The sequence below is a fragment of the Panthera tigris genome, chromosome A1, assembly GCF_018350195.1.
Source record: "Panthera tigris isolate Pti1 chromosome A1, P.tigris_Pti1_mat1.1, whole genome shotgun sequence".
NCBI classification, from domain to species: Eukaryota; Metazoa; Chordata; class Mammalia; order Carnivora; family Felidae; genus Panthera; species Panthera tigris.
This window is the reverse complement of record NC_056660.1, coordinates 219,891,413-219,963,501: the sequence shown is the minus strand read 5'-3', so window position 1 is coordinate 219,963,501 and position 72,089 is coordinate 219,891,413.

Sequence of the window (72,089 nt, the reverse complement as noted above, 5' to 3'; positions counted from 1 at the left end):
TAAACACATCATTTTGTGTTCTCTTCTTTTAAAAATAACAAATATATAGAAAATTTGACCAAAAAGAATAAACTTTATTCATAAAACATTCATAAACCCAATAAAGGTTTGATTCAAAAATTTTATATACATACACACATGTAATATGTCTATAAAATTATAGGTATATATGTTATATAAATAGGGCAACTGTTTTACTTAATATGATACACTAGTAAGTAAAACACAAGCTTTATGCCATATAATTTATCAAAAAATATATTTATTGACATTACATAGTATATATGTATATATATATATTATGTACACATATACAAATTTTATATATTTGTTATGAAATACGTTTTCAGACTACTAATTTGATGGCTGTATAACAGTCTACTGTTTCATGACTTACTTATCTATTCCTCTATTCTAAAATGCTTAGCTATTTCAGTATAAAATAACTATATGATGGATATTTTTACTGAGGATAAATTGTGAAATTAAAATTACCAGATAAATTAGAAGAAATACTGTCAAAGCTTGGACATAAAATGACAAAATGCTTCTGAGAATGACTGTCTTTTCCTTACAACCTCCATTCATGACTTTCTCCTTAGAAAATCTCCTACATCCTAAAACCTAATAAAATATTACCTACATTTGATTATGCTGTTGATATGGCCTCATTTATATACTAGAATTTTAAATTTCTTTTAAAGTTAATTTTGACATGTTAAGAGAATATGTCTCCAATTAATTCCAAGTGATTAATTGCTTAACACAATTACTACTCTGTTGTCTCCTTACTTGTTTAGATGGTATACTTATTATGTAATCATTTCTTCTGTATTCTAGAACTTGTGTCTTATTATTTTTTTTTTGCCACCACAGTATTTCTATTTCAGTACTTATTCACTGAGCTTATTGAAGAATTATAACACATTTTCAAATAAACCTCTTAGGGCATGATTTTATATTTGCAAAGACAGTATAGTTTCCTAAACCCTTCATGCCCCTTACTCAATTCTCCATTATTAATATCTTTCATTACTATAGAATATTATCATGTATTTTTAAATTATAATACAGAATTAATTCTTTGCTATTCAAAGGTTTATATGTATTTCTTAACAATTTCTGTTTATTCTTTTTAATAAGAATTTTTATTGACACTTAATGGAAATCACTTATAAGCTAGAGATTAAATCTGCAATACTTACAATTTGGATAATTTTAAGTGACATCTAAACATCTAAAAACTTAGTATTCATATATTCAAGTTTTCTTCATTAATATTTAGGAAGGTTTTACCTTTTTTCCTATATGCTCTATATATTCCTCAGTAAAGTTTTATTTCTCCCTATTCTCCCCAAAAGGACTTTATGAATTATATTTGTCCATTCACTATTTTAATTGACCATAATTTTATGAATATTAATTTTGTATCCAACAAACTTAGTCCATATTGGTTCCTTTAGTTGTTTTTTAAATGATATAATTTTTTAAAAATTTATTTATTTTAAGAAAGAGAGCAGGGGAAGGGCAACGAGAGAAGAAGAGAGAGAGAATCCCAAGAAGCCTCTGGGGTGTCAGTGTAGAGCCCGACACAGGCTCAAACTCACGCACCACGAGATCATGACCTGAGCTGAAATAGTCGGACACTCAACCAACTGAGCCACCCAGGCTCCCCTTAAATTATGTAAATTTACCTGTAAATACTATTTGTCTCTAACCCCTATCAAAAATTTGATTTCAGTGTTAGTCCTTTAAAAACATATTTTTCCCCTTAATTTCACTACTATCTCCTTTTGCATCAAAGTAAAAGAGCCTATTGATTTCACTGAGAGAACAGAAATTCTCTATTCTTGTCAGGAATACATACCAAGTTCTGTCAAGTACCCTTTACATTTATTTTGTGTTCATACATGTTTTTCTTATTCAGTCCTTTTCATAGGCTGATATATATTTTTTCAACATCTTCATTTTTATTTTTACATTCATCACAATACAGATCACTACATATTTTCTACTCACATAACCACAGGTAACTTAATAACAATATGTTCCTTAAAAGAAAATAAGCTTCTTTTTAAGGTGTAGCCTTGTATCTGCTAGAATGATTTCTCCTCTTGTCCTTTCTGTCACCCCAATAAATCTTTCAGTTCACATTTCCATGGCATCAGTAACTCATGCTAGTGTTTTTAAAATAGTTATGCATGCAGTGTTTTCTGCAATATTCTCCATAGTATTACAAGGTTGAGATGCCAGGAATTCCACTGCTGTGGAAAGAAACTACCAGAAAGTCTATATCAGAACCCCAGACTTTCTGGCACTCAAACGGAGTATGTAACTTTCAAGAAAAACAGTATTAAGATAATAATTCCCATCTTATAACAGATTGAAGTATTTTAGAAACCACTTTCCATTAGACCTGGACTACTGATATTGAGCCCAGAGTTAGAGCTACGTGGCAGTTCAGCCAGGGAATTTTTTTAGGGTGCTATTCTAAAAACTGTCATTTGATGACACATCGTACTGCTGTAGACTTATTGTGTTTTTTCACATGGAACACTTAAAGCAAATTATACTAAATTACAGAGAAGAGAGGATTCCGGGTGACAGTGTAAAGGGCTTTGATGCAGAGATATTGCAGGTTAAGTTCAGAGCTAGATACTGCTTTATGTAAGAGGAAGCATATCCTGAGGAGCACGTTTCCATCTATTCAACTACTCACTTTTAAACAGGTCCCAATTGCTTTGGCAAAACATTGGTATTAAGGACTGAATTATGCCCCCACTGCCCAAATTCATATGCTGAAGCACTAATCTTCAATGTGAATGTAATCGGAGACAAGGTCTTTAAGGAGATAATTATGTCATAAAGGTGAGACTCTAATCCAATAGGACTGATGTCCATATACAAAGAGGAAGAGGCCATGTGAGCACAAAGAGAGAAGCCACCATTTACAAGCCAGGAGGAGAGGTCTCAGCAGAAGTTAATCTAGATGGCACCTTGATCTTGGACTTCTAGGCTCCAGAACTGTGAGAAAATGAATTTCTGTTGTTGAGGCCACACAGTCTGTGGCATTTTGTTATGGCAGGGGAGCAGACTAATACAGTCGAACTCAATTTCTATTTTGGAAACTATCACATAGGTCACGCGTACTTAATGTCCACATAAATGAAGGCATTTTACCAGGAAAACAGAGGTTTACTGACTTATGTAATTCTAGGCTCTCTTATTCATGGCAGCTCACTAGAGCCTGAAGATAATTGTGATATTCATATGAACAATCATAAGCATGCCTTTTTCATGGATGACTAAAAGCATGGATGAATCCAAGCATGTCAATCACAGAAGTTCTAATCATTGCCATTCTCACCGATGAAGTGTTACTGAAAAGCATAATATCTAGTTGGATGCAATCCCCAGATATATAGATGTATAGTGTGTGTGTGTGTGTGTGTGTGTGTGTGTGTGTGTGTGTGAGAGAGAGAGAGAGAGAGAGAGACAGAGAGACAGAGACAGACAGAGACAGAGAGAGAGGGGGAGAGAGAATTAGACAATTCTAACAAATAATTTTGGTATACAAGCTTTATGGTGGAAAAAGGAAGAGGGGTTTTATCCATTTATATTAGATATAGCTCCTCTCTATTTTGAGAATATAAAAAGTGCAGATAAAACAGTTGAGAAAAAAGAAATAATGACCCAAGACTGTCAGGTCATTGTAGCTGTGACACCTGTATTTCTTGGTGTTTGATATGCCTTTCTCATTAAGACGGAAAGTAAGTTGTGTATGCTGTGAAGAGAATGCATGAGTGTACTGATCTGAAAAATAATGTGGTGTATTGCCTCTAAAGCAGTGATGCGAACAAGAAAGAAATAAAAGGCTGTAAGCACTTACATATTTCTTCTCATGTGCATCAAAAGCTAAAAGAGCAGTAAAAGAAGACGATTTAGACCTATTTATACATCCAGTGTTTTTTTTTTCCTGTAACAAAACAGTTCTAAAATCGCCCACTTGTATTTATCTTCCAGATTCTACTACTCATTAGTGATTTAATAATTGAAAATATATCTTTCGATTTGCGGTTATCTTTGTCACAGAGGGTTCAGCCTAGAACAATTATTTAGATGTGATACGAATAAATCTGTGTTAATACAATTCACTAGAAAGCAGAATTTAGTGTGAAAGGGTTCCCCGTGGGTCCTAATCTAAGATTTACTGATGTATTAAAATATTGAAAAAGCTTTGCCATACAAAATCTCTAAAGTACATGTGAATTACAGCATTAAGAAAAAAAAAAAACAGAAAAAAAAAAAAAAACAGAAAGAAAACTCAACCAAACAGGAGGACAGTGGTACCTCAGGAAGACCTGCAGGGAACATTTGGTTCAGGGCCTAAGATCTGGTCCCGAGAAGGGGGCCAAAACTCTTTTGCCAAAATAATACAAATATCATCAATCACAGGAGGGTTAATACATGCAGTCAAACTCACAAGTATCAATACAGGTAGAAGAAAACAGAAGGTATTATAAGAGATACAAATACTGTTGTTTTGGAAAGAATATTCCCTTTCTATAGATATATTCATGTGAAAAGCCACATCACAACCAGAAGATTGCCCAATGAGCTTTAAATAAAAGTCAAAGTAGGGAGAATAGGGTGAATCATATTAGTGTCTATTGTCATTGTATTATGCTAATCTCATACATCTATATGAACTAGAAGACCGTAAGATATCGGTATATGCTTTTATCTGGGAGTGCTAATTGCATGCTGACAAATTAAAACTTTCTATCTGATGTCCTCGTGGCTCTTCCCCTATTAACATGTTTCTTTTTTTCTTGTCCTTCAAACATCAGTAGACTAGTAGTTTGCATTGAATGCCACCAGTTGCCTACTCAGCATCCTTTCCCACACTCTTATTTCCTGTTAGAACTCTGATTTTGAGGGCGCCTGGGTGGCTCAGTTGGTAGAGCATGCATTTCTTAAACTCTGGGTCATGAGTTCAAGCCCCACGTTAGGCATAGACCTACTTAAAAAAAAAAAAAAAAAAAAGAACTCTGATTTTGTTTAGGAATCCTCCCCTGTACATGAGAATGTATTCAGGGTGGCTGACTGCGGTCCCACCTAAAATAGGACTTGTTTTCAGTGTATTACCTTACCTACTGCCAGGGATTAGTTCCAACATGTTTATGTTATTAACTCTGACTTATGAAATGCATAGTGAAATAGGTCGAGTAACTTCTGGCAAATTTCTTATCTCTTAAGTGGAAACCAAAAGAGAAGGGCTTTCTCTCCCTGAGTATTATCGAATCTGGATATCACAGATAGAATGGCTACAGCTATTGTCAGACAAACCATCTTCTTTTTACTACCCTAAGGATAAAGCCAATATTGGTAGTAACAAGCAAAGACATAAAAATAAGGTAGACGGTTGATGATGTCATTGACCTATTGAATCTAGTAAGCCTACATTTGAATAAAGCCTGCCATTAACTGTGAGCCATTTAAAGCTGTATTTATATTATAGCTGAAAATACTTTTCTGTTTTTTAAGGTTGTCTATTTTGAAAGAGAGAGTGTGTGTGCATGAGAGAGAGAGCTGGGGTGGGGCAGAGAGAGAATCTGAATCAGGCTCCACACTGTCAGCACAGAGTCAGACGTGGGTCTCAATCTCATGAACTGTGAGATCATGACCTGAGCCAAAATCAAGACTTGGATCTTAGCTGACTGAGCCTCCCTGATGCTCCAGCTGAAAACACTTTTTAAGGAAAAGAAATTTGTAAAATATTCTCAGGATATTTCTCTTTTTGCATTTTCTTGTTTCTACTTAAGGGGGAGAAACAGCTCAAATTGAAGAATCTTTCCTTGGAATACTGTTTCTTTCTTCCCTTTTATCATTTGTTTTAGGGTTTAGTCATTAACCTATTAACTTTTCCTGTAACCACTCTTTCTATAGTTGACCTGATTAGATCCCATGGATTTAATTCTATCCATATGACCAAAACTTCTAGATACGTTTCTCCAACCAGACCTCTAAAGGCTCCTGACTCCCATAACCAACTTCCCAGTTGACACAGCCATTTGTATCATCTCAAAGTGGTCATATACTATATATCTAAACTTTTTCTCCAAGGTCTCCCCCAGTGTGCCTTATTAGTGATAACCTCCTTGATTTATAATTAATAGTGATAATATCGCTAGTGACCACTAGTGATTAACCACGAGTGATTAAGACCACTATCTCCAAACATAACCTGAGTTATCCTAATGCTCTCCAAACCCACAGTCTTGAAAACTACAGTCTTCGTCTTAAGCACCACCATCTTATCCTTATTCTAAGGCAACAGAGTTTTTAAAAACAAAACCAAATCAGATTGTAACCCCCAGCTTAACACTGACAATGACTTCTCGTTGTCCAAAAATAAAATCGATTTTTACAGTATCGTGGAGAATCCTACGTAAAGCTGACTTTGCCTCTCTCTCTGACCTCAACTAAAACTACATTCATCCTACCTATGTAAAATCCAACCACTCTAGATTTTCTCTAGATTCTTAGTATCAGTCATGTCCCAAAGCCTTGCCTGTTTTTGCTAGTTCTTTATCCATCTGGGAAGAAACTTTACTCGCAGATCTTACCAAGAGTTTTCACTTCAATTTCAGTTCAAACATTATGTTCTGAAAAGTTTTCCCTTCACTACCCAACCTAAAACAGTATCTGTTTCCAGTACTCTCTATAACATCACTCCTACAAATTCGTAAAATGCTCCAAACGTTCCAGGTTACCAGGCAAATGTTATGTTTTTAGTGCAGGCTTGATGGGCAATGCCATTTAAAATATCAACCCTTCACTGCATTCCCATCTCTCCTAAAATCTCCCTGTTTTATTTTTGACATTTTATTACTGATGTCTCATGTAACATTTATTACACGTTCCCTGTGGACCTCCTCACACAACACTTTAAGCTACTCGAGGGCTAGATTTTGTAGTTGTTTGTTCACTGTTGTATTACCACTGTCCAGGTGCATTGAAAACATAACTGGTGATCCACAAATATTTTCAGATAAATCAACAAAATTCTCATTTTATTCATAGTACTTAACACTCTGAAATAACTTTGTTAACTTATTTACTTTTGGACTTCTCCCTTAGGGAATAAACACTTTCAGAATAAAGAATTGCCTTGTCTAAATCACTGTATTATCTTCAGTTTAAAGACAACTGCCTGGCATATAATAAGCATCATGAATGTAGGTATGTGTGAATAATTAATTTCTTTGATAGTCATTTGACCGTGGAAGCTCGTGTTTGACTCAGTTTTGCTTAGATGATTTAGAGTTTGTTTTGGGGTGTGTTTTTCCCCAGTTCTTCCTTGGTTATGTAATAAAACATCATGGTTAAGTGAGCATTGTGGGGCTAGAAGGCCTGCCCTTGAATTCTGCCTCTTCCACTACCTCAGTGATCTACGGAAAGTTCTTTAACTGTTGAGTTCCTCAATTTTCCCATGCAACTAATGGTAACAATAACAACTGAATGAGCCATCATTAGACCAGTGCACAGCACACACCAACTTCTCAAGGTTATCTTGAGTGTTACTAATCCTATCTTTTACCCAGCATAGGCCTGTACCCACAGACGATGACAAGAGAGGTATTTAGGAACATCTCTTGCATCCATGCATTCCTAGGAACTGATTCGAAGCGAATTCAGACAATTTTCCATGGCCCAAATCATAATTCCTGCCTTAATATGGTCAAGTTCTACTGCTCACCACCAACTTTTCTGCTGATTTTTCTTTCCTTTACATTCAAGAGAACTAAAGGGTGCAATGGCCTAAGAATTCTCCCTCTCTCAGAATCAATCAATCTCTCTCTCACAGACCTTTTTAGACTTTTTTGTAGACCTGGTGGGAATGTGATACCTTTCCATATATGAGGATGGGCTATGGAGTAAGAAAACATTTTTCTTTTTCCTCTGATTTGGTCCTATTTCCCAGCCCAACGTATCAAGTTCTTTATCCCGAAGATCAGGACGCAAGCTTGACAACAGTAAAAAGCAAACTTTCCTCTTCTAATTTTTCTGCTGTGTATATTCCTTGTGGAAATTCTTGGGGCAATCTGAACCTCACCCAGGTTGGGTTAAGAACTTCTGGTCCCTTGACATAATAATATCCAATAGTGCTCTAAACTTCACCATCTTTTACCTAAAATCTTATCATCTCTATTGCAGTAATAATAAACAACTTTGTTAAATGTATAAACCAATTTTCTGCAACAGTGTTTCTTCTCATTTCCCCTTCCCTGATTCAACCCAACTTGCCAAAGAACAAAGATGAATTTTACTGTGTCTCTCCTGATTTCACTCCCTTGCTCCCAAATTTTCAGTGGCTTTCCATTTCTTACAGGATAACTTCCCACATCTTTGCCATTTAAAACCACATACCTACACACACTCTAATGCTTACTAACATTTCCAGCTTTTCTTTCCTCAGTTTGTATCTAAGCACCTGTGTTAGAGTCAAAGGGATCTGCTTCAAAGGAATACACACTGGGCTTTTTGTGTGTGTCTTCAGATGATCTTTTCCCCAACTTGGATACCACATTATCCTTATCTATCCAAACTCCCAGCTTGAAAGGTCACCCCTCCCTTTCTAAGCATTATAGCCTTTCACAATTTCCCTTTTCTCTGAATTTGATTTGTACTCTGAATTTGATTTGATTTGTAACATCTTACAGTATCTGTATGACATTATACTGTGATAACAGTCCTTCACCAGAATTTTTTGACTCCTTGTTAATAGAAAACTATTTTAAAATGATAGTTTACAATACTTAGTACATTTTTTCTCCTAAAAGAGTAAAATTAATTTTTCACAGAATGAGTGTCTAAGTGAAAAGTTAAATCAAACCCCTGTAGTTGTGAAACACAATGCTGAATAAAAAGTGCTATCCCCCAAATGATAGTCAGACCTAAGAAAACTGTGGCAAAAAAAATTTTAAGTATCCTCAGCACCCTTTAAGCTTCATCTTTATACTCCCCGCCTTTACAGGGTTAATTTGGTATTCTCACTGTACCTCATTGAGTCAAAATACAGAAAAAGATATAGATATAGATACAGATATATATGATATAGGTATAGATATAGAGATATAGAGATATAGAGATATAGATAGATAGATAGATAGATAGATAGATAGATAGATAGAGAAATGATAGGACTGAGAATCATAGAAAAGACAATGATATTTTAATAAGGGTAATTTTTATAAGAAAAGTTGGAACCGGTTTTCTATCCTAAATGTCTTGTCTTTGTAGTGGTTCTTCACAAGGAAAATAAAATCAGTGCAATATGTATATATGCTGTTTTTATTAATACTCATGGACAAATAGTTAAGGTTAATACAGCATAAATATACTGGAGTGGCTGTTCAGCATGATACAACCTCCTTTCCTTGAAAACTGTCCTCTCACCAAAAAGAGGGATCTAGTAAATTCTGAAATGTTTTTTTTTTATTTTTTTTTTAGTGTATTTATTTTGAGAGAGCGCGCGTGCGCGCGCGCGCGCGCACACACACACACACACACACACACACACACACACACACACACACGAGCGAGTGGGGGAGGGGCACATAGAGAGGAGTGAGAATCCCAAGCAGGCTCCACACTGTCAGTACAGAGCCTGATGTGGGGTTCAAACTCACAAACTGTTGAGATCACGACCTGAGTCAAAATCAAGAGTTGGACGCTTAACCATCTGAGCCATCCAGGCACCCCTAAAAATTGTTTTCCTTATGCCATTTGCTCTCCACATCACTGATGGGGGTTTTAATTTTTTGATTTAAACATTTTCCACTGGAATTTTGACAGTATTTCTCACAATTAGATTCCAATAGTGTTGCAACTGAGGAATTCTAAACTTGGAAACTCTGTGGTCTTCTTCCCCTATGTATATGGAAAGGTGGTATAAGCATTAGAAAGACAGGTTACTAAGACACAATGCTAACAGTGATATGCTAAGAAACGAGGAGAGTTAATACCTAGCTACAGAGTGCTACAGCCTCTGAAGACTGTAACATAACCCTGTCCACTTGAAATAAAATCCATTTGCTTAATCTAGTTCAAGGTACTTTCTGTTATTTGCAATCAAAAGTGTTTCCAGCTAAGGCAGATCTATTTTGAAATACTCCCTAGGGAAATCACACACATTATTAGGGTTATGCTGCTGAAGTTCCAAAGGTCCAGCAAGAAATTCACAGGTAAGGGGCGCCTGGGTGGCGCAGTCGGTTAAGCGTCCGACTTCAGCCAGGTCACGATCTCGCGGTCCGTGAGTTCCAGCCCCGCGTCAGGCTCTGGGCTGATGGCCCAGAGCCTGGAGCCTGCTTCCGATTCTGTGTCTCCCTCTCTCTCTGCCCCTCCCCCGTTCATGCTCTGTCTCTCTCTGTCCCAAAAATAAATAAAAAACGTTGAAGAAATTCACAGGTAAGAAACTGGAAAGGTGTAAACCTTAACTTTAAGGCTGGATTTTGTACAATATTGGTACATATGGTAGATTACCAAAAAAGTTAGAATGTTTATAATATAATAGGAAATTCAGTATTACCGAAACTCATGGGGAGAGACTACAATATATTCAGTATTCTGGAACAAGGGATTTATTATATTTTATCACTAATGATAAGGTGGTCAACACACTTTATGTTTCTTCAGAGTATTACAAATCCAAATATTTTGAGGTAGATGTTGAAACCACATTATAATATGAGTGATATATACTGTGACTTTCAACTTTTGGAGAGCTGAATTTTCTGATGCATTCACCACAGTTTTCTTTTGCCTCACATAGTGCAGGTTGGGTTCTTAAAATTTCATTTTGTTTATACCATGTATGAACAATATAATGTCAGAAATAAAGATAGGTTATGGGTTTTCTCTTTGATTTATACAAAAATATAATTGAATCAATTATTACTCTTCTTTGTATACTGTATGGATCTGCCATATATTATATATATTACATACACATTATATATTATAGTATATATATACACCATATATAGTATATATATTATAGTATATATATAATTGTGTCTGTATACACACACATATATACATATAATTACATATATATATATACACACACAGATACACACACACACACACACACACACACACACACACACACGTCTCCTTTACATCAGTTCTCTGAGGTAGTAATTTATATTTATATTTATCCAAAGTACAGAAGGAACTGAGATGCATAAAGTTTAAAAATACCTGTTCAGGGCTACAATGTTAATGAATTGTTGAGCAGCAAGGATATTAACAAGGTCAGTAATATACACAGCTTTTCTATAACAAATCCAAAATCATGTCATTTAGCTCTAAGCGTCAGATTCTACGAGAAATTGATAGCAATATAAACTCTCTAGCTTCCATTTCACAACACAAATTCAAAGCAATCTTTCTGAAGGGGAAAAAAGTTTACATTAAAAAAAATTACTGGGGCATCTGGGTGGCTCAGTGGGTTAAGCGTCCGACTTTGGCTTGGGTCATGATCTCACAGTTCATGAGTTCGAGCCTGCGTCAGGCTCTGTGCTGACAGCTTGGAGCCTGGAGCCTCCTTTGGATTCTGTGTCTCCCTCTCTCTTTGCCCCTCTCCTGCTTATGCTCTGCCTCTCTCTCTCTCTCATATCAATAAATGTTAATTTATTTTTTAAATTACTGTTACTGGTACACACACACACATACACACACACTAACACACATATATATTTCTCTTTTTGTGTAACTCAAAATAGGAATTTTTTTTTAATTTTTATATATTTTTGAGAGAGAGAGAGAGAGCGCACACATGAGCGTGGGAGGGGACAGAGGGAGAGGGAGACACGGAATCCGAAGTGGTCTGTGCTGACAGCAGCAAGTTTGTGGGGCTCAAACTCACAAACCACGAGATCATGACCTGAGCCGAAGTAGGACACTCAACAGACAGAGCCACCCAGCTGTTCCTCAAAATGCGAATTATTAAAACTTTCAATATTAAAGTATTTGGGGAAGGGAAAAATAGAGAGCACTCCTTAAATTCAATAAATGTCACAGCTGAAAAAATACGGCGATGTATGCCACCAAGAGAGATGATAATTACTTTTTTCCTTTTTAATATGCACAGAGGGATAAAGACATATAATAAAACGGAAAAAGTAAACATCACCACATTGTTTGGTATTTAATCATTACTTTTATGTGTTTGTTAATAAGACTAAAAAATTATGAAAACTTCTTCTGCATCATCTTTTTCCTATCCTAATGGTATTCTCTATCAAAATGCTATAATAAGGTAAATGGAAAGGTATTCCCACACATTATGGTTTACTTGCATTTTTCCTTGAATAATTGTCATAAACCTGATATGACACGTGTTATTTATGTCATTTAATTTTGGAGAGGCTTCAGATAGCTGGGAAATGTCTGCTGCAGAACTGGTATCTCAAAGCTTTAAACGCACTTTGGCTAAAAGAAACTTCTTTTGAGATAAAGTACAGTTAGCTCTTGCTGCTTAGTTCTAAAGCATTAACTAAATTAGTAGGTTTTTGCTGGCAGATACAGATGTCCATCCCATTTAATTTCTACATACTTTATGTCTTTTAAAGTATGTATACATAGAGCATTTTTAAATGTTTCTATTAATAATAAAATGGATTTAACTTATAATTATTCCCTTGACTACCTTCAATAAAAAGAACATGCATATTTATATTTTCAGCTTTAGTATTTAAAATATATACTCTGATTTTAACAATTTATAATTTATATTCCATATTATAAGGGTAATAGAGTCATTACAGAAAATATACACGAACTAAAAAGTTCAAGGAATGGAAGCAAATCATATATAATAAATGGTACTTCTGTAAACAATACAATATTTTTACACCTTATTCATTTTTTCTATGATTTATTTTCTTCAGTTTTGTATTCACAGTTCCATGTAATATTTCAGCTTTTCACTTAATGTAAGTTCTTTCATGCATTGTAAGAATGTTATATATCTCAATTAGAAAGTATATAAGGTTCAACTATTTTAATGCATCATAGTTTAGTTAGTCCTTCATCCGTGGATAAACACTTGTTTTGAATATATTGCTACTAATAACATTGCTACAATGAGCATCTCTGCATATAAATTTTCATCACATTCAAGTTCCACTATTTGAATTATTGAGCCAAAAGTTATTGGCATTTTAAATGCTGTTCATAGGCATCAAACCAGAGAAACCAAGGTTTTAATTTCTTTATGATATGTGGTCTCATTATATCCTTGGTGAATAGTGTTTTTCACCACTATTCTGAAAGGGAAAAAAAATCCCATTTAATATCCCATTAGTGTCTGCAAAACAAAATGAATTTAAGCAAAAAGATGACAGGCTCATTTCAGAAATATCTCCTAGATCTAAGTGTCCACGTGCAGTCTGTCTTTCCTGCCACTGTAACGTTTTTCTTCCATAATATCCCATCCACACCTGTCATACTTCTGGAACCTCACTCGAGGCACACCAGTATGAACTGGCCTTGTTACAACCTAATCACACCCCACCCATATTACATGGAATCGCTGAAGAAGACCCATATTTAAGTCTACCAAAAATGCATAAATCCCTTCAATTAAAACTCTGCAGGGCCATTTTCATGTTGAACATACAGACTTATGGCTAATATTCTTTGTGCTAATGTGATTATTTGTGCAAATTAAACTCTTTTAAATTCTTCTTCTGAAATTTCACTGTGCAATACTAATAGGAAAGAAAACATCTCTACTGAAATGATAGTTAACTTGCGACTATGACTATACCTTTATTTCCACATTTGCCATGTCCTCCAAAGTCATTTTCAGTCATTTTTGTATACCATCTCCCATCTATATTCTAGACATTGAAGAAATGGTGTATTTAAGTCTTTGTACCATCAGTGTGATTCTTGGTAATAGAAACAATCAAACACCATCAACAAAAAACACCATGGCATTAAGCGACTCTTCCAAAAATACTAGTTTTGTGAGGAAACTAATATTTTTTTTGAAAATTTCATCAAAAAGAGTTGGTTTCTCCATGAGGACAGGTGCAGTATTTATCTACTCTAGTCTCAAATCTGAAATTTAATGCACCCATCCATTTTCAAATGAAAAACTCGAACATTTGCTCTGGTTTTATATCCTTTGCTGTCACATATTTCACGGTAGATCTTGGTTTCTTCCAGGCTAAAATTAGTTAAAAGTTTATTTGGGGGATTATCTTTTGATCACAAAAGCATGGCACACTAAAACAAACAGTCTCAAAACAACTTATGCTAGTTCAGGGAAACTGTAGTCATTGGGAAAATAATCTAGTCTTTCCTGAATTATTAGTTGGTTCCATAACACTGATACAATAAGGCCAATCCACTCTCAATTCAATGACTGGGAGGTTGGTGTAAAATTGTACTGAGGTAGCGATGTTATATGTGTTAACAGCTAGTCTCTTGGAAACAAACACACTGAGAGAGCAATCTTCGAATATGCTGTTCATTCAAAATGAAAATATTATCAAGGCCTATTCTCTCACTTTGTCATTCAAGTAGATTCACACAGAATTTCACTTACAAAACTAATCCTTATTTACAATTCACTGCATACTAGCACTGTAGTGAGTAAGGGAGATACACGTTGCTCTTACACACAGGGCCGATGCCTTCACAACACTCATTCAAAATAAACAAATGCACACAGACATACACACATATGAACATGAATTAACAGCTGCTCTGAGATCTCTCCAATTGTGCTGAGATATTGTAGTTGTGATTTGATAATGTAAGGGAGGTCAGAGAAGTTTCTATTGAAAAAGTATCGGCCACAATGAGGTTGGAGAAATGTGTGCCATGGAGGGGAAATCATTTCTAGGCAAAGGGTACAGCTGTATGGGATGTGCAAAGTCACTGTGGTGGAAGGAAGTGTGACAATTTTGCTGTATGGGATGTGCAAAATCACTGTGGTGGAAGGAAGTGTGACAATTTTGCTGTATGGGATGTGCAAAGTCACTGTGGTGGAAGGAAGTGTGACAATTTTCAGGCCAGTGTGGCTGAAGCACAGAGAAAGGATGGCCCAATATGTGGTAGAGGCCATGGGTATACAGCTGGAGTTATATAGATTAAATGTGATGCCATTCTATGTCAAAACCTATGCTAGGTTTATTTCTGAATTTAGTAAGGACACAGACCAGACATATTTAGACTGACATAAAACAAAATTATGTATCATACATGTAGCAGTAATTATTCTTTTTGTTTAAAGTTTATTTTATGTATTTATTTGGGAGGGGGTAGAGCAGAGAGAGGAGAGAGAGAGAAAATCCCAAGCAGGCTCCACACTGCCCAGCAGAGAGCCTGATGTGGTGTTTGAACACACGAACCATGAGATCATGACCTGAGCCAAAACCAAGAGTTGGAAGCTTAACCAACTGAGCCACCCAGACGCCCCTGTAGGAGTCATTGTTCTAAATGTAGCATATAGTTTGCTATTGTCAAAGAAAAGTAAAAGCACTGAAAAATCCAAAGAGATTCCCTGTTTACGACATGCAAAAGGACCAGACACCTTGGAAGTGAAAATTTAAAGAGACTTAGAAACTCGGGATAAATCTGTTTGTAAAACCAATTCACAAGAAATCTCAGGAAATCCTCACAACACAAAATGGAACAGGCAAAACTGGAAACTGACGGACAACCTGTCTCACTGCTACTCTGGCCACTCACCTGTGCTCAGAAAAGGGGCTTGGACTCTTGGCCAAAAGAGGAGAGGGTGGAAATCTTTGGCACCAGCAAGAGGCAGCTTGAACTGAGTCCGAAACACGAAGGGGGGGTACTCAAATATGAAAAGGTGGGGGTAGAAATTTTAAGCTGGTCAGCCTCGGCCAGGCCCTAGTGGTGACAGGGAGAAAGGAAACAGGAGAAAACACAGCAGATTCCTAAATGCAGCCCCATACTCATGAAATGTAGGAAAGAAAAACAATGGGAAATGATAATTCAGGCAAATACCCAGAAGACAAATAGTTCTTTAATTTAAAGAGCTATATTTGGCTCAAGGAAGTATGTAAAACTGGACAGAAATATACAGAAATTTTAAGGGTGTATGTGCCTAACAAACAGCCCAAAAGATGTACCACAAAAATTGATGAAGTTATAGGGAGATATTGAGCCATCTTTGACTTAACAGAAGATTTTATTCTCTGTTGTTCATTGTGTAATCAAACAAGAAAAATGATATTTTACTGCATGCCCATTAACAATCTTGACCTAATGTGCATTTCTGTATCACATAATTAAAGAATACATTTTTTTCTCTTATATAAAGGAACTGTTTATGAAAACTAATCTTATATTAGGTCATAATGCATTCTCAAGAAGTTCAAAGACTTAATGTACAGACCACCTTCACTGAACAGAAAAGAGGTACATGAAAAATGAATCACCATCAAAAAGTGGAAATCCACTTTTTTAATCCATTGGAGTAAAATACTGATAAAGTTTAAGCTACAATTTTTTCAGAGGACAACTGAAAGGTCAGATGATTGAGCTTATGGCAGAGTCTGAGACTGGTAGGTCTGTGATCATCGTAGAAACTTGATCCTTTTTGCTTTTCATTGCTCGATAGCCACACTGGAATACAGTCTGCATTTTCTAGTTTCCTTGCACTCAGGTATGATTATACATAGGATTTCTGGCCAGTGCAACTTGGCATAGGTGAGTTACCTTACGTCACGAGAACATAAGGCATACCATATGGAAGGGGGACCATACAATAGAGCAGTTCCTGGCAATTCTAAACTAAAATTCTTGCTACACTGGGGTGCCTGGGTGGCTCAGTCAGTTGAGCGACTGACTTCAGCTCAGGTCATGATTTCACAAGTTTGAGCCCTGAGTCGGGCTCTGTGCTGACAGTTCAGAGCCTGGAGCCTGCTTCATATTCTGTGTCTCCTCTCTCTGCCCCTCCCCAGCTCGCACTCTGTCTGTCTGTCTCTCTGTCTCTCTCTCTTGCTTAGAAATAAACATTTAAAAAAAACTTAAAAAAAAAATAAAAATAAATGAATAACCTACCAAAAAGTGGAAATTTTATTGGAGTAGAATCACCCATTAAACAGTGAAAATGGAGACTCTTGGGTGGCTCGGTTAATTAATTATCTGACTCTTGATTTTGGCACAGGTCATGATCTCATTAGCCCGTGTTGGTCTCTTTGCTGACAGTGCAGAGCCTGCTTTGGATTCTCTCGCTCTCTCTCTCTCTCTCTGCCCCTTCCTTCCCTGTTCACATGCTTGCTCTGTTTCTCAAAATAAATAAATAAACTTAAAAAATAGAAATATTATTTCCTTAATAGCTATTTGGTCACTATGCATGAATGTCTTGTGTCAATTTGGCTCTTATCATCTAGAATTAAAGGTCTCAATCCTAAATTGCTTACTTACCCATTAGATCATCACACAGTATTCTTTATCACAGAACTTTCCTAAACAACTATTTGTAAAATTAAGAAAATCCAGGAAAAAAATAATTGATGAAGAAAAAAACTTTAATAAATGGGAAAATAATAAATATAAACATGCCACAGTGTCATGTGAAATATGCTACGGAAATCTGCAATGGATTCTAGACATCAAACCACGGTGGAAAATTAACTCGTTAAACAAAACAGCAAGGAGTTAATATGAAATCACAGGGTGCGCAAACAGTCCTACAGGGTTTGTCATTCCATATGTAACCCGGCAATACTTTCGGAGGTTTCACACACACACACACACACACACACACACACACACACACACACACACAGGAAAATAAACCACAGGCTTCAAAAAGGCTCTTGCTCTTTAAGGAACAAAATTCATCCTTAGAAAAAATATATAGTTATGTGCTTTTGCATTTGAGTTCTATAAGTTTGCATAAAGTTTCTGTAAATTCACTAATAAGTAGACTTTTGTCATAAATCATTAAAACAATATGTAAATCTGGCACTATGTTTAGAATTAAGAATTCCCAGCAAATGACTTTACACTAAATTGAATATGGGATTTACCATACACTTATTCTTAGGGGATGTCTTTAATCGATTTTCCTAAACAATTTGTCAACTTATTCAATTCTTAAGGGAAAGAACTAAGAAATGTTTGTGACAGAACAAAGGAAAAATAGTTGATTGACTAATTTTTTTAACAAAACAGTTGAAATAATTATGTTGATGGGACAAAAATAACTTCATATGCTCTGAAAGGAAAACTTGAGAGCCATTCATCACAAAACCAAATCCATAATCTAAGGCTTAAGTTAATTTGCAATTGTTGAATAGAAATCTACTAGAGTACATATTTTCTAATATTCACTCTATTTTGTAGGACTTTTGAGTTTAAATTAAATTTTATTTCATAAATTTGGTACGTATATACACTTATGTGTACGTCTGCCTCAGTATTTTAACCTACATCACTTAAACAGTGCAAGACACATATAAATGTTTGGTAAGTGATGCTAGGTTGTTATTACCTTGACAATAAGGCTTCCTTTTTTATCCTAGGAAATCTGGCTGGATTAGACATTTTACAATTGTAAATACATTTTTTTAAAATGTTTCACAAACCCTATGCCTCAAAATTCATATACCCATTTGTCCTGACAAATATTTGCTCTGTTAGAGTTGCTTACTTTCTTTATTTTCCTTTTAGTGTTATTAAAAAATATAAGATACATTTTAAAAGTTTCTCAGGATCAGAACACCAATTTTTTTTTTCATTTGTTCTAACCAACAAAAAACCTTTTGGCAACTCGTCTAGTTGCTCCTGCACCATTTGAAAGGATAAACAGGTGAAAATTTCCACGCTTCTATTCTCACCTCTCCTGCTTACATTCCTACCATTTTATAATCACTTCAGTATAAAAATCAGTAATGTTTTTGATGGTTTTCTTGGTGGCAGACACGGCTCTAAAAGTTTGACATATATATTATTTTAATCCTTATAATAACTCTACGAAGTATGCATTAATGGCCCTGCTTTATACATTGCATTAAGTACATTAAGAAATAATGGAGTTTATGTTATGTTTTCAATGTCACAAAGCTAATAAGAGGTGGAACTAGGATTTGTACAAAAGAAACTGTGACTCTCAGGAAATCACTTTCCCAACAGATAAGTAATATACTATTTCTCCTGTATCATACAGACCCTTGAAGGAATGGATATTGTAGGGTATAAATAAACATTGGGAACCTCGTATATAAACTCCCTTTAAAACGTCTAGTAAGAGGCATTTGGGTGGTTCAGTTGGTTAAGCGTCTGACTGTTGATTTAGGCTCAGGTCATGATCTCACATGAGATCCACGGGATGGAGCCCCACGTCAGGCTCCATGCTGACACTGTGGGTCCTGCCTGGGATTCTCTCTCTCCCTCTCTCTCTCTGCCCCACCCCTGCTCGTTGCTCGTTCTCTCTCTCTCTTTCAAAATAAATAAAATTTAAACAAAAAAACTTAATAAAATGTCTATTAAATTCAACTGAATAGTTTACAGACTACTTTATAATGAACTCCATGATTTTGCCTTGGATGTCTACAATAGGACACTGCTCATATCAGAGTAGAATAGTTATGATCTCCAACTTTGGATCCAAATCCCTGTTCCATAACTTACTCATCATATGACTTTAGGCTAGTTTTTTAGTGCCCTTGCCTCAGTCTCCTGACATGTTGGATAAGAATAGTAATAGACAATGGGGCGCCTGGGTGGCTCAGTCGGTTAAGCGTCCGACTTCAGCTCAGGTCACGATCTCACGGTCCGTGAGTTCGAGCCCCGCTTCGGGCTCTGGGGTGACGGCTCGGAGCCTGGAGGCTGCTTCCGATTCTGTGTCTCCCTCTCTCTCTCTGCCCCTCCCCCATTCATGCTTTGTCTCTCTCTGTCTCAAAAATAAATAAACGTTAAAAAAAATATTTAAAAGAATAATAATAGACAAGTCTCATAGTCTTATGAGACTAAGTTGATGTATGGACAATGCTTGGGAAAAAATGCCTAACACAATATCCACTCCATAAGTATTTTCAATCAATTATGTGCTAGGGATATCCAACAAGATTATGGCGATAGATGATAGATAGATAGATAGATAGATAGATAGATAGATAGATAGATGACAGGCAGACAAAAGATGGAAAAGGGTGTATACACACCCTACATATTTCATGGATTCTAGCAATTCTAATGCCATCACCAGCATATCTCCAAGTTTGGGAATATACAATCTTCTCATCCTCACTCATGGCTCTAAGTTGGTACTCGTATCTATTAATTCAATGCTGGGACCAACTTACCTTATTGCTGTTGCCCTATTCCACTTTATTCTAAAATAATATTCAATCCTTTTACTTCAATTCCCCAATTGCCTCACTAGCAGTTTATCATTTTATGTTACACATGACTGTTCCCACAATGCCAATCGAATCCTTCAACTGGAGATCTAGCACTCGTACAGTGGTTGATTTTCCCTTCTGTTGCTCTCCTACCCCCTATATCTTTTTCTGTTCTAATGCAGAGCAGTTCAAAATCCTGACTATAATTATGCCATATCCTCAGAACCTAAGCTTTCTCTCCAAAAGATTTATTAGTGTACTGCCTAAGCAGTGTAGCCCCAGCATGGTGGGAGAGTTTTTCACTGGCTGGCATGAGTAGATATGTGATAGGAGTAGGATATCTGTATCATGGGGCAAGAATATCTCTTCTCATTTGATCATGAGCCCTTTCCACATATTACTAGTACATAGTTGTTGTACTGATACATTTCTGAATAAAATGATCATGAAATAAACTCTGTTATTTGATGTCACATCATGAGGGACCCACTTAAGAAGCATTTAGACCTTTTTGCTAAATTTGGATAGGAAAGAGGGAGAAGGAGGAGAAGGCAGAAAAAAAGAAAAAGTTTAATGCTAACTTGAAACTGGGATAATTCATTGAACTTTTAAATGGCTGTGCCCTAGTGAAGAACTCATTACCACCACACTGTACATTTAACAGCTAATTTATCCCAACAGGCCCACCTAATACTGCAATAATATTTTAAATCAGATGTTCTCTGGTAATCATACTGAGATCCATTTATTTCAGGAAACCTGTTCCAAACAAGGACTCAGGCCAAAATTATTTTTTTCCATGATATGTGGAATCAAATTCATGGGTTTAACCTGGAATTTTATGAGTACTTGAACAGACTCAAATAGCATTTTGAGATGGAATGCTGGCCCTAACCACTCGCCCTTGGGAAGTCTATTCCCTGTGTACAAGAAGTGTATTTCTGTTTGGGTAAAGTACAAGTGATGTTTCCAAACTTTCGGTTGCTAAAACATTAGCTTTGCCATCTGTTATCTAGGGCATTAATTCCTCCTCAATCAGCAGCACAGGAACTTGGGGGCTTGTCAAAAACTAAAGCTTAAAATTACAGTCCTGCTTCAGACTTCTGATATTAACCAGTAAATCTAAGAATCTCATTAATCATCTATCTTTTCAGTTTCTCTGAAAAAAAAGTTTGGCTATATTCCCTCAGCTCCTAAGCATATTTTCTTTAAAAATTTTTAACGTTTATTTTTGAGAGAGAGACATAGTGTGAGTGGGGGAGGGGAAGAGAGAGAGGGCTACGCAGAATCCGAAAGCAGGTTCCAGGCTCTGAGCTGTCAGCACAGAGCCCGACGTGGAGCCTGAACTCATGAGCTGTGAATTTATGACCTTAGCTGAAGTTGAATACTTAATGGACTGAGCCACCCAGGCGCCCCTGGTGGAGGATGCGGGCATCATATTTTTACAAATTATAATTTGACAGCATTCATTCAGCTGACTGAAGAACAAGAGAATTCCATCTGAACAACACATCTGCATCCCTAATAAGAACTTATTTGGAAGTACTGGTTATCTCCCTTACTCACGGATTCATCAGTCACTTACTGTGTTCAGACTCCATACCAAACACTGTGATTGATGCTGGAGCCAGTGGAAAAAGTTAAGAGACAGCACCTGTCTCTCAGAGTTCAAAGCAGAGCACAGAACCTGATTCCATAAAATAGATATGACTCGATGGACAACATTGAGATAGCAGAGAATTAGAAGTGAAAACCCAAGTACTATCAAAATCACAGGAATAGAGTAGTTGAGCCTGCACTGATGGGGATGAGGATATGGGTAACTGGAATCCGTGCTCAAAGAAATGATGTGCACATGTGACCCAAAGCACGTGTCAAATTTAGAAATGGGAGGTAGATAATAATATGGGGAAAAAAATCTGTTTTCCAGAATTCATTTCTTGGAGAGGTGCTATCTTTGTTTGAAATAAATATTTGGATTATTTGCTAAGGTGTGTGTTGGGGGGAAGGTAGGGGGTAAAATTCTACTGTTCTGAGGAGACCCGTTTGCTACAACGCTTCACGTTAAGTTGCCTGAAGCTGGCAATCAGTAAACTACTTCCTGCTCTGCCCTATACAGTGCTCTAATAATTCTTCTAATTTAGACCTTTTTTTGTTTAAATGTTAATGTTGTTTTTGGTCATGCCTAAAAAGTGGTATCTACATCCATTAAAAAAAGATCAGCATATTCCTTAGATGGAATTCTGTTTAAATTTAAGATGGAGTTTTCTATCTCGTGGGCTTTTCATAAAGCATGCATATGTTTAACTCACCACAGAGCCCTAGACACAATGCTTTCACATTAGGACTGCATCTTGCATTTTAAGAATGGCTATTTTAGCTAATACATGTTTATTGGATACACCATTATGGGGAAATTACTCAAATTCATCAAGTACTCAACTTCTATTTCCTGAGAAGAACATCAGTCTAGGTCTTTAGGAAGTAATATAAATACCCAGTAATACAATGTAGATTACAAGAAGCTATATTGTGCTTTGTGCTGAAAAAAAGAAATTGGTAAATACTAGGTTTAAAAATTGTACCACTCTTTCCATCTAGCCCCCACTCTCACCCTTACAGATAAAGTGAGAGCTCTAGTATTTTGTAGATGAGAATCACTTTACACAGATGAGGAATAAAATGCCCGGAAAATTCTAGTGCTGCTAGAGGATACTTTTGTTGTTGTAGTTTACAGTTCACTGGGTTTTTTGTTCAAGGAATTAAAATTGAAGTTAATTATAAAAAGGAATTGTAGGGCATGGCTCAGTTGGTTCACCATCTGACTCTTGATTTCAGCTCAGGTCATGATCCCAGGGTTGTGGGATCAAGCCCCATGTTGGGCTCGGTGCTGATCATGAGCCTGCTTGAGATTCTCTCTCTTTCTCTACCCTCTCTCCTGCTGGCGCACTCTCTCTCTCTCTCTCTCTCAAATAATAAATATGTAATTAATTAATTTTTAAAAAGGCATTATAAATATTAGGGCTTTTTTAGGTTAAATTCATGGGACCTAGTATAGAGATGCATGATGGCCCTTGATTGCTGGGAGGTGATCTCTACATCCTGGATGGAAGTCCTGCCAGATAGGAATGTGTTTGTTTTACCAGAACTTTGGCTGCCAGACAGTCTTAACAATGTAAATTTATGATGGAGGATTTTAGGGTCTAAAGGTACTAGCCCAAACTTTTGGGAGAGGCTGCAAGGTGAAGGTCAGCCAAGAAGGCAGAACCGGTTAAAACTTTATCGACACCAAAAGGCTCTGGTTGCATACTGTAACCCTTCAAGAATAGAAAGAGGTAAAAAATTGCATGACCCCACAGAGAGAGATCACAGAGAGAGATCGACTGGAAGCTCCAAGTTCAGACCCCTTCTGGGTCCTGCCCTGGACGTCTCTTCCCTCGGCTGAATTTAGTTCGTATCCTTTCACCATAATAAAGTGTAAATGTAAATATCAGGTTTTCACTGAGATCTGTGAGTCTTTCTAGTGAACTGTCAAAGCTGAGGGAGGTTTGGGGGGACTCTCAAATTCATGTTCAGCTGATCTAAAGCAAGGGTTTATCCTGGGACTCCCAATTTTACAGCTGATATTTGAAATGAGGGCAGTCTTGGAGAACCGGGATCATAAAATTTCCTCCCTGTGGGCCATGATTTCTGGATTTTCTTTGCCCAGAGCATGAGGAGGCAAGGTATTACATACCTTTCTTAAGGCGAGGTATACAAGACAGGGAAAAGGAGAATACTTTATATTTCCTAAAATATTGTTCATTATTCTTCTTTAAAGGCTTAGCAGACTCTATTTGGTTTCCAGCAAGATCTGGGATTCTTCCCTCTCCTATTTATTGGCTCTATGACCTTGAATTTGTATTTTAGCCTTTATTTCAAATCAACTTCGTGAAGATTAAATGGTATAATGCCTATCAACCTTTTAGTTTTAATACTTCTGTCAAGTTTAAGAAATCTGGTCTCCCATTCTGAAAATACACCTTTTCTGATTATGGCCTTCCTTCTCCTCTTCTCATTTTCAGATGGGAAGAAATAGCTACAAACTGTGAACTTTCTCCAGACGGAATAATAGGGAGAGATAAGCCTAAATAAATAGTTCTCACCCAAAAACATTCCTACACCTGGTACTTATAATTGATCTTTTTCTTGTTAAAATACAAAATGAAAATAAATAAAATATACTTAGAGAAAAATATAGAGATATTGTGTGCAATATTAATTCAGGAAATGCCAACCCTAAGAATAACTTAAATATTTAAAACATTAAAAGAAATCTCATAGATGTTTCAAGTTAAATAGGGGTACCTTTATTTAAGTTTATTTATTGGTTGAGAGAGAGAGAGAGAGAGAGAGAGAGAGAGAGCAAGTATAAGCTGTGGCAGAGAGAGAAGGAGAGAGAAAGAATCCCAAGCAGGCTCTACACCATCATTATGGTGTATATATACATCATACACCAGAAGGCATTATGTATATGCCATCTCTCCCTATGTGCTGCTTTAGCATTAGAATTTACATGTATACATACATACACACACACACACACACACACATACACACATACATACGTACATACATAAAGGAATGGAATGGAATGGAATGGAATGGAATGGAATGGAATGGAATGGAATGGAATGGAATGGAATGGAATAAAAGGGAATAGAATGGAATAAGGAAAATTGAAGTAAAATACAGTAAAATAAAATGACTGTCTTTGTCACACCACTAAAGTGGCTCTTCCATGGACAGGTTTTTAGTGACATATGTCTGCCCTCCTTGGCCTTTTGGTTATACTTATAAGTGTCTCCTCTCACCTTGGTGACATTATTATAATATGTATTATAGAACCTGCCAGATTGGGCTGCACTTATTTATCTGTTTGACTCCTGTGCTGTGAGCTCCTAGACATCACTAACATCTCATGCATCCCTGTACCCCCAGCAACAGCCACGCTGCCTGGCATGTAGTCAGCACGGTTCTGTCTTGACTAACTTGAAACATAAAGACTTAAGCGTGTGCAGCAGTGGGGCGGCTGGGTGGCTCAGTCAGTTAAGCGTCTGACTTCGGCTCAGGTCATGATCTCACGGTTCTTGAGTTCGAGCCCCGCATCAGCCTCCGTGCGAACAGTTCGAAGCCTGGAGCCCACTTCAGATTCTGTGTCTGCCCCTCCCCTGCTTGTGCGCTCTCGCTCTCTCTCTCTCTCTCTCTCTCTCTCTCTCAAAAATATAATAATCAAAATTTAAAGAGTGTGCATGTGAGCACGTGAGCACGTGGTATCATGCTCACCTTCACACTAGGCACAATCCCATTCCTTCCAGAGTCATATAATGAAGCTATGCTGTGGTACTCTTTATTTTAAAACCTTGCTTTATTTTAAAGCCCGGGGTCTTAATAAACAAATGAAATGTGTACAGTTAAAATACCCAAGGACTTGCCCCTATATTTTCAATTATAACTATGAAAACCAGTGCATAACGTAATAAATCCCAAGCCAGGGAAGAATCAAGAGCCTGCAATTGATTTAAATATTCACAAATTCAAGTGAAACATATAAATTTTGCAGTTAAATTAGGTAAAATAAATCCACCCAGATGTCTTGCCAAATATGAGTACACATAGCTGCTGTCTTTAGCTCCTTCACACATATGTCCCCTCGAAGCAGATGTATATCCATATTCACTCAGGAAATAATGTGTGCTTGCATATCAAGTATGAGAGAAGAATGAGTGTACAGATGAAAATAACTGCTCTCTAAGGGAAAACTCTTCAATTGATGCTAGATTTGCGTTTCTGCCCATATGTGTTTACATACCTTGAGTCGTACATGAGCAAAGTGTATAATTCTCATGTTTCTATTCCTGTTGCATCATTCTGGCACAGAGTTATTGTAAAATATCGCCCTAAATGAAGCTGAATTTCGCTGGGGGCATCACTTAAATATAGCTTGTAAACACTGAAAAGCACTTTGTGATTGGGGGGCAATATAATTCAACATATCGCTACGACCACTCTGAGGAGGATCAGAAAATATAACGCTAAGGCCGATAATTGCTAATTCTTTCCTCTAAAAAGTTTATAAGGCTTTCATTTTATAGCCTTTTTTGCTTATAAATGTAAGGCACACGCACTGTCGAAAATCTTAAAAATTTACAAAAGTGCAAAAGGTAGAAAAATGTTGGGGAAAAAATAAACTCACGTGCTTCCCACGCGCCTTATGTCAATTTTACACACAGCACATTATATGTTTACTGTATTACAAGTAGAAGGTGGAAAGTAACTTTAATGGCTTATAAGTCTATATGCTTTTCTATAAACTGCCCAAAATAATAGGAGGAGGGCTAATTAAAAGTTTAATCCTAAATTGGAGTCTAACAGTGAACAGAAAAAAAAAAAATCTATTAGAATGCTAAATATAAAACAGCACTTCAGTCAGGGGCTAGGAGCAAAGATGTCTTTGATTTGCCCCGTGGACAGTAAGACAACAAAATGCCCCTCACCCTAGACAGACAAAGATCTAAAACGTCAGGACACTGCCCGCCACAATCATTGTTCTGGAAGTCCAGGGCCTTTAAAACCTTCACAGTTGATTCTAAACTTAGAAGCATTAACTTTCAGAAGAGGTAGTTTGTTTTTCTCTCCTTATTTTCTTCTCTTAAGATTTATTTGGGTAATTACAAGGCAGAAAAGGGAAGGAGGGAAGTGACTTTAGGGATAATTTCCTCTGGTTTTTCAAAGTACAGTTTCTGGAAATGAAATCTGACAGAGAAGAAATATAATAATCATATACTCAGTTCATAGGGTGATAATAAAATGCAAGCATCAAGCATACTATGTCCCGGAAACACTCTTAAGCTCTTTACATCTCTTTTCTCCTCAATTCTCACCACAGCGTGATCAGTTCGTGCTACTAATTTCTCCATTTTACAGTTGAGCGAACTGAGGCACAGAAATATGTAAATTCCTTGGCATCACATAGGTAGCAACTGCCAAAATCAGAGTGTGAACCCAAGCACTCTGGAACCGGGGTCTGATTTCATAATCACTAAAACAGAGAGTTTAGAGTTTTCTACTCGTAACACATCAAACCTGAATTTTGATGTCACAGCAAAGTTTTCAAAAGACAATGTTAAGAAGCTGCAAAATGTCCCATCTTTTAGAGATATTATGGCTCACCTAATCAATCATTCCTCTCCTTTAGATTGTTTTCCATTTCCTCGCTATCACGAATTCGGCTGTGATAATGCTGCAAACAACACCTTGTTATTGTATTCATGACTTTCAACTTAAAAATTTTTTCTACAGATATTTTCAAATGATTTTTGATAGAATTTTACCCACTTTTGTTTCAACAGGAGCCTGTAGGAATACTCGGCTCATCGTATGCTTAGGAATATAAAATATCACCGACTTAATTTTAGTGTGTGGGGATTCTGTGATCTTTAAGGCAATGTTTATGAACGTATGTCAGCTTTCCTGATTGTTTCCATAAAGTGTCATAGTAAGACAGAAATTCCAGATTTGAACACGATTCTTAGCTGTATGACATCACATACAAATTCTTTCTGAGCTTCAATTTTCTCCCCTACCTAAGAAATAGGTCTATGTTGTACACCCTCTAATTTAGTGGCTTGTGGCAAAATAAATATTATGTGAACATGCTCTCTCAACTGTAAAGTGCTATCCAAACTTACATTATTGGCTGTTGATATCATGAAGAATGGATGAATTATATTTGTTTACTTGTGGGACAGGAAAGTTAAAAAACGCTAACACAGTTCACTACAGCACTAAATAATGTACCTCAGTCTCTGTTGTATCTTTGGCTCTGATCTATCCATTCTGTGTGAGGTTTATGAAGTAATACGCAAAGTCTATAATTTCTCTTTCGAAAGAAAAGGACATTAAGAGACGTATATCCTTTTAAGGTCATGGGGTGGACAGCCAAAACATTAACTAAGATTCACAGATTTTGATTCTCCTTGAAAGCATAAAGACATAACATGCATTCGTTTTAGAAACGATTTTAATTTTTTTTTTAATTTTTCAATAAGTTTTATTTTTTTAGAGCAGTTTTAGGTTCACAGCAAAACTGAGCATAGAGAAAGTTCCACTGACACAGCATCGTCACCCGAAGTCTATAGTTTCAATAAGGCTCACTCTTGGTGGTGCACATTCTATGGGTTTTGACAAATGTAAAATGACATGTATCTGCCATTGTAGTATCACATAGAGTAGTCTCATTGCCCTAACAATCCTCTGTGCTTGGCCTATTAATCACTCTGTCGTATCAAAACTCTGGCAACTACTACTAATTTTAGCATCTTCAGTTTTGCTTTTTCCAGAATGTCATACAGTTGCAGCCATACAGTATGTACTTTCTTTAGATCAGCTTCTTTCACTTAATAACACACATTCCAAGTTCATGCCTTTCGTGACTGATGGCTCTTTTTTGTTTGTTTGTTTGAAGTTCTGAATATTATTCCATTGTCTGAATGTACCACAGCTTAGTTATTCATTCACCTATAGGAGGACATCCGGTTACTTCCAGGTTTTGGCAATTATGAATAAAGCTGCTGTAAATATCCATGTGCATGTTTTCGTGTGGAGGTAGGTTTTTAACTCATTTGGGTAAATAACAAGGAGCACAGATCTTATGGAAAGAGTATGTTTTATTTTTTGTTTTTTTTATTTTAAATTTTTTTTAATGTTTATTTATTTTTGAGACAGAGAGAGACAGAGCATGAACAGGGGAGGGTCAGAGAGAGAGGGAGACACAAAATCTGAAACAGGCTCTGGGCTCCGAGCTGTCAGCACAGAGCCCGATGCGGGGCTCGAACCCACGGACCGCAAGATCATGACCTGGGCCGAAGTCAGACGCTCAACTGACTGAGCCACCCAGGTGCCCCGAGTATGTTTTATTTTGTAAGAAACCACAAACTGTCTTGCAAAGCGGCCATACCATTTTGCAATCCCACCAGCAATGCACGAGACTTTCCGTTGCTGTACATCCTCACCAGCATTTGGTGGTCTTACTGTTTTCTATTTTGGCCATTTGCACATTTGGCCAGATGTGCAGTGATATCTGGATATACAGCAGAGAACGCTTCAAAGTTCCTAAAAGTTCTATGCTGATTTCCATACAATTGAACACATTCTTGGAGAGATTGAGAATACACTTCCTCCTAGAACAATAAAGACCTTCAGACCTTCATTCTAGAAGCAATACAAACAGGACCTACAGTGATTGCTAAAGCAATAGACTATGAATTCACATTAAAACTCCATGAATATTTATTGTTTTATTATATAAACACTCATATTAAAAATAAATTATGCTAATATACGTTCCTTTCCTTTAGCATCCTCAAAGTATTTTTAGATACCATTCAACTAATTATAATAAAATGAAATGGATGAATGAATGGGAGATGTTATCATCTAAGAACATCGCTCTTGTTTAGTAGGTGGATTATGAACATCAACTTTCCATTTTGATCTTTATTGGGTGTGTCACTAAGAACTAAGACGAATCTTGCAAAATAGAAAACTCAATGGACGAGAACCTGAATGGATCTTTCACAAACGTTTCCATTCTACTATTTCATAAATGTTTCCATTTTGTGTACCAAGGATAATTACACAAAACATTACAGAGAGCATCAATTATTTGTATTATTTGACTGTTGATAAGTCTGTTTTAGTGTGTATTTTTTGATTAAATATTTTTGAAATACTTGGAAGATTCAGGTTTTAATCTCTATTTTTTTTTATTATTATCACCTAAAAAAGAAGGTAGTGCAATTTAGCTCGCTTGGTGCTGCCATGTATCCTGCCCGACAAGAAAGTAAAATTAGAACACTATTTACTACATGAATAACTTATATATTATTTTTTGTGTATGTTATTTATATGACATTATTTATCCAGTCAGTATTCATTCAGATTTATCCACATATTTACCATTTCATGTCTTGTCACTGCTTTGAGTATCTTTGAAATCTAGTGTTGCTTTAAAACTATAATATAATGCTTAAGTTTATGTTTATTTAAGTTTGTGTCTCTCAGTAATAAATTCTTTTTTGTTTTGTGTGAAAAAGCGTTTAATTTTGCTTTTATTCTTAGAGGATATTTTACACAGGTAGAGAATTTTATGTAGTTTTTCTTTTTTCATTTATTTCTTCACATTGAAGATATTCAATCATCTTATGGCTTCTAATGTTTCTAGTTAGAACTCAGTTCTCATTTGTTCTTCCAAATGTAGTAAATCTTTTTTCTTATGCGGTTTTTTATTATCTTTTATTTTGTTATCTGCATTCTTATATTGCTAGTAGTAGTTTTGTAGTTGTGAATTTCCTTGAACTTGTCCTGTTTAAAAGTTCAATTTTGGGAGGCACCTGGGTGGTTCAGTCAGTTAAGCATCCGACTGCAGCTCAGGTCATGATCTCGCTGCTTGTGGGTTCGAGTCCTGTGTCAGCCTCTGTGCTGATAGCTCAGAGCCTGAAGCCTGCTTCAGATTCTGTGTCTCCCTCTCTCTCTCTGCCGCTGCCCCACTCACTGTCTCTCTCTCTCTCTCTCTCTCTCTCTCTCTCTCTCTCTCTCTCAAAAATAAATGAACGTTACAATGAATGTTGGAAGAGAGAGACAGAGTGTGAGCAGGGGAGGGGCAGAAACAGAGGGATACACAGAATATGAAGCAGACTCCAGGTTCTGAGCTGTCAGCACAGAGCCCCACACAGGACTTGAACTCGTGGACTGCGAGATCATGTCCTGAGCCGAAGTCAGACATGTAAAACGACTGAGCCATCCAGGTGCCCCGAAAATAAATAAACCTAAAAAAAATTTAAAATTCCAAATTACTAATTCCATTAATATCTTTTTTTTTTTTTCAATTTCAAATACATTTTAGTGGTCCTCACTTTTAGTTTGGTCTGACAAATCCTTTTAGTGTCTTTGGAGAGATACTGTAGTTTTTCAATCAGTTTAGAAAAATCAACAAACCCACAATTAACAGCTCAATGAAAATAGAAATCAGTATCACATAGAATAACTGAAAGCTACATACCTATGATTTTTAAAGTGTCATTTAATTAGAATGAAATATAAATAATTTTTTTTACTGTTTCAGTCTTTTTTTTAATGCTTTAAGTTTTTATTTAATTCTAGTTAGCATATAGTATAATATGATTTTCAGGAGTAGAATTTAGTGATTAACCACGTATATATAACACCCAGTCCTCATCACAAGTCTAGCCCATTCCACTGCCCACTTCCCATTCAGTAACCCTCAGTTTGTTCTCTATAGTTAAGTCTTTTTTATTGTTGTTTTGTTTATTTAGTTTGTATTTATTTTTAAAGAGCAAGAGAGAGCACATGAGCTGGAGGAGGGCAGAGAGAGAGAGAGAGAGACAGAGAGAGAATCCCAAGCATGCCCTATGCTGTCAGTGCAGAGCCTGATGCAGGGCTCAATCTCATTAACGATGAAAGCACGACCTGGGCCAAAAGCAATAGTCAGACGCTTAACTGACTGCACCACCCAGGCACCCCAATAGTCTCTTTTATGGTTTGCCTCCCTCTCTTTCTTTTTTTCTTTTCCCTTATGTTTATCTGTTTTGTTTCTTAAATTCCACATATGAGTGAAATCATATAGTATTTTTCTTTCACTGCCTGCCATTTCACTTAGCATAATATAGTCTGGCTCCATCCATGTCATTGCAAATGCAAGATTTTATTATTTTTGATGGCTGAGTAATATTCCATTAGATATAAATAGACATAGATGACAGAGATACAGAGATATGGGGGAGGGGAGAGAGAGAGAGAGAGAGAAACATCTTCTTTATCCATTCAGCAGCCAGTAGACATTTGGGCTCTTTCCATAATGTGGCTATTGTTAATAATGCTGCCAAAAATATCAGGGTGCATATGCCTCTTTGAGTTAATATTTTGTATCCTTTGAGTAAATATCTAGTAACACAATTGCTGGATCATAGGGTATTTCTAATTTTAACTTTTTGAGGAACCTCAATACAGTTTTCTAGAGTGGTTGCACCATTTGCATTCCCACCAATGGTGTAAGAGGGTCCCCCTTTCTCTGCATCTACCAACATCTGTTGTTTCCTCTGTTGTCTATTTTAGCCATTCTGACAGGTGTGAGGTGGTATCTCATTGTAGTTTTGAGTTGTATCTCCCTAATGATGAGTGATATTGAGCATATTTTCATGTGTCAGTTAGCCATCTGGATGTCTTCTTTGGAAAATTATCTATTCGTGTCTTACGTCCAATTTTTAACTGGATTATTTGTTATTTGGGTGTTGAGTTGATAAGTTCTTTATGGATTTCAGACACTAACCCTTCATCAGATATGTCATTTGCAAATATCTTTTCCCACTTCATAGGTTGCCTGTTAGTCTGGCTGATTGTTTCCTTCACCGTGCAGAAGATTTTTACCTTGATGAAGTCCCAATAATTCACTTCTGCTTTTGTTACCCTTTCCTCAGGAGATGCATCTAATAAGAAGTTGCTACATCATTTCAGAGATTGCTGCCTATGTTCTCTAGGATTCTGATGGTTTCCTGTCTCAAATTTAGGTCTTTCATCCATTTCCAATTTATTTTTGTGTATAGTGTAAGAAACTGGCCCTGTTTCATTCTTCCGCATGTCGCTGTCCAGGTTTTTCAACATCTGTTGAAGAGACTGTCTTTCTTCCATTGGGTATTCTTCCCTGCTTTGTCAAAGATTAGTTGACCAGTGTTTAAATCTCAGTCATGATCTCTTCAAACACAGTTACTGCACCATTTGTTTTCTTACCTCCTTATGAGATTCCATATAAATATGTATGTTGTTTTAATTCTTTCAATATAGTTTACATCTCTTGTAAATTTTATCTTATGTCTCCGTGCTTCTTTGGTGCACACCTTACCAGTAATTCTTTATCTTCTCCCCTCTACTTTCCAACCCACTGTTGGATTCTTAATTTTAGTTACTGCACCTTTTTTTCAGCGCTAGTAATTCTATTTAATATCTTTATTATCCTATCTGGCAATTCTGCTATGTAACTTTTTATATTTTCTAGTTCTTTGCCAATTTTTTTAACCTTTTCATTTATGTTTTGAGTACAATAAGGTAATTAAAGTCTGGATGAGTCTGTTCACCAAGAAGTTCTCTTGATACCTTTTGATTGCCGTATTTCTTTTTGTTGCCATTCATATTGTCTTATCTTTTCAACTGCTTTATTAATTTTTACTTCAGGCTGAATATTTTATTTACAAAAATAACATTAAATTATCTTAGAGGAGGTTTGTGTTTGTTTGTTTTTCTTCTCCTGGGCATCTGCAGGAGGCAGCTATCTGGGATCAACTTAACACAGGTTTTATGAACTTTAGGGCTATTGGCATTTGAGGACAAATAAATATTTGTTGTCGAATGCTGTTCCATGTGCTGTAGGGGACTGAGCAGTCTCCCTGGTCTGTCTTCAAGAGACCCATTTTACACCTGAGGACATGTGCTCATTAGAACGCAGTGCCATTCCCTTCCCCTAGTTGTGACAACCATAAATATCTCCGGACATTGCCAAATGTCCCTTGGGAAAGAAAAAACAAAAACAAAAAATCAAAACCTGCCACCAGTTGAGATACACTGACTTAACTCAATTTTAGAGAATGAGATGCACTGGCACTCCCAAATTGAGGGAAGCTATGCTAGAATTCCCATCATGGCTGTTCTACTTATTCCAGTCAGAAATCTAAGGCATCATTCTTCAGGGTCACCATCCAAAATTTCCATTTCTACTGGAGTCCCTCAATCATGGTGGGATCCAGGCTCTACTTATGATTTCCTTAGGATGTAGGTATTGTAAATGTCCCCCAGATAAAAGCATTCCCAAAAAGGGGATGCTACTTTAAAGTTTGGGCTAGTCATTTCTCATTATGTTAGCTCTCTGCAGTAATGTTCTATCACTCTTGCAATAATTTGTCACACACCTAGAATCTTAAAAAATACAGACTTATTCTCTCACAGTTTCTGTGAGTCATAAGTTAGAACGCAGCATGGCAGGACTTTTTACTCGGGGTCTCATAAAGCCAAATTTAAAGCATTGGTGAGGCTCTGGTTCTCAGGATCCTTTCCAAACTCACTGGTTGTTGCTAGAGGTCATTTTCTTCTCACACCTTCCACATGGTCCCCTGCAACTTCAAGCCAGCAAAGGCAAGATGAATTGTATCTGCATTTCAAATCTCTATGGCTTCTGGGTCTGCAGAAGGGCTCATGTGCTAAAATTGTACAGCCAGATGGTCCAGGATAATCCCCCTATTTTAAGTCAATGTTTTGTAATCATAATTACATCTACAAAGGCCCTTTTGCCTGAACAAATGCATGGGTATATCTCTTCATACTGACTGTCCCAGAACTAGGGTGTAGAAGCGTCTTGAAGGCTAAAACTTCACCACACTCACCGATGCCTTCAAGAAGATTTTTTTTTTCTTTGTAATATTTTTCTAGGTTTTTTAGTTGCCCTCAGCTGTAGCATTGGCCTGAGTACTTACTCTGCCATGATTGAAAGTAGAACTCCTTTTGCTCAAGTTTTTGTTCAGTGCTTTAAAAGTTTCTCTCGCAATTTTCTCCATTTGACCAGCATGGGGTATAAGAAAGCCATCCTGTGTAATAGGCTAACTGGGTTCAAATCCAGGTACTCTCTTTTTGGCTTTCTGCAAAGTTTCTCATTTCTCTGTGCCTCACTGTCCACACCTATTAATTTGGAACTACATTACCTAAAATACTTCATTAATATGGGAATTAAATGAAGATATATAAAGTCACTTTGAATACAAAAACATGTATAATAACTTAATTCTCAGAACGTTAATTTTGATTATTAGATTTTATAAGAATGTATTCACATTTAAAAATGTAGATAAATGAAAAGCACCCTACTTGTCTATATTTTAATTCCCAAAGAAAAGACATCTTTAGTGTTTTCATTGTATACTGCCTATATTAATCCAAAGGATAAGCTATAACCAGATACTTAAATAAAAGCAAACACACACACATACACACACACACCCAGAAAAATTATACCTTTCTACCATTCTTTAGTCTTGATTATTCTTAAAACTCTGGAGTATTGAGACACTTATCCTAAATGAGACAAACTGCCTTGTCTTGGGATCAGTTTTTGGTGAGATATGTACATATTTGCCAGTTTATAAATATATTTTTATAAAAATGTTTCAACAGTAGGCAGAAAACAATGAAGAAAACTTAGGCTTAGCTGTACAACTACATAAACAGAGGATACAACCACAGATTTTAAGGCAAACCTTGTTGAACATGTTTAAATTCAAGTTGAAATATAATGTTTGAGTACATTCACACCAATTCTCAGAGAACAGTGTCACACATAATTATAAAGAACTCAAAAAAAGCACAAAAGGCCATCTGTGAGATTTGAACAAAGCTGTTGAAAGTACTTCGTTCATCTTAAAGTTAGGATTCTACAGTTGAAGTAGTTGGCATTTAGATGAGTGGAAACTCACACTGGGGGAAAAAATCACTGGGAAAAAAATCAAATGTAGGAATGAATGATTTGTATAATTTTGGTCATCTAAAAGTATTCCATTAGAATGGAAATAACATTCATTTTACACATAAAAATAATACCCTGTATGAAAAAATACAATAATGTAGACACAGAAGGAACAGCAGCCACTAAAAATTCTTATCTTATACCCAGAGTCCAATTTATCACATTTTACTGGCCATTTCACAATTAAAATATTAAAAAGATATCAGTGCTAACAATTGGGAAGCTGTTTTCCCCTAAATCAAGTGTTCTCACTTCTTCCCCTAGATCTTAGTTTTCTTCCTGCCTTGCCTCACTTTCATAAAAAGCATCCTCAAAGACTGTGGTTCGTAAACTTTGCCACAATTTAGAATCCTTATGAGATATTTTAGCAATTCTATGCCTGGCTTCACTACAGAGTAATTTATCAGAATTCTCGGAAATAAGACCCAGTCATCAATTTTTTTTTTAAAACTTCCACAAGTGATCCTCACATGAAACCAAGTTTGAGAACTAGTGTTTTACGAGATAGTGTAAGTCAAATGTAGAGGGTATTGAAAGATAAGCTTATTTAAAATATGGGGACAAGACAAAAAATTAAATATGGATGTTACAGATTATGAAAACAGTAAGCACCTTTATGTCATCAAAATATTAGGATTTTAATGGTAACTAGACTTTTGAGGGCAATCACTTTCTAGTATACACAGATACTGAATTCTAATGTTGTACACCTGGAACTTATTAATAACAATTTTTTTTGTTAGTGCCCTGTACGTTTGATAGGTAGGAATCCAGTCCATGTCAGTTTGGGATGTAACTGATTTGAGCACCTGTATTGTGTCTTATGTAGCTGTTGCAATAAATCTACCAATTCCAAAAAAGAATCCTACTATAGCTTGTGAAAGTATGTGTATTTTTATGTAAACATGTATCTGTGTCTATGTGTGTTCCATATTGGTATTATCAATTATTAACATTAATATTAATAACATTATTGTCATATACGTAGAGAAATGGATACACCAGTAGTGAATATCGGAATATGTAGGAATGCAAAATATATACAGATATAATATTAAAATACAATTTTTTTTCATTTATTTTATGACAAAAGGCTAAAATCTCTGACCTGGAGAATGAATGGAAGCAATCCAATTTAACTTTCCCCAAAACCTCAACTGCATTCTTTGGCAATCTTTGTTAATGAATATTCAATGATCTCTTAATATCTCAAGTTTACTTTTGTAAGTGACAGGCAATGGGGTTGTAACTGTACAATTCTTGGAGGGTCTTTCCTTATACTGAACTTAAATGTACTTCTAAACTGCAATAACTGATTCTATTTTTACCTTATGAGTCAGTTTGCAATAAAAATTACTAATTAAAGCATCCTTCACCTGTTGTGTACAATGATGACATTCAGCTAAAATAATATCTGCCTCTTAAACAATTAAAGTGCCATTAGGGGAATTGCTTTAAACATGAAATTAGTATTGACCATAACTAAAGGTAAGTCAGTATAAATATGTAAGTCAGTTTTCTGTATTAGTTTGCTAGTTAATACCACAGACTGGGCAGCTTAAAAACCAGAAATTTATTTTATCACAATTCTGGACACTAGAAATAAAATATCAAGGTATTTGCTAGGGTTGGTTTGTTTTGAAACCACTTCTCTTGGCTTATAGATGACTATCTTTTCCTTGTGTCGTCACATGGTCCTTCTTCTGTGCATGTCTGTGACAAAATCTACTCCTCTTACAAGGATACTAATCGTATTGTATTAGGGTTCACCTTATAACCTCATTTTAACTTAATTGCTGCTTTAAAGACCCTATTTCCAAATACCATCACACTCGGATGCAGTAGCATAACATTATGACTTGAACATATAAATTTTGGGGGGACACAATTCAGCCCACGATAAAGTCCTAACCACCAGTGCCTCAGGCTATGACCTTACTTTAAAATAAGGTTATCAACTGATATAATTGGCTAAGATGAGGTCACATTCGAGTAGGGTAGGCTCTTAAGCCAATATGATTGGTGTCTTAAAAAGGAGAAATCTGAGTACAGTCACAGAGGGAGAACACGAACTGAAAATGAACAGAGATGAGGATAATGCATCTATAAGCCACGTAACGCCAAACCTTAATGGGAAGCCACCAGAAGCTAATAGAGAGTCATGAAACAGATCCTCTGTTACAGCCCTCACAAGGAAGCAAGTTTCTGACACCTTCAGCACAGATTTCTAGTCTCCAGAACTGTGAGACAATACATTTCTATCATCCTAGGCATCTAGTTTGTTGTACTTTGTTATTACGGCAGCCCCAGGAAACCAATACACCCCTTCTGAAATAGTCTTTCGACATAGATAAAATAAAACAAAACTTGTTTCGCGTTTCTAAAATGAATACTTAAGTAAATCATTAAAAATCATCTGAAATTATTTGTGTATCAGACATATCATGGCAAAACGAGAGAATCACTGAGAAATAACTAAAGTTAGCCCTATTAAGAACCAATGCTAGATAATTAACACAATTTTAAATATCAGTAGGCCTTAAATGAACTTTCAAATAAGGCTGAAATTAAGTTAGTCCTATCAGAGTTATTCACAGCATTGCATGAATGAGTAAAAAGGTTAAATCATCTGTCACTGCTGTTTATTTTTAGGTATTCAACTAAATATTTTCAGAAATAAAATGTGGTATGAATTTCATTTTAGTTTTTGGTCTTTATTGCTATGGATAATTTCAAAAGAAATGTGTACAAAACCAGTAAAGTTAAAAATATATACATTTATATGAACTGTGATTTTTTTAATTGAAATAAAATTGCCATTTTCTTTGTGAATCATTACTTTTTTTAGTTCAGCATATTCATCCTGTTTGTCAAGTTGTGATTCATTTCTCCCACTTTTTCCTCTTTTAACATCTATGAATGCTGTGTTGGTTCATTTTTATGCACATATGATGTCATATTTTTACCAATACAAAACTTTAAATTGATGAACTACATATCACTTCCATGTAAAGTTGGCCTGTCTTCTTCCCTCATAAGCCCACCTCTATAAAATGAACATTTCATTGTGTAGCATGATCAAAATCACAGATGAAATGCAATAATAAGTTATAAGGTGTTCTGGTTATTAACTGAGGAGGCATCTATCCCAAACTTCTCATATTTCCTTAGGGAGAAACTGGTTTTCCGGAAACACATTTGGCCTAACTGGTTCTTTCCTAGACAGAGGTGACTCTGTTTGATTAGTAACATTGGTACAAGCAACCCAGGAACACTTCTTTCAGCATATTCTGGTTTTGTCTGGAACTGGCTGGCCTGCAGAAAAGGTACATTCTAGTTGCTACATTTGTTGAAATAGAGTGCCCCACCCAGGCTAGAAGACTGCAGCCCGCCGGTATGCCCATGTGAGAACACCTACAGGGGCTTCCCAAACTCCAGCCAAAGATTTGACAGATATAAAGTTAAATCATAAAGATATACTACCTTTGTGGAATTCTTAGAGCCTGCATTGACTAGCTGTGTGATTTTAGACAAGTTTCTTTCTTTTTAAAAAAAAAATATTTTTAAAGTTTATACATTTTTGAGAGAGAGAAAGAGAGAGAGCGAGCACAGGGGAGAGACAGAGAGAGAGGAAGACACAGAATCTGAAGCAGGCTCCATGCTCTGAACTGTCAGCACAGAGCCCGACGCAGAGCTCAAACCCACAGACTGTGAGGTAAGGACTGAGCCGAAGTCAGACGCTTAACCAACTGAGCCACCCAGGCTCCCCAGACAAGTTTCTTAAGCACATTCCTTCTCAGTTTCCTAAAATCTAAAGTGAAAAGAACACTGTGACATTCTTCTTGCAGTTTTCATAAAATTTAAATGATCTACTAAACATCAAATGCTTGAAAGGTCTTGCCATCCAACAGTCACCATTATTGACTGATACCTGATGGCCTTCTGTGTTGTTTTTAATTATTCAGTATTTAGGTATAGTAAATGGCAGAGTTATTCATTGATCCCTAAATTCCCAACATATTTAGAGCAACATAATTTAAAAAATAGGAAAAAAATGAAAGAAAGAAATTATACCCCTAAGATTACATTTGCAGAAACTGTTAAGAAATCCTAAACTAGAGGAGAAATGGAAACTAAATATAGACCCATTCTTGTGTTCATAGCTTTCCATACATTATCTAATTAAGTGTAATAAATGTCTGCCTCCAGTCTTTGTTTTGGAGAAGAGTGGTAGTTCTATTCAAGTTTTGACAGGATCAAAGACTTGTTTTAAAAACTCTGCATCATACTTTGTATACAACTTCTGCCTAAATATTGCTAATGCATTGCTTTAGGATACCAAAATCACTCTGTGCAACCACCACATAACAGAACGTTTCTTCCATTATCGAGCTGCCTCCTATAGCACCATGCACTATTCTTGGGGTAAGACGGAGGGGGGGAAATGCTGCTGCATGAGAAATCATTTGACAAATGTACTCATTGATCAAAAGAAGTTTTTGGAATAATCTAGTCAATTATATTAAATATTTTTATATATTTACATACACTATATTATTATATATAGGGTATATAAATAATATATATAATATACCCTATATTCTCCAAATGCCACAAACTATCTTTCTATTGGTAACATCTATTGATACCATTTAAATAAATAAATGGAAGCAAATATAGGAAAAGTGGAAGTCCACATATAAATGAACCACTTGGGCAATCATAACATAAAGACATAACAATCATGTTTTCTGGGGATGAAGACTGTTTTATCACTTCCTTTCAATCTGTATAATTAATTATTCCTCTTGCTGTTCTGCATCAGCTCATACATCCAGTACAATGTTGAATAGGTGCAGGGAGAGGATATGCCTGACTTGTTCTTGATCTTAGGGGACAGAATCCATTCTCTTACCATTAAATGTGATGCCACATGTTTTACTAAATTTAGGACGTCTTCTCTATTCTTGGTTTGTGGAGAGTTCCTATCATGAATGGGTGTCAGATTTTGTCAAATATTTTTTGGCATCAGTATTTATGATCATATAGCTTTTTAACTTTTCTTGTTAGGTAGAATTTCATGGATCGATTTTCTAATATTAAAGTAGCTTCTCATTCCTGAATTTAGTGACATTTAGTCATGATGGCCAATTCTTCTAATATTGTTGGATTTGATCTGCAAAATTTTTTGAAGATTTTGTATCTATGTTCATGAGATATAGTCTGTAATTTTCTTTTTTATAGTTTTTTATCTGAATTTGTATTAAATAATGCTGACATCACAGAATGAGTTTGAAGTATTCCATCTGCTTCTATTTTCTGACAAACAACTGTTGAAGATAGATATTATTTACACTTTAAGTGTTTCATAAAATTCACCATTGAAACCCTCTGTGTCAGGTACTTTATTTGTAAGTTTTTAATTGTGTATTTATTTAATAGATATAGAGCTATTCAGATTATCTATTTTCCTTGTGTAAATTTGAGTAGGTTGTATCTTTCATGAGTTGATCATTTAAGTTATCAAATGTGTGACCATATATTTACTCATAGCATTCTTTTATTATCATCTTAATGTCCAGGGAGTCCATATTAATAATCCCCCTTTACTGACATCAGTAATCTCTCTCCCTCACCTTTTTCTTGGTTCTCCTGTTAGCATTCTATTAATTTTATTGATCATTTGAATAGTCAATTAGGTTTTTTTCTTTGTGTTCCTATTTTCAATTTTGTTGATTTCTCCCCTAATTTTTGTTATTTCTTTTCTTCTGCTAGCTTTAGGGTTAATTTAGTTTTCTTTCTCTAGTTTCCTAAAGTTGGATATTTCAGATCTTTCATTTTTTTTCTAATACAGGCATCTGATGACACCACCCACAAATTTTGAAAAGTTGTGTTTTCATTTATTCATAAATATTATTTAATTTCTCTTGGGACATCTTTTATCCATGAGTTACCTTTATTTATTTTTTATGTTTATTTATTTATTTTGAGAGAGAGCATGTGTGTGCACACACATGTGCCAATGGGGGGAGGGGAAGAGAGAGAGGAGACAGAGAATTCCAAGTAAAACCCAAGCAAGGCTTGAACCCATGAACTGTGAGGTCATGACCTAAGCCAAGAGTCATATGCTTAACCAACTGAGCCAGCCAGCCACCTCTCCATGAGTTATTTTAAATACCTTGCTCAATTTACAGATATTTGGGGATTTTCCAGTTGTTTTTCTTTCACTAACTTCTAGTTCAATTCAAATATAGTTTGAAAACATACTTTGAATGTATTTATTATTTTAAATTTGTTAAGGTATATGGCTCAGAATGTGTTTTCTTGAGTTGGATGGAGCATTTTAAACATTTCAATTAGATCAAGTTAATTAACGGAGTTAGACATTTGTATCCTTATTGATTTTCTTGTTTATTGATTTATCAATTTCTAACAGAGTAGTAATGAATATTCTAATGACTATTACATATTACTCTACTTCTCCTTTCACATCTATCAGTTTGTACCTCATGTATTTTGACAGTCTCTTGTGAAATGTACATATATTACTATTATTTCTTCCTGGATAGTTACTCCTTTGCCATTATGTAATGCCTTTCTTTATCTCTGACAATCTTACTCATTTCAAAATCTACTTTGTCAGTAATTAATATTAATTCTTCTCTGACTCTCATACTCTGCTTTTGTCTTCACATTTCCCTCTCTGACTTTTATAATGACCCTTGTGATTACATTGGGCCCACCTAATTATCCAGTATAATTTTCCCACCTCAATTTCCTTAACTTAAATATATTTGAAAGTCTTTTACCATGTAAGGTGATATGTACAGGTTTCAAGAATTAGGAGATGGACATCTTCAGTGAGGGGGCATTTTTCTGCCTACATCAGACAAATGGAAAGCAACAAATATTGTGGATGATGTGGGAAAATTGGAACACTGTGCATTGCTAAAATGGTACAGCCATTATGAAAAGCAGTTTGTGACTTGCTCAAAAATTCAAATATAGAATTATCATATGACTTTGCCATTTCACTAACAGGTATATACAAAGGAAGTTGTAAACGGGATCTAAAAGAAATACTTGTACATGGATGTTCATAGTAGCACTATTCACAGTAGCTGACAGGTATAAGCAAACCAAATGCTTATCTACAAAATGGAAAAACAAGTAGTGACATACATATGCAATGTAATATTGTTTAGCTGCAAAACTGCATGCTACAATGTTACAATGTGGACGAATTTCAAAAATAATATGTAAAGTGAAAGAAGCCAGACCAAAAAAATGTCATATATTGAATGCTTCCACTTCTATGAAATATTATTCATAATAGATAAATCCATAGAGAAAGAAAGCATGTAAGGGGTTGCCTGGGGATGGTGAATAACCTACTTAGTGGGCACACATATTTTGTGGAGCGATGATGTTTTAGAACTTGACAGAGGTGGTGACTGTATAATACCATGAATGCATTACACGCAACTTAACTGCTAACCTAAAACAGTTAATTTACATTATGTGATTTCATAACATTAATAAATAATCTTATCTTAGTAATAAAAGACAAGAAAATGAGGTACAAATAAATTAAGTAACTGTGATAATTTATTTTATGTACTTATTTGTCTGGGCCATGGTGTAGATATATTGTTAGATTTTTTTTTTTTGATGTTTTTATTATAGTGTTTTTAAATGAGGTATACATTTAAATTAGATTTTGAGTAAGAAATAGCCCTCCATAATGTGGAGTTTCCCTATCCAATCAATTGGAGGCCAAAACAGAACAAAAGGCTGACCTTACCCAAATAAGAGGGAATTCTCTGGCAGACTTCAGACTTCACTTGCAACATTGGTTCTTCTTGGTTCTATAGCGGGCTGCACTATCAATAATTGCCAAAGTACAGAAAGAGCCCAAATGTCCATTGATGGATGAATAGATAAAGAAGATATGGTATACACATACAATGGAGTATTACTCAGCAATCAAAAAAAGTGAACTCTTTCCATTTGCAACTATGTGGGTGGAACTAGAGGGTATTATGGCTAAGCGAAATTAGAGAAAGACAAATATCATCTGACTCATATGAGGACTTTAAGACACAGAACAGATGAACACAAGGGAAGGGAAGCAAAAATAATATAAAAACAGTGAGGGGGACAAAACATAAGAGACTCTTAAATATGGAGAACAAACATAGGGTTACTGGAGGGGTTGTGGGAGGGGGAATGGGATAAATGGGTAAGGGGCATTAAGGAAACTACTCCTGAAACCATTGTTGCACTATATGCTAACTAACTCGGATGTAAATTTTAAAAATTTAATTTAAAAAATTTAAAAAATGTTAAAAAAGAACTTGAAAAAAAAAGAAGCACACAGAGAAAAATATAAACTTATATGGAAAATCTCTGATACTTAAAGTATAGATAATTAATCCACATTTAAATATACTTTTGAATTCTAGTTTTTGGTCCTAAAATTTCCTGGAAACATGATATATACTTTTACAGTAGTATTCTACTCAGATATACACACATACATACATACACACACACACACACACACACACACACACACACACACACACACAGAAACTATTCTCTACAAATTATATTAAAGAAAAATATTTTTAGAACTACTGAAGAAATTGAAATTGACCCATCTACCCCTATAAAAAAATCAATGTATTAAATATCAGTAAATTTAAAGTATCCATGACTGAAAATAATACTTATTTAGTTTACCTGAAAAATGAATGTATTACTTATCAATGAGCTTGGGCTTCAGTCTACAAACACTTTTGCCCTTTAAAGTTATTAAAAATCAATGTGAAGAAATTTCTATACCAAAAGTTTTCAGGAAATCTCTAAAAAGATTAATGACAGAAATGCTAAACCAAGTTTCTGACTCAAATTTATTATTTTGGAAAAATTACAGAGTACATATAATAGATTCAAATTGTGACTTTCTGTTACCTAACAAGTATTTAAAAATTTTACTTAAATTATATAAATTATTTAAACTTGCTGAGCCTGTAACTCCTTATCTAAAAAACTGGAATAGTTTCACTCCAAAAGATGATTAGAGAGATTATGTATGACATTTTATATAAAGTACTAGCAACACAATTTATACTTTAATATTGATATGTGTGTATGTATATATATATATATATGTATATATATATATGTAATATATTCCACAAATAAGATATTTAGGTCAATTACATAATATGTATATAAAGAGATATGTTCATCTACATATGTGTGTTAAATTTAATTGAGATGAGATAATCTATTGGGTGAATCCAACAAATCCTTCCTGTATTATTTGGTAAATGTATTTACCAGAGAAATAATTATATTAATTTCTTAAATAATATAATTATTTATATAATTAATTTTTCTCCTGCCTTTGCTTTTTTCTAAGACTCAATTTTTATTTATTTTTTTTTCTTTTTTTTTTCTTTTTTTTTTTTTTTTTTTTAAATATATGAAATTTACTGTCAAATTGGTTTCCATACAACACCCAGTGCTCATCCCAAAAGGTGCCCTCCTCAATACCCATCACCCACCCTGCCCTCCCTCCCACCCCCCATCAACCCTCAGTTTGTTCTCAGTTTTTAACAGTCTCTTATGCTTTGGCTCTCTCCCACTCTAACCTCTTTTTTTTTTTTTTTTTTTTTCTTTCCTTCCCCTCCCCCATGGGTTTCTGTTATGTTTCTCAGGATCCACATAAGAGTGAAACCATATGGTATCTGTCTTTCTCTGTATGGCTTATTTCACTTAGCATCACACTCTCCAGTTCCATCCATGTTGCTACAAAAGGCCATATTTCATTTTTTCTCATTGCCACGTAGTATTCCATTGTGTATATAAACCACAATTTCTTTATCCATTCATCAGTTGATGGACATTTAGGCTCTTTCCATAATTTGGCTATTGTTGAGAGTGCCGCTATAAACATTGGGGTACAGGTGCCCCTATGCATCAGTACTCCTGTATCCCTTGGATAAATTCCTAGCAGTGCTATTGCTGGGTCATAGGGTAGGTCTATTTTTAATTTTCTGAGGAACCTCCACACTGCTTTCCAGAGCGGCTGCACCAATTTGCATTCCCACCAACAGTGCAAGAGGGTTCCTGTTTCTCCACATCCTCTCCAGCATCTATAGTCTCCTGATTTCTTCATTTTGGCCACTCTGACTGGCGTGAGGTGGTATCTGAGTGTGGTTTTGATTTGTATTTCCCTGATAAGGAGTGACGTTGAGCATCTTTTCATGTGCCTGTTGGCCATCCGGATGTCTTCTTTAGAGAAGTGTCTATTCATGTTTTCTGCCCATTTCTTCACTGGGTTATTTGTTTTTCGGGTGTGGAGTTTGATGAGCTCTTTATAGATTTTGGATACTAGCCCTTTGTCCGATGTGTCATTTGCAAATATCTTTTCCCATTCCGTTGGCTGCCTTTTAGTTTTGTTGGTTGTTTCCTTTGCTGTGCAGAAGCTTTTTATCTTCATAAGGTCCCAGTAGTTCACTTTTGCTTTTAATTCCCTTGCCTTTGGGGATGTGTCGAGTAAGAGATTGCTACGGCTGAGGTCAGAGAGGTCTTTTCCTGCTTTCTCCTCTAAGGTTTTGATGGTTTCCTGTCTCACATTCAGGTCCTTTATCCATTTTGAGTTTATTTTTGTGAATGGTGTGAGAAAGTGGTCTAGTTTCAGCCTTCTGCATGTTGCTGTCCAGTTCTCCCAGCACCATTTGTTAAAGAGACTGTCTTTTTTCCATTGGATGTTCTTTCCTGCTTTGTCAAAGATGAGTTGGCCATATGTTTGTGGGTCTAGTTCTGGGGTTTCTATTCTATTCCATTGGTCTATGTGTCTGTTTTTATGCCAATACCATGCTGTCTTGATGATGACAGCTTTGTAGTAGAGGCTAAAGTCTGGGATTGTGATGCCTCCTGCTTTGGTCTTCTTCTTCAAAATGACTTTGGCTATTCGGGGCCTTTTGTGGTTCCATATGAATTTTAGGATTGCTTGTTCTAGTTTCGAGAAGAATGCTGGTGCAATTTTGATTGGGATTGCATTGAATGTGTAGATAGCTTTGGGTAGTATTGACATTTTGACAATATTTATTCTTCCAATCCATGAGCAGGGAATGTCTTTCCATTTCTTTATATCTTCTTCAATTACCTGCATAAGCTTTCTATAGTTTTCAGCATACAGATCTTTTACATCTTTGGTTAGATTTATTCCTAGGTATTTTATGCTTCTTGGTGCAATTGTGAATGGGATCAGTTTCTTCATTTGTCTTTCTGTTGCTTCATTGTTAGTGTATAAGAATGCAACTGATTTCTGCACATTGATTTTGTATCCTGCAACTTTGCTGAATTCATGTATCAGTTCTAGCAGACTTTTGGTGGAGTCTATCGGATTTTCCATGTATAATATCATGTCATCTGCAAAAAGCGAAAGCTTGACTTCATCTTTGCCAATTTTGATGCCTTTGATTTCCTTTTGTTGTCTGATTGCTGATGCTAGAACTTCCAGCGCTATATTGAACAACAGCGGTGACAGTGGGCATCCCTGTCGTGTTCCTGATCTCAGGGAAAAAGCTCTCAGTTTTTCCCCGTTGAGGATGATGTTAGCTGTGGGCTTTTCATAAATGGCCTTTATGATCTTTAAGTATGTTCCTTCTATCCCGACTTTCTCAAGGGTTTTTATTAAGAAAGGGTGCTGGATTTTGTCAAAGGCCTTTTCTGCATCGATTGACAGGATCATATGGTTCTTCTCTTTTTTTTTGTTAATGTGATGTATCACGTTGATCGATTTGCGAATGTTGAACCAGCCCTGCATCCCAGGAATGAATCCCACTTGATCATGTGAATAAGACTCAATTTTTAAACAAAAGAGTATACTCTTACTAACATTCCTTATATACACATACATATTTGTGATATTATTGGAAATAAAGTGTTTGGTCTTTTGGAGTCAGCATTTTTTTACTTTAAAGTTCCTTTTTATTGAGGGATAATATTTCAAAAAATGCTATGAATATTTTTTCCTTGTTATACTTTCGTCAGCATTTTCACATATGTATCAGATAGATTAAGGGGGAAAAAATGGCAATACAACCTGAAGGCTGAAAGTTTAAATGCAAGGAAGACTAGAAATAGAGAAGCCATAGTTGTCATAGCAACATAATCTTGCTATATTCATATTATCCTTTTCCACACAAGAAGAATTTTCAAAGCTCCATAGAGTTGTTCCAAGTAGTAGGGGAATGAGGTCTGTAGGCATTTAATATAGAACTTTAAGGCACTGTTAACACAGACCATGTTCAGTAGAAGCAACACTTTACTTGAAATTTAATTCAGATAGTATAATCATTTAGGGAGATTTCCCGTAATACATTCTTTATGAAATAATGTATAGTTAAGACTTCACTCTTCCTTTTTTCCAGGACACATAAAGACAGAAGCGTCTCATAGTAAAATTTTAGAATCATTCCAAGGTTTTACTAAATCTGTTTCTTTTATTTCCCAGTGGCTTTCTGATGATTTTTATAAAAAGCAGCAGGTATTACATATCTTCTTTTATGAGTGAATGCTATATATTTGTCTTACATATTTAATTCTGAATACAGACCAGGTCCTTCTAATCTTTTGATATCACTTTTGATATTTTCGCTTTAAGATATATCAAGTAATTAATAATATCATGCACAAACCAATTCCATTCTCTGAGCTTCCCCTACTGAATCTTTTGCTAGATAGTAATAAAAACAATAACAAAAACTTTTATATAAGATAACATAAAAAAACTAAGGATCTCAAAATATAACATTTAGTTTTATTTCATAAATATTTATTTGATGAAAAATACCTGCATTCATTTAGCCTAACCAGAATTATACAAATGCCAAGCCAAAGCATAATTTAATATATCTTATTCTTTTTCCAATTAATTTCCTTTCTCCACATTCAGCTTGAAGTTATTAGGAAGCATTTTTCCAGCTCTAGATAAAATGAGAGTGGATTAAATAGTATAGAGGGCATTAATTATGATCATTTAGGAATAAACAGCTTCTGGAGAGTCTGAAAATTGTAACGCAAAGACATAGTATATTGAACAATTGCAGAAAGACCCAGTGAGAAGCAGGAACATAAAATACCAAGTAGCAGTGGGAAACTGATCAGCGGAGGAAAGAGCTACAGATGAAGCACCACAAGGTCCCTCAGCAGAGCCAATGGCTATGGCCCTCACGATCTTTTAGAAGAGCAGATATTACATTATGTAGGGTCAACTGTAATAGCCTACTTTGTCTAACATTTGCTCTGCTTCAATTAGATTTATTATTGTATCCTGGGGTTATGAACACCTGACTTAGCAAATTTCAGGGAAAACATACCTTCTTAAAGTATAGCCATATTGGCAATATCTGGTTCAGCCCTGAGAAAAATGGCTGTTTCTCAGACTTGACTCTACTACTTTGATAACTACTATTACTACTGTGTCCAAATAACTGAACCGATAAAGAGCAACATTTCTCTCCGCTACTCTTCCACATATGTTGATAAATACCTGACATGTAAGAGAAATTTTGCTGATGTGAAAGACATAGCTCCTAGAACTTGTAGAGATTTCAGAGAATGGTATTCTCTTAAATTATGAGAAATCTGCAAAAATGTCCAACTTTAAATGTTATTTAACATGCCATGAACTCACATAAAAACAATGCATGTTTTACCATAATGTGCTAACATGTTAAAAAAAACCAGAAACTTAAAAGGAGTAAAACCATAAATTCTACAAAATAGGGATTTAGCACACTAATATGTATGTTATTTTGAAAGCATAACACAAAAGCAGTAAGTTACAAATTGACATTATACCCTATATCAGAGTGTTAGGTTTTTTGTTTTATTACATTTCACTTTTTCCTAGTTCTAGTTGATTTTTTTTTTCAAATCTACAAGAAGAAGAAGAAAGGAGGAGGAGGAAGAAGAAAGTCTTCATGTTATTCAGTTGCCATAGATAAATGTGTGCATTTTGGAAAAGCTCTGCTATTCATTCACCACTTCTGGTGTGTCCTTGTTTGTTTTATATAATTAAAACTATATACTGATATTCATTACTCTATATATAACTTTTAAGATAGAAATCAAGCTTAGAATTAAATTAAATGTCAATAAAAATATAGTATAATTATATGTGCTTGGTTTAAAAGAGAATTTTTACATGTAATTTTATTTTATAATCACTTTCATGAAAAGGACTAAAGATTTAACATGTAAAAATGAAAAAAAGAACAAATTTATTTAGGACTTACTTATTTTTTTACTAAAATGAAATATATTTACTCTAATTTGTTTGAACTTAAGAAATTTATTTTCTCTTACATTAAAGAAAAAAACTTGCAATCTGTGTCAATAGCCATTTCCCACTTTTTTTTTTCTGGACAAATGTTATATTTAAGAACCTAATTTATCAGGGCTCCTGGGTGGCTCAGTTGGTTAAGAGTCCAATTTCAGTTCAGGTCATGATCTCATGGTTCATGGGGCTGAGTCCCATGTCGGGCTCTGCACTGACAGTGAGGAACCTGGAGTTTGCTTTGGATTCTGTGTTTACCTCTCTCTCTCTGCCCCTCTCCTGCTTGTGCAGTGCGATCTCTCTCTCTCTCTCTCTCTCTCTCTCTCAGAAATAAATCTAAAAAAGAACCTAATCTATCATTTTATATATATTTTAAAAGAAAACAAAAATGCTCCTGGTATTTCTAAACAACAAAAACCAGAAACCTATGATGAAAGATGCAGACAACTTCTCTTCTCTTCTTCTGTAGGCAATGTAGTTATAGAAATAAATGCAGACTGCCAGAACAATCATGTGAAGTATTCTGTGGATACTCACTCCAGCAATAAACAACCATAACTGCTGAAAAATATTCAAAACATATTAAAGTCTCTGCAAAATTTCCCAAAGACATGATTAAGTGAAAAAAAAAATGAAAATCTACTAAATCTGCATTTGAGCCAAGACCTGCTCTACTCCCTCCTTGGCTCCCCAGTTTATCGTAAGGGAAGATCTATTTGGGGTGGTTTGTGAAGCCAAGAATACACGGCTTCATATTCCCTTGGCTTTTAGTCCAGGGATACAGAGTCTCCCTGAGAGGGGAAAGACACTGCCATTTCTCATCACCTCAAGCAGAGACTCTATTCTAGACAAGAGTGGCTGAGAGGTCTGGGGTCTCTTCCTTCATTCAGTTCCAACTTGTAAGGTGGAATCTCCACCCAGTAGACAGCACATTAAGAATATGGGGGCCTAGAAGGTCCTCATTCCAACTCACTCACAGCATAGTATTTCCACCCTGGGAGAAACAAGCAAAAAAGACCAGAGGCTCCTCCCCCACTCAGCTTCTTGCTCATAAAGCATTCATTCCAAGAAATGCATGCTACTACCCCCAAACCATCTCTGGAGCAGAGGCACAGAGATTTGGTGAGAGATGAGTCAATCAAAATGGGTGATTACATAATCATACAAGACAGTATATATGCATATTTATTCCTTCTTGTTTAAATGGATTAAAAAAACAAGTATATAAAACAATATATATACAACTGCAGTGTTGGGACTATGATATGTAATATATATTTGACAATTATAGCATAAGCACAAAATAAACAGGTGAATGCTAAGCTATACTGGAATAAGGAAATAACACCAAATGGTAACTCAATTCATAGTAACTAATAAAGAGAACTAGAAGTGGAAAATCCGAAGTTTAATACAAGAGACCCTATAAACAATTAATTGCTCTCCTTTCCTTTTCTCAGTTTAAAAAAAATTAAATTATAAAAGGGAATATTTATACCAATGTACTATTGAGTTTCAAGACATACAGATGCAAGTTCCATAACACTACTAATATAAAACAGGAATATGGAATAGTGATACAGAGAAGTAAAGTTCCTATTCCCACTGGAATAAGTCTGAAGTAGATTTTGGTAAGTTAAGATATATATGGCAAGTTCTACCATAAAGATTAAGTAAATGACTCAAAAATATAGTGAAAAATCATATAATTAAAATGATACGCTAGAAAATCTTCACTTAATTAAAAAATAAAAGCATTAAGGTGAAACAGATAAACTAAACGAACTGAAACATACAAAAAAATAAAATAGCAGATGTAAATGCAAAATAATAACCTTAAGTGTGAATGAATCAAACAATATAATCAAAAGTCAGAGTTGACTGGATTGAAAAACTATATACTCTCTGCAGAAAACACATTTAAGATACGGACATACAAATAGCCTGCAAGTAAAAGGATGGAAAAACATGTTATAAAAAACAACCACCATAAGAAAGCTGTAGATAATTTTAGTATCAGATAATTTAGCCTTTAAAACAAAAACTTTTTGCTAGAGATAAAAAGCGCTTTTTTTGTAATGAAAAGAGGCCCACATATCAATAATCTATAATAATTGCATATATGTTCATACCTCACAAGAATTCCACACCCCACATCCAACACAGAAAATTACTTGCACAGTAGATACAAAAGGAAACAGAAAATTTGACCAAAAATAAAAACGAACTATACCTACAGATATCTGCAAAACACTCCACCCAACAACAGCAGAATATACATTGTTCTCAAAGTACACAAAACATTGCCTAGAATAGATAATATATCATAAACCATGCCTCAACATGTTTAGAAGGACTGGATAATAAACGTATGTTTCCTCACCAGAATGGAATTAGAAATCAGTAAGAGAAAGAAATTTGGGAAATTCACAAATGTGCTGAAAGTAAATAAAAACATCCCAAATAACCAATGGGTCAAAGAAAATATAGCGAGAGATATTTTAAAAATACTTTTAAGAAAAAATGAAAATGAAGACACACATACCAAGACCTATGGGATGAAGCCAGACCAGTGTTTACAGAAAATGTATAGCTGTAAAGACTATATCGAAAAGGAAGAAACAGCTCAAATCAATAACCTAACCTTCCATGTTAAGATGGTAGAAAAATGAATAAACTAAATCTAAGGCAAGTAGAAGGAAGAAAGTAAGCTTAGAAAGGAAACTAGTGAAATTGAGACTAGAAAACAGAGACCATTAACAAAGACAAAAGTTGTTTTTTTCGGAAGTATAAACAAAACTAAAAAATAATTTAAATAGAGTGACCAAAAATAAAATGAGAAAAGATTCAAATCACTAAAATCAGGAATGAAAGCCTACTACCTACAGGAATCAAATGAGTATAAAGGAATATGTTGAACAACTCCATGCTAACAAGTTAGACAATTCTGATTAAACAAATTTCTAGAACAACAAAAGCTATCAAACTAACAAAATAAGAAACAGAAAATCTGAATAGACATAAAATAAATCCTAGGTTTGAATTAGTAATTTTAAAACTTCATACAGGGGCACCTGGGTGGCTCAGTTGGTTAAGCGTCCAACTTCTGCTCAGGTCATGATCTCATAAGTTTTTAGCTGGAAGCCTGCATCAGGCTCTGTGCTGACAGCGTGGAGCCCGGAGCCTGTTTCGGAATCTGTGTCTCCCCGTCTCTCTGCCCCTCCCCTGCCCTGCTCATACTCTGTCTCTCTCTCTTTCTCTCAAAAACAAATAAACATTTAAAAAATAAGAAAAGAAAAGAAAAGAAAAGAAAAGAAAAGAAAAGAAAAGAAAAGAAAAGAAAAGAAAAGAAAAGAAAAGAAAAGAAAAGAAAAACATCATACAAATTAAGCCCAAACCCAAAGAGCTTCATTGGCAAATTATTTCAAAAACTTAAAGAAAATTAGTAATAACTCTTCACAAACTCTTCTCAAAAAGAGAAATGAAGAGATTATTTCTCAATTCATTCTATATTGCCAGTATTACCTCAATAGCAAAATTTAAGAAACACAAGAAAACTACAGATAAAAACCTCTTAGGAATATAGGTATGGAAATTCTTAACAAAATAATAGCTAACCAAACCTATCAATTTACAAAAACAATTATACATCCTGACCAAGTAGGATTTATCCCAGGAATGCAAGACTGCCTGAACATCCTAAAACTAATTATTTATAATAAATCACATTAAGACAACAGACACAATCATCTCAGTAGATGCAGTTGATAAAATCTAACATTCCTTCATGATAAAAACACTCAACAAACTGAGTACAGAAGATAACTTCATCAACCTGATAAAAACCCTGGCCAATGTTATACTTAATGTTGAAAGATTAAATGCTCCCACATTGAGATCAGGGATTAAGACAAGTATATTTACTGTCATCAATATTATTCGTCAATGTAATGGAGGTTTGAGCCAGGGGAATTCGGCAAGAAAATGAAATAAATTAGAGTCAGATTGGAAAGGAGTAATTAAAACTGTATCTACAGATAACATGATCTTTTCTATAGAACATCATAAATGAATGCAGCGCAGTTGATGGATACAACATCATTTGCACATGTATCAATTGTTTTTCTATGTAATAGCAATGAACAAACTGAAAATGAAGCTAAGAAAACAATTCCAATTCCAATATCATCAAAATACTTTAGGTGTCCAATTAAAATACTTTACCTAGGAATGATTTTTAACAAAAGAAGTATATGGGGAGCCTGGGTGGCTTGGTTGGTTAAGCATCTGACTTCAGCTCGGGTCATGATCTCCCAGTTCTGTGAGTTCTAGCCCCACATTGGGCTCTGTGCTGACAGCTGGGAGCCTGGAGCCTGGAGCCTGCTTCGGATTCTGTGTCTCCCTCTCTCTCTGCCCCTCCCCCACTTGTGCTCTGTCTCTCTCTGTCTCTCAAAAATGAATAAATGTAAAAAAATTTTTTTTAAAAAGAAGTATAAAACTGATACACCAAAAAGTACAAAATGGTACTGAAAGAAATTAAAGAAAACCTAAATATATGGAAATCCACCTAAGGAGTGATTGGAATACAGGGATGAGATTAGGTCAGAGACTGGTGACATTAAATGCATGTTACATGTTAAACAAAAAAATAAAAAAGATTAAATTGATAGATGGCTCTTTAAAGATGATCAAAATGGTGTGTAATATTGGCATGTAGCCATGCTTTTCTTCTGCCTAGAGTGAGCAGACATGGCAGAGGCTGATTTTCCAAAGCTAGAAAACTTAGGTCCAATTTTCCCGGAAACTTTTCAAAAGCGACTGAAGGCTTTTGCAAGACAGTGGTTGGCATACCAATGACTAAGAGAGACTAGAAAATGCAAAAAGAAGAGACTAACTCCTGAACACGATAAAATATAACCGGTTCCTTCCAAAGATGTTTCCAAGCATCAGGAACTCACAGATATCTCCATATTTTCTGCTTTGTTTTTATTTTTAATGTTTTTAAAAATTTACAAAGCTAATTTACCAAGGATTAAGTTTCAGCTCAAATTAGCAACTAAAACAATTTTGACTGGCCCAAATCGCCAGAATACCAGCTCTTCTAATTCAAAGGCTGTGTACTGATTTTTAATGTTCTGAAATTTCAAAGAAATAGATATCTTTGAAGAATTTTATTTCTTTTGTCATCCTTGGGGTGGGGTGGATTTGAAGACTTTTTCTTTAAAACTTCTTAATTTTGATTTTAGCACTCATATCTATTTAGTTGCTACCTACCTACCCATCTACGATATATATATATATATATACACATATATATATATACATATATATATATATTTATATATATATATGTATATATACATATATACATATATACATATCTAACTATATGTATATAGATAGCTAGTTATCTGTGTCTCTCTATAAAGTTCAGATTCCCTTGTTCCAAGATAGCCTATTGTTATTACTGGACCATCTTTTTCTACCTCACTTATTCAAATCCTTTTTTTGTTTGTTCGTTTTTAACGTTTATTTTTGAGACAGAGAGAGACAGAGCATGAACAGGGGAGGGGCAGAGAGAGAGGGAGACAGAATCTGAAACCGGCTGCAGGCTCTGAGCTGTCAGCACAGAGCCCGACGCGGGGCTCGAACTCACGGACCATGAGATCATGACCTGAGCTGAAGTCGGACGCTTAACCGAGTGAGCCACCCAGGCGCCCCTCAAATCCTTTTAAGACACTTTTTTTCTTGTTTGCATTAGTCATTCTCTAAGGGATCCAACTGTGTTTTGCTCTCTTCATTACCTTTTATTAGGGCTGAATTTCCTCAACCTTCTGATGAGCCTTAATTCCATAATTATGTAAATGAAGAAATACATAATTGGGATCCTTATGATCTGTGATCACTGCCTTTTGTCACTGATGGTCAGAGGCAACAGCCAGGGTTTTCGTAGATGATGTATACTGTTTTAGTGACTTTACCTTGGAGAACCTATAATTAGGTGGAGTCAGAGAAGCATTCCATGCCTTCCCATTTTAAATAAAGTTCACACTATTAAGCTCCAATCTCCTATCTGAAAGTCCACCCTTCTCCCATGAAGGTAAATCAATTCATTAAAAAGTATTTTCCTTAAATAAAAGTTGTTGGATTCCAAACATAAAAAACAAACAAACAAAAGTATTTCCCTGATTCACCCTGAGGAAATTTGTTTGACTGCGCATTTTGGGAGCAGACACTGGAAGGAAAGGTAGAGGCACGTGTGAGGAGAAATACGTAAAATGCCCTTCCAAAGCCTTACCCAATCACTCTTGTCTCTGTGCTCTTCCTGGTTTAGTTGTCCATATTTATTCCACAGATTTTCTACAATGAAAAACAGTTCCTGCTTCTAGAACAGCCTTCTCCTGTAAACATTCTGAGTGGTATCCTTTGATCCTTCATATCGGACAGCGCGGTTCTCCCTGAATTCTGTCCTCCTAAAATGCATCGGAGATTATAACCATTCTTTCTTCTTGTCATTATCAGTTGTTCTTGTTGTTTGATTTGTTGTCTTTTGAATTATTTCTACTTCTGATGCTTCAGGAGTGTTTCTTGGGGAGTTTTGCCAAATATGTACTCAGTCAGATCTTGGAAATTGGAGCCCCGCAATAGCTTTAGTGTCCCAATTATTGTACAGCTGATTTATTTTTTCCATTTTATATAGAAAAATATTTTAGGAGGGAAAAGGAAACGTTGTTGATAGTGCATCTGAACTTATTCTACCTCAAGGGATAGGTCATATTTCATTTATTGTTTTAGGTTCCCTTCCCTGCATAGAATATTTCAGCCTCCATTGCTAAGTATTTAATATTAGAATTAACTAGTAAATGGAATTATGTATACTTAGGTTCCCAACCTGATTCTGAAATTTACTTTCTCTGTGACCTTAAGAAAGTTCCTTAAACCTTAGCTTTCAAATGTATAAAATAGGGATAACATTATGCCAGTAGGCCTTGCTTGATGTAAGAATGACATTAAATTGAATGTCCGCATCATGAATTAATGGACTTTAAGATGTCAAATTTAAGTGAATTTTATGATTTCTCAATTGCAATATTTAATAATTTTCTTTTTGGCAAACAGGGATAGGTTCATATATAATGGATATGAATATTCTTTCCAGTCTCCAATAAGAAACAAAATGTCCTTATTTATATGCAGACTCCTTATATTGCAGCCCAGGCTTACATACTTAGAAACTGAACTAACACTGCATGTCTCAGGAAAAGAAGCTCCTGTTTCCTTAATTTTATGCCACTTATTTATATAACATGGATCTCATTCACTGTTCTTCTTGGGGATTGTCTTTGCTTGAATTACTTCCCTAATTTGTTCAGCATTAACCTCATTTCCTACATGATCAGAGCGTTGTTCTTTTATATGCACACAATCGTGTAGTTATGCTGAATAGACCCTCTCTACTTACATATTCATTAGGTACAAGCAAAGCTCAACTCCAATTATGTCTTAGGGTGAGTTGTTCAAGAGGCCACTGTTTGTGATTCTCATTCAGTTTACAGTAGGACTGTTAAAAGTCATTGCTAAATATTTATTTGATGTTTACAATGTACTACGAGGTAAGTTTCTTTGAAACTTAAAGAGGCAAAGCCTAATACCTAGATCATATGTGAGAACCACGTAAGACATTAGCTATAATTAAAAATTCAAAGTGACAGTAAAATAAGATTTTTATGAATGGAAACATTTCCATCAATTTGATAATTTTTCACAAATATCTAAATAAACATAATATTTATACAATATATATGGGTTCAGGAAATGGTTTTTCCATATAAATTATTATTTTTAGGACTGACATTTCTGGGATATATTCTAACTGGGGCAAAGGTATGGCAAACAAAGTCATGTATACTCTAGAATCTGTTATGAATTCCTTTTTTTTAAATTTTTTAATGTTTATTTATTTTTGAGAGAGAGAGAGAGAGAGAGAGAGAGCGAGCACGAGTGGGGAGGACCAGAGAGAGGAGACACAAAATCTGAAACAGGCTCCAGGCTCCAAGCTGTGAGCACAGAACCTGACACGGGGCTCAAACTCACAAACCATGACGTCATGACCTGAGCCGAAGCCGGACGCTCAACCAACTGAGCCACCCAGGAGCCCTGTTGTGGATTCCTTTTGCAGATGTTTTAATATGTCATCTCCTTAGAGCTGGCAGGGGAGAAGATTTAGTTTAATAGTTCTGTAATTCAAAGATAATTTGTATATTATCATTCAAAAGGTTAAGATTGTATTATCTATAGAACTTTGGTCTCTTTTTTTAAAAAAATTTAATATTTAGTCATTTTCGAGAGACAGAGAAAGACAGAGGGAGAGCAGGGGAGGGGCAGACAGAGAGAGGGATACACAGGATCCGAGGCAGGCTCCAGGCTCTGAGTTGTCGGCACAGAGCCCTACATGGGGCTCAAACCCATGGACCGCGAGATCATGACCTGAGCTGAAGTCAGACACTTGACCCACTGAGCCACCCAGGTGCCCCAGAACTTTGGTCTCCTAAATGAAGTATATAAGAGTTTTTGTAAGAAATATTATGTCTCGAAAAATAATGCATTCAATAAATATTGCTATATTTTTAAATAGCTCTATTTATAAAAGCAAATGTAACTATACTATATACCTCAGATACTATATATATACTATATACCTCAGAGATTTCAAGTGCCTTCTCCACTCTAATTTCAAAATCTACCACAATATTACATCTTAGTTATACAGAAGGATATTAGAAAATATTAGAAACTGACATTTAGCATAAGTCAAAAGAGATATTTAATCTGAAAGATTTTGAGAAGAGTAAATTACATATTTGAATGAAGAAAGCATCCATTTTTTTTCTTGGACTGTAGTATCAGCCTGTCTAAAAGTAAGCCCTCTTGAAGGAGAATTTCTAGAGGACTTCTGTTGAAGAAGGGCAGTTTTCATGACACATACCCAAGATTAAGTACAGGGATCATCCACACTTTGATAATTGGTAGCAACCATATGGAGATTTTGTTTTTATATTATTAATTTAAATATACATGTTTATAGAGATTTAAGGTACACTTTTAATCAAAGTAGGTTATTTCCCATATTTGCTATTTTTATTATTAGTATTATATCTGTTAGGAGTGGTAAATATCAGAAAACTTCAGATCAAAGTAGGTTAAATAAGAATTTGGGGGGAGGGGCGCCTGGGTGGCTCAGTCAGTTAAGAGTCCAACTTCGGCTCAGGTCATGATCTCACGGTTCATGGGCTTGAGAATCGCGTTGGGCTCCACACGGACAGCTCAGAGCCTGGAGCCTGCTTCAGATTCTGTGTCTCCTCTCTCTGCCCCTTCCCTGCTTGTGCTCTGTCTCTCTGTCTCTCTCAAAAATAAAAAAAAATTTAAAAAACATTAAAAAGTTTAAAGAATTTTTGAATTTTTGTTTGTTTGTATTCCCAAGCATGATGTCGAGAGATAGGGTGGGCTCCAGAATTGGCTGATGTAGCATTTTAAGAACTCCTTGTGCTACTTCTTAGCCTCCATTGTCTCATGCTCAGTGTATAAATGATGCTTAACTACTCTCTGTCAGTCTGATAAAGATGACTCCAGCAGATATGAGTAACATCCAGATATGGCAATGTTCAGAGGAAGAAGGGAGAAACTCCTTCAGGTATCTCCTTCACAGAAGCAGTGACCCTGTCCTACAGCTCTCTTAACACTCTTCCTGCTACACCACACTGGTGTCAAACATTCAGCATAAGCTAATCCTTAGCAGATGCATGGGCTTACCATATTGGGTTGGAATGGATAGCAGGGACCCACCCACAATGAACCACATAGAAGATTTCATTATTTTGACTTAAGACAAACTAAGAATCTTAACAACACTAACAGTAATAGTGACAACAAGAGATTTATCTCCAGTGTAGTCAAGGTCCTGAGAACCTGAGGGGTCTGACTCTGCTCTTCTCTCTGTCTTAAGGAGCAAGAAAACCAAGGTGGAATAGTAATAAAAAAATAAAGCAAGAGTCCACATGGCTTGCTCTAAGCAAGCAAGCTAATAAAGAATCAGAGTGGGCTGATCTTCAGGAAGGCTGTGTAAAGATCCTCAAGAAAGAATAAATGAGCAATGGATTACTCTTCCATTTCTCTATAGAGAACAAACAGATAATGCAAAAATTTCTCCACTCAGGATGTCTCCATTTTCTACTGTGGATATTTCTTTGAAGGAACTATCAAATCAACATAGGCTGCTCAAATTAAGTAACAAGGATATATCAATGGATGCGTTTAGAATCTACTGCCCAATTTAAAAATGAAATTTGCATATTTATACCTTTTTATATATTGATATATAATTTTACTATATATTACACACATATATACGTACACACACATGCACGTACATATTCACATTCTTTTATGAGATGGTTAATTATATGTGTCAACTTGACTGAGTGCCCAGACATTTGGTCAAACATTGTCCTGGGTATTTTGGTGAAGATGTTTTAGGATGAGATGAACATTTAAACGTATAGACCAATTAAAGCATATTGTTCTCCCTAATATGGGTGGGCATCACCCAGTTGGATGAAGGCCTAGACAGAACAAACAAGGTAATCCTCTGGGGGTTAAGAGAGAAATTCTCCCGCTGAACTGAAACATAAGCTCTTCCTGGGTCTTGACCTTGCAGGCCTTCTGACAGGAACCACCACATCACTGCCTCTGGTTCTCAGGTCTTCGGACCTAAACTGGGACTCCACAGTGGATCTTAGGTCTCCAATTTGTTGACTCACCATGAAGATCTTGGAACTTGTCAGTCTCCTTAATCACATGAGCCAATTCTTTATACTAAATCTCTATCTATCAATCATCTCTCTCCTCTCTAGAGATAGATACATCTATATACATCCATATGTAAATACAGATATAGATACACACATGTAAATAATACGTATAGATATATATGTAAATATATAGATCTCTATAAAAATACATTCTGTTGGTTTCCATTAAGCATAAGCTCTTATGAAAAAATATTTTCGGGTGGTGGCAGGAATATTGACATGACAAATTGTTACAAAAATAATGCAAAAATCATCAGATACATTTGTCTTCCTTGAGCGTTTCAATGTATTAACACAAAATGCTATTTTCTCCAGGTTGCTCTCATCTAGATTTTTAGCATTCTTATTTGTAAGACTGTGTTCAGGTTAATATTTGGGGGAAGATAAACTATTAAAGATAATTACACATAAAGCATTATACTGATTATTTTACTTACGGTCCATAGTGGTTACATATTTTGAAATATTAACTCATATTTTATGTATTAAAGGTATGGTAACATATTAAAGGCAGCAATACATTTTTAAAAATCCTTTTCTCTTACAGTGATTTTTATAGTGATTTTTATCTCTACCTAATGAAAAATACAAAATCCGTATTAAAACAGTCAAACTTTTTAACGGCTGACATTATTTCACAGTAACCATAGCTAACTTTTAGTAGCCATCTCTGACTGCCTAAAGTATTTCTTATGTGGTGTCATGTTCAGGAGTTTATTAAGTCCGGTTTCTACCGATAGACATATTCTTACAGGAAATGTGTTTGTAATGCCTTAGAAGTAGAATTTATGGTTCAAAGAGCATATGTGTTTTTAATAGCTTTGACACAGAATGAGAAATTGCCTTACCAGAAAAGCGTATTGCCTTGAATCACACCAGTATTACAGAAACGACCCCTCTTATCAAAACCTGGCCTATGCTCTTAATTAACATTTTACAAATCCATTTTTATCATTAAAAATACTCATTCATGTGAATTTGGTTAATTGTTAGTTCTAATTGGTAATTAAAAGTTTCATCGTTTTATACTTTTTAGCCAATTGTTCTAGTGAGATATCATTTTTTTTTCCTGACACGTAAGAATGTTTTTATAATTTAAAAGTGCTAATAGTGTGTCACCTCAAAAGGCATGCCTCTTCCAGGAATGTTACAGATAGCCATCCGTAGTTGTGTTTTTCCATAGTTGTGTTTTTATATTTAAATCTTAGGCATCTATCTCTGCACATGCTATCAGGTAAGCATTTAACCACTGTTTTTGCAAATAATCTGGCAATCAACTACAATATGTTTGGTAATGTGGCCATTTTTTACCGTGGACTTGGAATGTCCCTTTTACCATAACGTTGCAGTATTAAGAAATAAATGTTCTGCTACTTATCATCTGTGTGACTCCCAGAAAGCTCAGAGACACTGGTCTCGGTGTTGTCATCTATAAACAGGGATAATAGGGCATACCTAATGAGGTTGGTTTAAAAATAAGTCAATCTATGTATGAAGAAAACTTGGGGAAAAAAAAACTAGTGCACAGTTAATACAGTAAGTAACTATTGCATAGCAAACTATATGTACATACTATAATAGTAAATATATCTAAATATTGGGTCTTCTTCTAGAATTATTGACCCCTCTGTGAGCTCTTTGTCTATACTCACGCTAGAATGAAATGTTACTTTTGCTTTATAGTTAGTTCACTAAATCACAGGGTCACAGATGGCATGCCATTCTTACTCAAATGTCTCTTCACTGTTCTTCCACAAGTAAAAATTATCGTCCTTATATCAAGTTTTCAAATGAGAAGTTAAGCAAACTAATAACTACACATACCCAATTAGGATGTTTTTATAATTGCAATTGTGTTAAAGGTAAATATCAGTGTGTAAAGATCTGTTTTCAAAATTGCCTCTTTTCACCTAGGAACATCAAAGTAGCATATTTTAAAGTACAGTGTTTAGTTTGTTGTTCAAGCAACAAAGCTGTATTCTTATAATGACACGGTGATTTAAAAGGCCAAAAATATTTACAGTGTGTGAAACAAAATAATTGGCCCACGTGTGAAATATAATAATTGGTTCATCTGTCAAATGAAAGAAAATATTTTAGTATATTTCCCTAAGTATAATGTATGTAAGAATATAGCATGAACAAAATTTGTATCTGTGGAAGTTAAACCTCTACTGAGTGTCAAAGTAGACATTTAATTGCAACACAGACTGGCGAACTGCATATCTTCCTTTTTTTAATTGGTCTTCAGAGGTTATTTGGAGATATCCAATTATCACTCCATGAAATGCCACAACAATAGCAACAGTTTAAAAATAAATAAGGTCACCATCCTTTTCTACTAATGAGTAGTGCTAAAAAAGCACAGATCAAATATCACTGTTTTCTTATGTTTAGACCTGGTTTAACAGAAATTTGTCAAAAACTGTGTACATATGGATATGTTGTCCATTTTGCCAAAGTAGAGACTTTAGTGTAGTTGTTTGTATTTTAAAAACTAACAATAAAAGCACTTAAACATTACAGCTGTGTGTATCTATTCATGTCAACTTGTTTCGGGGATTGCATGTATTTAAAGCCATACGTTATTGTTTTGTAATTTAATAAATGTAAGCATTACGTTGATTTACTCTTCTTCATTTAATTTCTAATACCTGCCACTGCAATGGATTCAGTTGTTATTTAATATACATCTGTTAACCCGTATCATCATGTAATATATTGAATCAGCATGCTACCTAGTTCTTGGTAAACTACATTTGTAAAACTCTATGGTAAGCTTCCCTAAGAAAATTTAGCTTCAGATGTTTACATTAGAATTTTTACACCTCATACTACTATGACCACATAAAAACAAGAGCAAACATTCATTATCTGACAGACCCAGACAATAGCAACCTTCCAAATGCAGTGGTGCACAGAATCACTGATAAAAACTTTAATAACTGATAACTGCATGAGTAGGGTGAGGCACTGGGTGATGTGAATTTCATCTCCTTCTCCTGATACCTATGACTTCATTCTGATATCCTAGCCCAAGACTCTCAGTGCTTCCAAATCTTTAAAGCAATGGGTACTTTAACATTAATTATGGGGCAAAAATAAGTTAAAACTCAACATGCAAGACCTTGTAAATGCTACTACAAAAAATGATGAAAATGTTTATTATCAGCACTTTATTTTACAGAAAGGCTATATCCTTAATCAATATCCTGTCATTTCTGAGGGATGGTGATATATAAACACTCAATGCAAGGGTCCAAATATGTTAATATTGTACTTAAGTGGGTATTTTGTCCTCCTGTATAAGCAGTTTAATTATAACTGAGGTCATGTATTGACTTCTTATGGCTCAAAGTTTTGAGTCTTCTTAGTCTTCAATAAAGAGCATTACAAAATAGGTGACTTAATTTATAATTCCTTGTATTTCCAACTTTGCCTTGTATTTAAATAGAATAATTTATTCATTTTTATGATCTTTTACTTTTAAAAAATTATTCAATAATAAAGTTATAACAAGCTGTGAGAATAGGAAAAGTTTACATTTTCTAAATTTTTGTATTCTGCTAATGCAAAAGCATTTGTCTCCATCTAGATAAACTCGAGTAGAGAAGAATTGGTACCCATAAAAAGCACCCATGTGCTATAATCATGGAGAGCAAACCTGATGACACGCCAAAGTGAAGATCCCCGCCATTGGCATAGATTCGGAGAAATGAATGTTTAAAACTTTTTCAAGGAATAAACTATTTTTTTAAACATCTTCAATTACCATGTGTGTAAAGCTAAACCACAAGACACAAATAAAGACTTTTTTAAGAAAATGGACCAATACGCTGATGAGCATAAGTTCTATTTTCTGTATACAAGCAACTAAATTGATTTCCAAGGTGATGCTGTTTTAAGTGAAATATAGAGGAGAGTCCTCAAATGCTTCCAGGACTGGAAGTGGTTCTGTATAAAAGAAGATGATGGAATACACGAGACATAAATGGGTAGACTGGATACAGCAAAGTACTTCCAAAATATAGATAACACTGGCAGCACAGAAAATGAGAACTCAAGTAAAACATTGGTAAGACCTGAGTGGAGGAGGAAAAAAAAAAAAAAAAAGCTAAAGATAAAAAGCAGGGCCTCATAACCTTGACCTGCTCAGTATAGAATATTGTGTGAATGGAAATAAAGATGCATTTTGTTTTCTTCTGGACACTATTTCCAGACACTTAATGAAAGGCCTAGGCTATCTTTTATAATTCAAAGGGAGGAAAGCACACTTTTAAGATCAAAAGCAGCCTGTTTTTAGAATATATGAAAGACTCAGTGGAAAGTATGATGGATACAGAAATGAAATCCCAGAGAAATATCAGTAGACACTGCAGATATTATAATGACGTGATGAAATTTTAATATTAATTTCACTGTCATTAATTTCACTGTGCCTCCACCAAACCTTTTCTCTATAAATACTGTTTCATTACATTTTAATGAGAAAAGAAGAGAAAGCAAAAATCATCTCGCTCAAGGATTTAGTTTGTAGGGGCTCTCTGACTTCAGTTCATCAGTTACTGATTGCCTTCATACTAGGTCCTATGTGCTTGAGCCACAGTTTCTGAAATCCACTGGTTTGGGAGACGAAGAGTTCTAGCACAGAATGACTATGATGAAAGCTTACCTGATGTGCGAAGGCAAGGTACAATTTGCTGACTTGGGTTTTTAAACAGAATGCTTTTAAGATACACGTAAGGAGTAGTTAATAACATAGGATTTGGCTCTGGTGGCTGTGTTAGAGCAGACAACTGTCACGATGGCACGTGAGCTGTAGTTTGCTAGGAGGTCAGAAGCAATAGCATAATCCAGAGCACAGAGGCAGGAGGGCCTGACGCTTCCAGGTAATGGGGTTCAACGAGAGACATGGCTGATGACCAAATGAGAAACGAGCCTGGAAAGGGACATATGGTGCTGATGTCAAAATGTTCCTGTTGTCATGGGGTGCTTGGGTGGCTTAGGGGTTCAGCATCTGACTCTCGATTTCAGTTCAGGTCATGATCTCGTGGCTTGTGGGATTGAGCCCCACACTGCACTGCTGGTGCAGAGCCTATTTGGGATTCTCTGTCTCTCTCTCTCTCTCTCTCTCTCTCTCTCACTCTCTTTCTCTCTCTCTCCCTCTCTCCCCCTCCCCTGCTTGTATGCACTCATTCTCTCTCTCTCAAAAAAGAAAAAAAAAAGAAAATTTCCTATTGTCTTGAACTTCTTTGATTCACAGAATGCCTATCAAATTCTTTACAAAGCTGGCACAGCATTTTATATTTGGGTGAAGTGTAAAATGACATAATTGGAATCTTAGATATTTCCCCAAGTTCTCTTAGTTTACGGTGAATTATTTTAGTTTTACTGAAGATCAATACTAAAAAAGGGGGCCAGAATGAGAAAGAACGAAATATGGCCCTTTGTAGCAACGTGGATGGAACTGGAGAGTGTGATGCTAAGTGAAATAAGCCATACAGAGAAAGACAGATACCATATGTTTTCACTCTTATGTGGATCCTGAGAAACTTAACAGAAACCCATGGGGGAGGGGAAGGAAAAAAAAAAAAAGAGGTTAGAGTGGGAGAGAGCCAAAGTATAAGAGACTCTTAAAAACTGAGAACAAACTGAGGGTTGATGGGGGGTGGGAGGGAGGGGAGGGTGGCTGATGGGTATTGAGGAGGGCACCTGTTGGGATGAGCCCTGGGTGTTGTATGGAAACCAATTTGACAATAAATTTCATATATTGAAAAAAAATAAAAATAAAAAAAAAATAAAAAAGGAGGCCAGATGATAAAATGGAAAAAGAACTGTTATGGATTTACCACATACAGACAAGATGATTTGTATAATTTTTTAAAGCTGATCACATTGGTGTACTAGTGTGAGTTCGAATACATCTAGTACCTAAGGAAATCAAACTGTGGAACACAAAAGATTTTAAGTATCTACCGTGTATGTCATATCCATTCTTCTCCAACTACTTAGAGTGATTACTTCATGAAACAAAAGGCAAAATTGAATTCTGGTAGAACATGAAAATGAGCACTTAGAAGTAGCCCTCTCAACTGGATACGTGTTCAGAAATGCTTACTTCTATCCAACCATATGTACACATCCTACTACAAATAGTGTTCAATCATTATGTTATGTACCATTATTTTTGAGTTTCATAAACACACACATATAATCACTTCTCCATGCATGCCATTTCCCAATTCCTAAGAATGATCCATTTATCCCTCTTTCATTCACCACATACTCTTTAACCATTTTATGTCTTGGTTAACCTAGCACACATATTGTTCCTGTAGAGAAAGATGAATACTGTATTATAATTCCATACTTAACTATTATAATAGGTGAATTTATTTAAGGTGTGGAAGCAAAATGCAAGGTGCATGGATTTTCTCCCCTGCATAGACTAGGAAGGCAACTGTAGAGGAGTGCTATTTAAACTGGGACCGGAACAAGGAGAACCACAACAGATGATACTGAAAACGAGAACTGTGTTCAAATTGTCGAGGGTCCTTAATGCCACATAAATGAAACTGGGCTCTATACTATGGATAATTCCAGGCCATCTGAAGTCTAAACTATGGCTATAACTTGATCCACTTTCTATATCACAAAAGTAATTGGATTGGATAGGTAAGAACAATGTGCAGAGAATCCAATTAGAAAAAACATGGCAGTAGTCCAGATAAGAGGACATGATAACCTAATGAAGGTAAGAGCAATGGAATAAAAGAATAAAAAAAAAAAAAAGAAAAGAAAAAGAAAAAGAAAAAAGATATGGTAATGGAGATACAAAAAAGATCCATCATCCACACAGATAGTTCTAAGTCAGAATGAGGAGTTAGTGGGTAACCTATACAGGGTGGTATAAGAGATGAACTAATGTAAAATATACTAGAGTATCTAATCTGGGATACTGATGATAGTATTAAAGTAGAGAACTCAGATTGAGAAGTCGATTGGGGAAGTACGGGAAGAAAGAGAATAAGGTTTTTAACAAAGCAATGGTGAAGCACTTGCAAGATACGAAGGTAAGACCATTTGACACCTGGATGGATAGGAGGCTCTGTATACATTTATATACATCTGTATATATCTATATACATTTAAGGAAGTTAACATTTAGTTGGTATTTAATGTTAGGAAAATATATACTCAAAAAAAAGTATGGAGAGAAGAAAACATGGGGATAGGTTTATAACCCTGTAATAAAAACTAAACATTTAAAATAAACCTTTGGGGGTGCCTGGGTGGCTCAGTCGGTTAAGCATCCACCTTCAACTCAGGTCATGATCTCGAGGTTCATGAGTTCGAGGCCCATGTGTGGCCCTGTGCTGACAGCTCGGAGCCTGGAGCCTGCTTCGGATTCTGTGTCTCCTTCTCCCTCTACCCCTCCCCTTATCACGCTGTCTCTCTCTCTTTCTCAAAAATGAATACATATTTAAAAAATGAAAATAAACCTGGAATTTCAGTTGGCCTCTTTTTTTTCATGTCAACATACTGCTAAGAGTCTTTTATATCTATGGTTATTTTCACATATTTAGTTAACTAACATCACTTCTCTGGATGTCATATAAATTGTTATGTTACAGATAAAGTTAGCTGTTACCTCTGGAAGATTTATCATCAGTCTTAAAATAGAACAGAACAATAGCATCAAACATTAATGTTTCCTATACCCATTTGGAAGGTATATGCAAGAAGTTTCACTTGATCATTCGAATACATCTGCTGCCAAACCAGTATCATGTGCTCACTGATAATTCTGATGTTATTGGGTTTGGCTATGTTGCCAGCTAGGAAAACATCTCCAATAATCTAATGACACTTCACAGTAATATTCTGATCATATTTTATTCAAAACACTTATGATAACATACTACGATGCACAGTTATTATTTGTGGGAAAATAGAGTGCCATTATATGTACATAAACATTATAGAAGCACTGTTTGAAGATTGTTGGTACATAGAAATCTATTTGGACCATTTTCTCTACACAGTTAGCCAGCAGATGCTACACTCTATTTTTTGGGAAAGTGATCAGCTATAAGACTAAACCAAGTCAGCTCACAGATGCTGTATAGTTTAAGTTAATTGCTATCATTTCCACTTAGAGATGTTCAAAAGAAAAAGCAGCAAATCTAGTACTAGCTATTAAAAACTAAATGTATTATATTACAGCAACAGCTGCTATTTATTTTGTTTTTGCTTCACGGCAGGTATAATTAATATTGTTTTAAGCATAGATTTATAAAATTTTCTCCATGGGTAGTCCCATTAGAGAAAACGTTTGCATTCATATACCCATGGAGATTCTTTTAATATTTGCTAATATAGAACATTACAGGGGAGAAAAAAAACCTTAATGTACCATGTACTAAATTAATTAACAGCAGAGTGACTTCAATAATTAGGCTTTCAAAGAAACCAAAAAGTATGAAAGCTGCATCAACAATGATTTTCATGAAGCATTATGTCTTTTCCGTCTGAACTTGTTTCTTGAATCCAGTGGTATTCTAAACATGAGACTTGCCATATGTATCATTTGTCAGGTTATGCCTGTTTTAGGTTATGCCTGGGTTAGGCCCCGGGGATGCAGAGATAAAGAAAACTGACAGGGTTTCTGTCCTAGAATGTACATGTTCTTGAAGAAGACAGACAAGGACAACCATAGACACATCAACACCTAAATACATGATGATTTTGTATAGTGTTAGTTTCTGTGGAGAAAATAAACAGGTTCATGGGGATGGATGCAGTGGAAGGCAGCCCGAGCTAGAATAAAATGGTCATTGAGTATTTCCTGTGGGGGTGATCTTTTGGCAAAGACCAGACTGAAAAGAAAGAGCCGAGCATGCGAAACCTAGGGGTGCACGTTCAGGCAGAATAAGTATCAATTACAAAGACTCTAAAATATGAACAAGAGTGATAAATTCAAGGAAGAGAACCAAATCCAGGGTGTTGAAAATATGGAGTGAAGACGTAAGACAGGAGATAAGTGTGTGAAATAAAGAGATCGCGTTGAATTTCGTGGGCCTCGCTGAGGAGTGTGGGTTTTATTCTAAATGCAAAGCAAAGGCAATAGAACACTTGTAGCAGGGGGATGATTTAACATGCTTCAAAAGAAAAACAAATGGCTTTTTTTACACTATCTGTTGAACAAGTGGAAGAGGAGGAAGTGGAGAAGCCAACTGCTATTAGAAGCATAATGTGGGGTACCAGAGTAAAGTTGAAACAGAAGGAATAGAAAGCCACAGACATGGCTGAAATATATATGTTGGCAGTCAAATAGAAGTCTCATGGATTAATTCCCTTTTGGTCCTAAAATTCTTAAATTTTCACTTTAAGAAACATTAGTATTCTCTTAGTTCTTATAAATCTTCAGCAACAATTTATTTTGCAAACAAAAGAGCAAACAAAATCCCTATTAACTAACTTGAATCCTGTCTCTTGCGATTATGCTTATCTTCTCATTTGTTCTTCTTAATGAAAAGGGGAACAGCTGTTTACCATCATCTATACGTTCTTTTTATAAAATTCAAGTAGATTACTAAGGAGTCCCTACGCCCATGATGCTTGATTCAAATACAATCACCCAGACTGACTATCTGAGGTCAAAAGCACTGGTCCAGGGATCAGGTCCCTGTTCAGGCGCAAAAAAAAAAAAAAAAAAAAAAAAAAAAAAAAAAAAAAGCACTGAATATGATTTGTAATTTCAGTGACAAAAATAACCTAGCAACCATCCATTACCAAACCAAAATAATGAGAACCATTTTATGGAAGCAACTGAATCAGAAAAAAAACAAAACAAAAAAATATATGCTAGCAAATAATGTGAACATTTTTAGAAATTTGACTAGTAAAGTCACTGCACTGTGCATCAGTGACAAGAGGGGGATGTCCATGAGTTTGCTAAGTGAATATTTGTTGTAGCTTGTTCTAGAAACTAGTGTAACAACTCAAAACAGTGTCTCTGAATTCACAGAGACACACACTAGTGGATGATTTAGATAAGTGAAGAGGCAAGAACCAGAGGAGTATTCCAGATGATGGGAAGAAAAAAAAATTATGGGATCTAGATTTTGGGAATCCAGGGTGAGACCTGAAGGAGCAGAATCATCCAGGGAAAGAGGAGGAGGGAAGAAGAACACAGAAGTGGAGGGCGCTTGAGTAACAGCAGCTGCACAGGTCTGCCAGCCACGTGGACAACGGAATGGGGGGAGACGACAGAAGTCAAAGAAACTGCTTAGGAGTTTGTAGTGACAAGTTCTCCATCTACATGAATATTTAAATCGTGTCATGCTACTTGAGACCCTCTAATATCAGCTGCAGAGAGCAGAAGGAAAATAGGACCCGTAGGACTCATCTTTACAATGTGAATATAAATACCCCTTATGCTTTAACTCACATTTTGTTTTTTTGTGTTTTCTTTTCTGCTTCAGTTACAGAGGATAATCTCTACCAGAAAACATGGGGTATGAAGTTAGATCTGTCTGGAAGCACAAGCAAATCTGAATCCAAGGTAGGGATTTAGCACATTTTCTAATGTCCTTTGTGTTTCATGTTCCTTAAATCAGTTACTTTTACTCATTCTGCTTTTACAGTCACTAATTTTCAGACACAAAATATTTAACGTGTGACATATCTAAAATCAAAGTTTCCTAGTACAGCTTGCTTTCTTTCTTTCTTTCTTTCTTTCTTTCTTTCTTTCTTTCTTTCTTCAAGTTAGTTAACATATAGTGTAGTATTAGTTTCAGGAGTAGAACTTAGTGATTCATCACTTACAT